The sequence below is a fragment of the Rhea pennata genome, chromosome 9 (assembly GCF_028389875.1).
Source record: "Rhea pennata isolate bPtePen1 chromosome 9, bPtePen1.pri, whole genome shotgun sequence".
NCBI classification, from domain to species: Eukaryota; Metazoa; Chordata; class Aves; order Rheiformes; family Rheidae; genus Rhea; species Rhea pennata.
Genome location: NC_084671.1, coordinates 4,812,166 through 4,884,254, shown reverse-complemented (window position 1 = coordinate 4,884,254; position 72,089 = coordinate 4,812,166). Strand labels below are relative to the sequence as shown.

Genomic DNA, 72,089 nt, shown 5'->3' with positions numbered 1-72,089 from the left:
TACTGTAGAAACAGCAGCAGCTATTTCTGAAAGATGTGGTCATCTTAACTATTATCACAGAATATATTCTACCTTCTGGATTTTGTTTTTACACATTTTAAACTTAAAGCAAAAAGTCTTTTATTTTCTAGGAAAAGCTTATAAGGAAAGAAAACAAATTTTAAATGACAAAACATGAAGCTAAAATGGTAAACAACTGTTTTGACAAAAATTTCAGTAGTTACACATTTAAGTACAATATAAGTACAAAATATTCTGGGTTTGGCATTTATTTTTCAGAATCAAAATCAAAGGAGTAAGAGCCTTTCTACTGAAGCATCATTATAGTTTCAAACCTTTCTCCAGCCATGTTGTAAAAGGTATCTAAGAGCACTACTTAAGCTGTAAGTACAGCCATAAAAAGTTACTACTTAGCTGGTAGGCAGTAAAATTTTCATTCTATAATCTTTCATAAAAGTCTGACTCATGCAATGGCTTGTTTCTTTACACATGCATATGTTAGATTATATGTAATATGTATATTTATATATGTATTTTCCCCTGAAACACTTTTAAATATGGATGAGTTCTATAGCTAAGGAAAATGAAGGTGGCCACACTGTGTGCAAAAACCATGTCTAAATGTAGACACTGGCAGGCATAAGTTGGTTAACTGCTCCTCAGATCAATACTTATAGATTCCTTCTGCAAGACTGTGACCTTGAGGGAGACACTTGCATTTAATTTGTTATGTTTGGGGACTATATAAGTGATATGATTTGTGGGCAGATATAGATTTATTTCAGCTATGTTGTATGCATTCTTGCTTTCACTGTGGACCCAAACTAACTCCCAACTGACTCTTAGCATCGTTGTTTTAAATAGCATCTAAATATTTATTTTCCTTCAGCAATAAATGAAACACAGTATCTGGAGTAGCAATTAACATTTTCAGTTATCTTCAAGAGGCTGGCCCAATTTCCCTGCATTTTCATTGCTAGTTTAACAATAGCTGTGCTCATCTCGTATTTAAGAAGGATCTCACCTCTAACAGGCGACATTTGTTTTTTTTTTAGCTGAAGTAAAAAATGGTTTTATTTCCCTTCCTTAAAAGATAGCAAAGAATTGACTGTTTTTCAGTAATTAAAAATAATCTTGGTTTTATCCTATACATCAGTGTTTGCAAGTCCCAAACCTTTTTGCTTCTACCTATATTGTCTGCCCAGGTGGAGTAATATTAGGAAGAGCAGATGAGAAAAGTTAACTTATCACAGCAGCATAACTCCATTTGCTTTTGCAGTATATGTTTTAAGGTGCATTTTGGTTGCTGAATATTGGAGCCTTCAAGGAGATCGATGAGATGAACAAGCCTGACTTTGTTCAACTCCCTGACAAATACTTTAGGGAGAAGATGGAGGAGAGGTGCTCTGAAAGTCTGTGGCTTCCCACCCTGTTAGAAAATAAGCAGACCTTCATTATATTCTCATTACTCCAGCTCTCACTACAGAAAGGAAAAAAATAAAGGTCACTAGCTTTCACCATCTGTGCTAAAAGGAGATGAAGGTAATAGAGAACTCCAAGATTTATTGCCTAGCTGCTGATCCGAGGCTTCAAGTAAGTAGTAAGACACATACTCCTATTTGAACAACTCTTTACTTTGTAAGGGTGTGTTCCATAACCACTGAATTTGATTGGAAAACTCGGATTTCTTTCATCAGGCACTGGATCAGGCTTTACAGAATGACTGAAGGAATTAGTCTGAAATACTGACTTCTGAATTTGTTTATGATGGAAGAAAGTAAGAATTTTAATTTGTGGGCAAATTTTTAAAGAATACATCCAGCAGTACGAGAGAAAAACGAGTTTTGGAAATCGTACCAGATAATTTCTGCCAAAGTATGATGGTTATTAAGACAGGAGACTTTCCCTCAGTTCATCTAGGAAAATTTATAACCTTAATTTGATTGTCAAACAACTGTGGGATAATGATACCTAGGCAAGAGGCTGTCTCAGTAAACATGAAAAATAATTCTCTTCTCAGTGCAATTATAGTTAAAATCCAGCAACCTCAGACAATTCCCTGTTTCCCTGAGTAAAGTTTAAATGTGTGTCTGGTGATGGCTTAATTGGTCATTAAAAAGAAAATTTCCATGAAACAAAACAAATGTTCTGTAAATGTAAGAAATGTTTTGATAGTAAATGTACTATAAAGGAAGCTGAAAAAAAACCGAAACAAAACAATTACTTCCACACTATATATCTTTACATGGTCCTACTAAACAACCAAAATAGAGTCCCAATAAAATGCTAGCAATATCAGAGTGTACTTAAAATAGGTATTTGCTATCTAGGTTTCTTTCTGATTCAGAGAGACCCATTTATTATTCAAGTAAAACTAGCTCTGGGGAAGATTTCTGTAACTGCTTAGTTTGAAGCTGATTTGTGCAGTCATTTACTGTCTCTGCATCCTTGATGGGACTCTTCCGGATGGTTTGCAAGTTCTTTTACAGTTTCTCCCTATTTTTTGGAAAATCTATCAAAACATTATCACTAACAATCGATTATGACTGTGTATGATATACTGTGGTTATGATTAACCTAATTCCAGCATTTCTTAACTCTCCTGCTAATTGAGCTTTAACTATCCAAAATTCATCCTGGCCAAGAAAATAGTAAGTCTTACACTTCAGCATTTATGTGAGTTGCTCTAAATAGTATCAGATGAAGGAGAAAGCCACAAAAACAGTGTGGGCAGTGCCATTTTAATGGCAATTACACTTCATTCAAGTTTTGTTACATGTAAATATCGCAAGCCTTATCAAACTAAGCAACGCAGCTTAGTAAATCTCCATTTCTTTGTTAAGAGGATTCAGTTTTTTGCTGAACACTCTATAGAGAAAACAGCTAGTATATAGTCTTTGCCATGTCACAAGTTTGTGTCAGTGAATAGTTCTAATCTATCGTGGGCCCAGTCGTCACTGTCAGCACTGAGACCTCTTCCTGCATGTATCTATTCATGTACTGGATTCAGAGCTTTTAAATGCAAGTGAACTTTCAGCTTAAATGATTGTAAAAGTCTTGATCTCTGCAGTTCATCTATGCTCTGATGAGTTAATGCAATGAATGTGTGAAAATCTTAACATGTTAATGAATTCCTCAGGCCTCTTTCCTGAAGAAGAACATATGCTCACCTCCAGTCAGGATTAAAATGAGGTGCAGTCAGGGGTCATAGTAACAGCTCAGTGAGTATTTTAAATTCTTAGTTATGAACTTGTACTGACCGACTTCAGCAACAGAGACATATGCACCTTAAGCAGAACCTTTTTCTTAATCTGGGGCTACAGGAATCTATAGGTTGTGAGTAAGAGATAGGTAAAGGACAGTCCTCATGAATGAATAAGCCTTGTTTCCCTAATTGAGAGAAATAAGGAGAAAACTACTGAAAAGCTAATACTGCATCAGAGCTGGAAGCAGAGAAATCGTTGTTCTCTTTGAATTGCATGCTTGACGTCTGCCTCTTTATTTTTCCCTTTTCCAACAGCCTGTTGCTAAACGTGTAACTGATTTTGATGTGGAATTCACTCCTGTTTTGTAGCCTTGAAAGCTGTATTTGATGAGAACAGCCTGTTCCCAAAAGAAATTCTCAATCATGAACTAAAAGCGAGACAACTCTGCAAGCAAATCTGCAGTGAAGGTAAGATAAAAAGAAAGAAGAAGCAGGCAAAGCTGAAAGAAAAATAAATCTTTTCTTAGGAATATTTGTACAAAGGAAGGTGTGTACAAAGAATGCCATATATAAATTGAAACTGCCTTTTCTACACAATATTACTTTTTACAATGCATTTCCTCTGCCTCCCCACTTTTTGGGGACTGGGGAAACAACCCTTTCAGCACTTACTTGAGATCTTGCCCTTATAGCGCTCTCCAGTCTTAATTAGCAAATAACTACCCAGCTGTCTAGTTTTGTTCCTGAACGTTTCATTTAAGGAACTGAAATTAATGAGGCTATCTTTACACTTCTTTGTCTGTTCTGATTCTTTTTTTTTTGACCAAAGTCCTGCTGAAGTTCCTTAGCATTTGGATGGTTTGGGAGTGATAGTAAAATTGAGAGCACCTAAACCCCAAATCCAGATTTGATTTAGACCAAGTAGTTTGAGTCCAGTCAAGTTATTTGTCAGTGTTCACCCCCTCCCAAATGTAAGACTTTCTGCAAGAATTTCCTGTTCTAACCCTAAAAACAGAAATGTAAGCTGGAGGACAGACAGAGAAAAATCTGAAGTTTGCAGTTATTTTCTTAGTATGTACTGCCTTCAAGGCTTGATATTCATTAATTCAGATAAATATGTACAGACCCCAAATTTCACCTCATACTTCTACCAAACATTCATTTGTATTTGCGAAGCTGTAAATGCAAATGACAAACAGCAGTTGAGACTGATGCTTGACAGTATTTGGTGGTGTCCAAACATTAATCATGGTAATCTTGGCTTTTTTTCCTTTGGATTAGAAAAGGAAATAAGTTTTTCTTGTTTCTTTTGGAAAAGGAAAAACCAGTATTCTGAGACAGTTGTACTCCTACTTCCTTTCAGAATCTGAAGTGCAAGAAATCTCTGCAGACCACCTAATTTCCTAAGTTTTCTAGCTTAATACCTGCTCTGGGTAAAATTTAGGGAACTAATTGATTATTCCAGTGCTTATCTAACTGAAGGAAATGTTTTAAGATTTTTTAAAAAAAAGGTTTTAATTCTTCCTTCTTTGGATGCTTTGCTGTTCATCAAGGAACAAGCTCACACTATGGGAAGAAAGCAACTAGCTGGTTTTCAACCTCAGATGCAGCTTTTGCTCAGTAAATACTGTTCCCTACAGTATATAGTTGAATGTTTGTCCTGTTCACTTAAAAGCAGCTCAAGCCATGGTTTCTAGCAACTTTTTGCTCAAATATTTAAACGTCAGAGCTATTCTACTACAAAGCGGGTATCATTTCTCCTTGAAAATTGTTTTCACTGGAAAATGGACTTTATTCAAAGCAATTTACATATCTTGTTTAATGAATTTTAGTATTTCGGCTCATCCTCAAGTTTAAGTCAACATGCAAGACTGTTTCTGAATAATTTGCTTGTGTAATTTTCCAAGTCTAATCCTGTGAAGTTTTAACATGCGAGTTTCTCTGAATTCAGTAGGACTATTCCTGGTTTATATATGCTTTTAAAAAAATAAATCTCAAGTGCATACTTGTTTACAAAGTCAAATCTTGCTTTTTCCAGTATCATATAAAAACTTCAAAATGAATAAAGTCTTCTAAGAATATAGTCATATCGCAATGGGTAATACCAAAGATGCGTTTCATTAATTCAGAGCTGTTTTATCACCTCAATGGCACGGATATAAAAACCAGTGGACAATTTCATGAAATAAAGCTGAGGAGAGCTAAGTATTAAGTTGAAGACTGGAAGATAAAAATTGCAACACTTTACGTTCTATTTTTTTGCCAGAACTATATCATGTCTTTTTTTTTTTTTTAACAGCTCTCCTGTAATATTGCCTTCATGGTTTTAGGACCTCAATTACACACATACTAGGTGTTCAGTGCTTTCCAAGAAGGGAAAAATGATCCTTGCTTTGAGAAACTCTGGTTTTAGATTAGACAATTAAGTGGAATACAGATGAAACAAGCAATCTGAATACACATATAAGTACGTAGATTTTGCAAACTATATGGCAAAGTTCGGAAGGGTCTTAAATGTAGAATAGAAAGAAGCAGGCTAGATAGGCTTTGGATGAGTACTGCATCATTAAAGGGCATGAAGAGAAAGGCACAGGGATGGTTATATGTAGGGTGACAGAAAGATGCCCACAAGTAGAGTGGGAGCAGAGGGTACTCTCCCTTTTGACTGCCTGATACCTACATGAAATATCTTCTTTTTCTTATCAGATAACTTAATTTCAAACCTGACAATTTTCAAGCAGAGGCCAATTTTTAAGAATCAGTCTGTTGTAGCGATGCTCTTTCTTGTCTCTCAGAAATGGAAAGCAATTGCTGCATGTCTACCCCAGGTCAAAATTATACAGATCAGAGGTGCATATGGGCAACAGTTCTGCCGTACCTACAAAACAGCTTTTAGGTTTGACTATTTCTCAGTCCTCAGAGCTTGAAATGAAATCTTTATAGTCTTGTACAAAGAAGATTCCTACCTTCTCAGCAGGACATACAACACTTGCTTCTAATCCTAAAAGATCACAATATATTGGACTTGAAACTAGTGTCTCCTCTATCTCAGAAAAGCTATTTTGGTCAGTCTCACCGTTTTTTAAAACAAGCCTTACGGCATTCTCTTCTTTTAAAGCTTAAGCAAGCTTGAATTTATACAAATATGAAGAGTGACTACGAACATTTGTAAAATACCCACCAATAATATTTTTGGTACACATAGAGCACACAACTAGCATAGACTGGATGTTACCAAATTGAAATGCATTTGAGATTGATTTGCACAAGTCACAACAGCCTTATATGCAGATTAAGAGCTTTCTAACCCTTTCACTGTGCATTTTCAGTGCTTTTAACGTCAAAGTGTTTCTCTGTTTTAGACTGGATTGCTCTTAGGCTAAAGCTGTGTGTAACTAAAGGTGGATTAGGGGTTTCCCCCCACTTGCCTTGTATGCACTGTATAAAGGGTAGGCATCCTCGTGCCTTTAGCACTATGCCGCTGCAGCCAGCCTCCTGTTGTGTCCAGCTGCTGGGAATACCCTGGGTGTGCTCTGAACGCGGGATCCCGCAGGAGCAGCTCGCCAGCGACCCTGTGCAGAGTCCTGTACAAATGCACAGGGTTCTGAGCTCTGTCTCAAACAAAGATGTTTTCAGGTAAACAAATGTGAGAAGTACCCTTCTATGTTAGATCATAACCGGGATCACCTTCCTGAGGTACCTTGTCATCCCATTATACTCAAACCTTGTTCCCTCTATTAATTCCTTACAGAAAGTGAGGCGACTACATTTTGGAAAGGCAGCCTTTCATAACGAAGTTGGTGGCCACCTGTGGCAGGTTCTGTACCTTAACCACACTGTTTTTCATGATAAGCTTAGCTCTGTCCTTGCCTTAGTCTTTATTTTTTAAGACAAACCTATTTTTAACGTTAATACGGCCCTGAACAGTTAAGACAGCTGGGATACTATTTTCCAGGTAACTGTACATGTTAATCCCTTAAACGGCTTTCGGGAACAGTCGATGTATTAGCGATGGTTATTCACGTGAGACAGCTAATGCATTAGTGATGGCTATTAACAGAAAAAGCTAAATATTTTAAATTGGGGTTAGTATTATCACTGCCTATATCCCAGTTACTTTTACTTAAGTTTCAGCAGTACAGCAAAGCAGGACCTAATCCTTGTATTCCCTGAAGACCAGTAAATTTGCTATTGATCTCAACAAAAGCTGCTTTGGAAAACTTGACTGAATTAAATATATATTTATCTCTGTAACTTAAGATGCTAGGGCACAGATCCAAAGCCCATTAAAGTAAATGGGAGGAATCCTATTGGTTTTATTCCTTTTCAGATTATGCCTTTAGGACAGTACAGGTGATAAACAGAATTAAGGGTTTGGTACAGGATTCTCTGAAGACCTTAAGTGAGATGCTTTTAAAATCCCTGCCTGTAGTTTCCTAATGCAATTGAAGTTAATGCTCTAAGTTAACACATTACAGACATCCTATTTCTTGGTTTGTGCTGGTCCAGTGAAAAACAGGATTCTTATAAAAGAAAATAAAGGAATACACTCTGGCAGTTCTTTGAATGGAGGAAAAGGATGTGTGGGTGTTTCTGATCCTTTTGAGATGTACTTCTAAGTGTCAGTATCTGAAACTAGCATTTCTAAAGCAAAGTTTTGCTTGGACTTCCAAGTTCCAATCAAAAAGATTCTTGTTCTTTAAAAGTTAGTTAAGAACTGTACCAGTATCTTTAGTCATCTTGACTTAAAAATTCTGGATGGACACACCATACAGTTGAAAATCCAGGCTGATATTTGCAGTAAGAGCCAATCTCTACTTGCAACAGAGTATTTCACAGTAATGTACAGGCTTGGTGTTCTTGTGTACATAAAAAATGTGATACAACATTTGCATATAGAGCATTTGTTGCTCAAACCGGGGAAATCGGTTTATCATTGAACTTGATTCACAGAAGGGAAGAAACCCTCTCTTGTAAGCTTTAAAACAATTTTGACTGTGTTAGAGAGGGAGCTTTGAAAGGAATATGATACCTTAAGCCAAAGATACTTTTAAGCGAGTTAAAAATACGTATTTTTGTACATACAGGTGATTGTGAGACTAAATCTATGGCATCCACTGAGAAGCATAAGCTTACTTTAAGGGCTGATGCATACAAAGTCCTGTTACAGATCAGAGATAACACTCCCTAAGGGTGCGGACAAGTTGCTTTTCTCTGGACACACATTTTATGTATGAGGTAAACACATTAAGCAGTAAACTTCAGAAAAGAAGACAGTATTGTTCTATATAATTGTCTCAGACAAGTGTAGTACTTGGAAGATAAGTCACTTCCCTGACTTCAGTAATTTAATTTTAGATTCAATCATTCAGAGGAAAAAAACCTGCAGTAAACTGTGCTATAATGAGAAGTGCTTAATTTCAAAGCTCTGCCTTCACTGTTACTAACATGCATCTGGCTTGCAGGCTCGTTCTGTGATGCTGAGAACTGCGCAGTTGGCAGTAGATCTCTAAAAAGCTCTTCACCCTTCTTCTGCATTCACCTCTTGGTGCTGCTCTTGTTCTTGAAAAGGGGCAATGAAGGGGAGAGGAGCAAGCACTTACTTAAAACAAGCTTTGCAACGCCCAAGAAAAACAGATGGTGGGTATCTCTTGATCTGGTGCTGTCTACACCGTGTAACAAAGGTATGGATTCTCCAACACTGGAGTAAACTGAAGTAAATTATTATTTGTTAGTGTTTGTTTCATGGTAACCTTAAATTAATATTGAAAAATAAGTCCAAAAGAAAGGGATGCATTTAAGAAGTATGTTAATACCTATCGAAACTATAATCTTCAATCTTCAAGGAAAATTTCACTGTGAGGGTCACTGAGTACTGGAAGAAGTTGCCCGGAGAGGGTGTGGAGTCTCCATCCATAGGGATATTGAAAAGCTGTCTGGACACAATCCTGGCCGATGTGCTCTAGGTGACCCTGTGTGAGCAGGGGGATTGGACTAGATGATCTCCAGAGGTTGGTCCCTTCCAACCTCAACCATTCTGTGATTCTATGATTCAGAGACACTGGTTATGTAGATGTTTCTTTTGTTGATATAAGAGTTTATTAGTGTCACTGAAAAGGATCAGCCAACATTGGTAAAAAATCAAAGTAAGTGCCTCGAATGCAATATACTTTGTCTAAAGCTTGATTCTCATTTTGGAAGTCAGAACTTCTGCCACTGGCTTCAATACAGGCAAAATCAAATTCTTATATCAGGATTTTTCTGACCTGCAGTATGAATGTGTGTGCTGTTTTGCAGGTACCTTTCAGCTTCACGCAGCTCAGCCAGAATAGCGAGCTTAATCTTTGCGGATGGTGGGACCTGGCAAATGATGTCTAGAGACCTCAGGCTGTGATCACTGTGCTACATTTAAGTGAGAACACCTCTGGTCACTTCCAGCTTGCACCAAATTCCACCGTTTAGTTTGTATGTCCTTTACTTACCACTTTAAATATACATGTGTTCATTTAGCCCAGAGAGCTGTAGCTACCCAGAACTTCTCAACCTGAGGACTTGGTTACTACGAAGGTACCGTTGTCAGGTGTGCACAGCTACGTTCTGACACCTAGGTTTATTGTGCACACAAACTTTACCCAATAAATTCCTCACTGAAATTACTGGGGGAATGAAAAGTTCACTACTATCGTGAGGGATTTCTGATGTCAAATTCTGGTTCTGTATGAGAAACTGCAATTTTCCAAAATGCAATTCTACATGTAGAAAATACAGATTTTGTTTGCTAATGCTTTTTAAGTATATGCAACATTTATGTTGAACCTGTATGAAAAAGGTACATTCATATTTTTAAAAGCAGGACTATCTGAAGCCTGATTCTCAGAAAAGCAGTAAGTCCACTTTAATTATGTATCATTCTAATACAATCTTTACAAATACAGTCACTGATTTGCACTTAAAATAAAATCTCTGAGGCATATATAATGCTGCTTTGGAACATTCTGTTTCCTATTATGGCTCCTTCCATAGACTCACAACAATATTAACTTACCAAGGGAAAGCTTGGCCTTTATCACGTACTCAAAGACCTATGGTGTAAGTCTACTCATTCAAGCAGGTGATTACTGGTTATTGCAGCTTGTCCCCTTCACTGTTAAAATATTTAAACAGACAAGTTGCATTAAACACCATCTCTCTAACGCAGTCAGTCACTGTCAGAAAGGTCTCTTTTCAGAGTACCTATCAATACCACATGGCACAATAAGAGCAATGACAGTGGGTGGCCACAACACTAGATGAGTTTCACAACCTGTGTGACTGCAGAAATGACAACATCACATGGATAGAATAAGATGAGCATGGAACATAACAGAGGAAATAATCAGAGGCTGCAACAAACTGAACTACCGATATATTTGCATAAAGCAGTTTAGTTGTAATGCTAGTGACATCATTAGAGATGCTCCGGAAATGCATTCAGGATTAAAAAATAAAAATTAGACTCAAATATATAATCAATAAGCTGTAGATTTCAAAATATAACTGCTCTCTACAGAGGGCTCTCTGTGTTTCTCTCATTATCCACCCTGGCAGCACTTTTAATGAAAGTAATGACTGCCAGGACAGGTAAGTAACTTCAAAATTCACCTGTATCTCTTGCATGTTACATACAATTAGACACTTTGTATTTTCAGCTCTTGGCATCACTTTATAAAAACCCAAGGATCTTGCTGGTATATTACTTTGTTTCATGTTTTGCTTTTGAAGTCAGGTTTATTGCATATCATCCTTTGAAGAAACTCATATAGTTAAAAGACAGACTTTGCTACACTTGCACTGAGCAGTACTTTAATTTTTGAATGGTTCCTGAGCCTCTTTGTGGGTAAAGTGCATTCTAGGGCAAGGATGAATCCAATGATTGTAAATCACTTCATATGTGTGAGTACTGAAGGGGTACTTTCACTTTATTTTCCACTCTTTATGAGCAGGGTCTAGAGCGGTTTCAGTAGCTGTCAGATCATATTTATAGGCAGGCTCTGAGTGGATACGTGAAGTATTTCCACATCTGTCTTTCTGTAGTGCTGCTCTCTTTGAAGATCAGCTCTGAGGTACTTTCTAGCTGGAGGAGTATGAGTGAGGGAACATGCAAAACCAAGAATATGTGCTTTCTTACTCTTTTCATGCAATCTTCAGGCCTCATTACTTTGCCCGTATCTGCAGGTAGCTTCCACCTGCTGTGGTTTGCCATAAAATGACAAGACATCCTCTTCTGTGCGACTCTGACAAGGACGTTGCCAGTTTTCAGGGACATCTAACTTCCTTCCCTATCACCTTCACAAAAATTGTATTAAGGGGCTCTGTTTGGCAGGGGAGTTCATTACTGTTGTCTTTCAACTTTGTTTCATTAAAACAGAACTCCTAGCATAAAGGGAACATTTGGAACATTGTTACACATTTACAAAACAGCCCTAGCTGTACCTTACTGATGGCTTCAGGGGATTATGGAGTGCATTTTGTGCATGGATAACTATGCTATTACACAGCTGCTTTATGTTCTTCAAATGAAGGTGCTACTATTAACATGTATATTTTGGGGTGAGAAACTCTCCCCACTCCAGTCAGTGTTCTCTGTCATATATAAAAAAAAAATCAAAAATTACATTTAATTTTGATAATGATGTCCTCTACCTTTGAGAAGAATTCATTATGAAAGAATGGTATTGCCATAGCAACGAGGAATTTTTTCAGACAGCTATAAAACTGGTGAATTTCCAAGACACAAAAGCTTGTTCAGAGGCCAGAAGTACCTGGATAGAAAACAAAACAGATGGTAAATTCTCTACAGCTTTCCCAGAATCATTTTTTGCCAGTTATTCCCCATGTTCCCCTATGACCTACAATTAGTTTGTGATCCATGACAGATTCAAGACTTTGCTCAAAGGAATTGGAAGTTAGTTCTTTTCCCACTATACTGTTGCTCACATTAGCAGCTAGTGTGCAAAGAATAGGAAAATTAATAAGGTGCTCTAAAAACATCAGTAATCTTTTTTAGATTCTCGGCTATCAGAAGGAATTCTTAGTACTCCTAGAAAGAACAACATTTTATAAAGCTGTAAGATTTGTGATATTGGGAACTGTCACTCCTTACCAAACAGAAAATCCTTGTCTTGTAAATGACTTCTGAACACATACCTGAACATTACTGCAACCCTGAAATTTGACTTCCAGCAGTGAAATTTTCTTTGACTTAAGGGTTATTAAGCTGAAGAATGGCTCTGTTTGGTAATACAGAAATAGTAATATACTTCTCTAAAAGGATACATACTGCCATGTTTCACATATTCTTGCCATGAACACAAATTAGTTTTCATGTGTATCAATACTTGTGCTCACTTCAACAGGACAAATATGTAAAAAAAAAAAAAAAAAAAAAATTCTAATAGCAGCGTGACAGATTTCTATAGATAGACTCTATATCGTACCTGCTTCTAGATTTTAACATTGTTTAAAAGATAGCGGTTGATATCATTATGATCTTGTAGGAAGTGAGTGCAATTTTTGCTACAACTCTTGCTTTTTCTCTGAGCAAAATAAAAAAATAATAAATTGTTCAGAGCAAAGAATTTGGTCATTAGGCTTGTCCTGGTGAATTCTACCTACTGCACAGGAGACTGAAACAGAACGTCAGAACAGAAGCTACTCCTAAGACGGCATTATTAACAAAGAATTCTCTATAACAGAGGTATCAATGATACATTTGCAATACAGAATGAGAAACAGTATTTTAATATGAGTAAGGTTCCCCATGTATATGAAATATTAACTATTCCTTAATCATTTACTGGTTTCAAGACAACTTTTTTGCATTTTAGCCATTTTTTCTGACAATTATGAGAGCGAACAGATTTTGGAATTGCCATGAAAGAGAAAGAATTCAGCTTAGTCTTAACACTTCTGTGTAAGATACAGCTACAGAAGCAGCAGAAAAATGAATTATAGATTAGCTAATACAAGACTGACTTGCCGCAACTCAGGAGGAAGAGGTCAAAATAATTCTCCATTTAGGAAATGTGTTCTAAATATTATGTATTTTTTTCCATTAATTTTTGTTGTTTATCACTATGGAAGAACAGAAGGCTTAAAACACAGAAATTCTTAATGGTATCAAGGATACAGTATCAAGCTCTCCTCTTGCTTTTCTTAAGTTAATGGGAGATTTCCCATTGGTTTTGGAAAGCAGAAGATACAGTTCCTCCTGAACTCATTGGTATCCATCTTAGTGAAGACATGAAACTCTGTTCTGCACATACAGAGAACCTGGCTTACTTGACTTCTAAATATTGCTGTCTGGGAGCAGAGATTTGGAATAATTCTTCATTGCACCATAATCTGTAAACCTTAGTCTGCTGGGCCCCGACAGTTGGTACTGCTTTTCTATCATGTTTTGGAAATGTTAATTTTGCCTTTAATTTCAGCTCTAGTTTTTTGGTCCTTGGGCTGCTCCTGAACTTGTTTTAATGCAGAAGAAGTAATTTATTTTGTCTAGTAAGGGCACTAAAAGGAAATTGGAGATAATGTGATTTTATTTTAATGATGGAGTTTGCTGGAATCAAATCTTAATTCTTAACCAGCCCATTTTCAGTTGTAAACCACTCTTCTTCAGCACATACATCATTGCTTAAATGGACCATTTTAAGCTTTCAGTTTGCCAAATGCCTGCAGGGAAGGTAATAACTATAGTTAAAACAGAATATAGTTACAATATGCCCTTTGGATAAGTTTTAAAGTGAAATGCCATTTCTTGAGTTGAAGAAGTTAACATCACCTGCCATCTCAAGTAAGTTACTATCCATGATGTGAAAATGCACACTACAGAGCAGTCATATAAAGATGCAAGTGGATTTTTTCCCTTGTAATTGTTTGGTTGTATTTAACTTGTATTTAAGCATTTTACTGAGGTGTGCCACTATTCTCTGCTACTCAATGTACCAAACAGTAAGAGAGCTGGGACAGTGGCTGTGGTGCCAGATTTTGACTACTAGCTGTATTTTTAACTTACGATGGAGAAATGCAGCCCATTCTTCATGACCCAAATATGTGTCCTGGGTGGTTGAATAAGAAAAGGAAAAACGTAAGTTATTCACTGAATGGGGAAGTGATTTGTTCTTAAAAAAGAATCTTGAAGGCATTAGGATTTAGCAGAAGTTTATTAGATTTTCTTTAATGAATCAAATTTAAATTTAACTGATCTTCAGCATCTCCTCTTTTTGCCATAGTGCTTCTACTAAGATTTTTCACACTCTCTGAATAAAATCAAACATTGAAGCAAAGAAGTACTTTACTGGAATATTTATCAGAAAGAAACCTAATTCCTCATCTCAGCTTTTCTTGCTCTTTATCTAGGGATAGTTCAAGTCCCTTAGTACTACTGTATTGTACTAATAAGAGCGTTTGGCACTGGTAAGCTGGGGTACAGTAATCATGCTTTGTTTCTTTGTTACAGTACTATAAGGCAGCAATTTTTGCGCTTTATTATGGCACCATATGATGGCAGTCAGCAAATCAGATCGCAGAGAGGGAAACAGGAAATTCCCCATATCCTTTCAAGCTACAATTTTTAACAATATGCCTGTAATGAAAATTTCTACTGTTTTACGTTCTGTATTGGAATTAAAATGTCAAAACTAAGATGCTTCTTAGATTATGGGTTTGAGTCAATGACAGACCATTTCTAGGAGATGCAAATGGCTGTCACAAAAAGAAGAGAAATTACTGCTATTTTTAAAGATTACACAGTCAGTATTTCTGTCAGAGTGTCTTCAGAGTCTGTCATAATGATAGGCATTTAGGGAACTATATAGGTCAAATGTGTATCATAATAGATAGATTCAAATAGATGAAGTCCTGTAATACAGTCCTGTATGGTTGTTTTGCAGGCCTGCGGCAAAGCTGGTCTTTTCTTTCCTGCTACACTCTCCTTCCCAGAAATGTTAAATTTAAGTATCCATTCTGAAGGAGTGAAGCATTCCAACAGTTAAAAGTGCAGTGGGGGATGATGACTGGATACTTCATTTGCAAAAAGTGGAAACAAGTGGATATTATAGTTGGTTGATTTGCTATTATATTTGTGGAGAGAGTATTAGCCTTTTGTAATGCTAATCAGCATCAGGTATGTGGAGTCAGAAACCTTTTATACAGGTGCACACTCTAAAAAGTAAACTTACTGAGTGGAGAAAGCAAGGAGCTATAAGAAGAATGCAATCTCTATAATCGTACCTAAAATACTAGCTCTTTACTGAACAAAAGTTGAATGAGCATCAATGTGTAGCACAAAATCACTCCATATTAACTTGAGAGATGTAATCCTAGCTAGATGGACTACAGAAAAAGCCACAGCAATACTAAGCATAAAAAAGAGACACCAACACCTACTGGACCAAGGAGATGAAACTACTGTGTTTAATGGGATTTTGAAAAAAAGACCCTTGTTATAACTCTGAATTGCATGAGGATAGGAATGCTAAATATACAGCATCCTTCTGATATGAGAAAGAAAGAATTCAGCATGTAGTTTCCAGATTCCATACGTCTGCTACTCAAGGCAACTTATCCACACAGAAAATCGTAAGTGAATTTGCATGCAGATGAACTTGAGCTGTCTGAGGTTGCCAACACTTTAAAGTACCATTACTATTGAAAATCCTTTTTAGTTAAAGGAAAGGAGTCTTAAAAGTACGTTATTACTTCTTCTTCAATATTTTTCCTTCAGAACTTAAATATGTGGAAGAAAAATGTTTTGTCCTTTCATGAATAGCACCCCTTACCCAACACTTGTGAAATGGTCTTTGAAAAAGAAAGTATTGGATCCCTGAGGAAGCAATCCACATGCTGGCTGTCCTAAACAGGCCTGAGATGTTTTGAGGCCTGTGCAAACATGGTCATGGAGACAGGCTGATCAACCGGCAAAAACCTGGAGGATTTCCATCTGTCTGTATGGCATTTTGATTTCAGCAGAACTCTGCAGAACTTCTTGATTTGAGAAAATAAGTACATTGTGATATGAATAGTTATCTGAATTTTTTTTCTAAATAGCTGAACTCTTAACTGCTACATAGAGATTGGCTTACATTCAGTCATCGCACAGAATAATGTTTCTACTTGGATAGTTTTAAATTTGTATGTATCTGCTGAGTTTTATGTGGGTCTTTGAGATTCCACAAGGTTGGTTCCTAGATCTCTTTTGCGGTCTCTGACGATCTGATGGGGAGACACGTTCCAGGGAACCTTTCTCCCTGAGACATTTTGTTTAAATATTTTCTCACAGGAGGGGATTTTCTCTCCTATAAACCGGTTAAGGAAAAAAAGTGTATCCTGCAGTTATTACTCTTCATCCATTTTATACAGAAGCGTTCCATTTCAAGAGAAGTCATTCTGGCACTTTTCATAAACACTGCATTTATTTTTAAAGGCAGATTTTCAATAGTAAACAGCTCAGTGCTTTATATTCTGTTTAATACTGGAGGCAAACTGAAATTGCTGTTGGCAACAGCAGGAAGTCATAAAAAGGTCAGGCCAAAAGGAATTGGCTCCTAAGGCAAAATAAAAAGTCCATAATAATGGTAAATTTTTCCAAAATAGATTTGGGCTAAGCTCATTTGTGATTGATAGTTCAAGCTATCCGTGTTGCCAGCAAGCAATAAGTAAAAGAAGATACAAATAAGGAATACACTCTAAAAACATCTAACATAATGACGAAACTGTATACCAAAGACTGTTTCTTTCAAGTAACCTAAAGCAATTACTGTGTCCTGTTCAGTACTCTAGCTCAGGTTCATTTCTGCTTTTAGCAACAGAAAAATACTAATTATAAACAATCAAGACGAACCACCACAATGAGTTTGGGATATTTACTCTTTTTGGCAAAACACCGTGCTCTACGAGACTCCTGACTGCTCACTCTGCTCTATTACGTTGAGCGTTGGGCTTTTGCCTCAACTTACGCATGGCAATAACAGTGACCACCAGAAACAGGCTTTTGCACACTTTATTGTAATATCACAGTGTCTGGGAGATGTTCAGAGTAGATAAATGTTCTGTCAGGTTGCAATTTTTTTGCCTGTTTCTGCTTAATAGTTTTGAAGTTTTTGTACTTTATAAAGAATAGCTCTAGACTTCCAGTGCTATTGTGAGACAGTAACTTTGATTATTTGTGAAAAATGGAAAGGAAGAATAAGAACAAAGTTTCTCTGAGGACACAGGCTGCTTATCCCTTCTGAATGAGAGGTAGTAACATTAGGAACGAATGACTGCTATTTTTGCTTACAGGGCTCTTATTGATAAAGGAATTTGTCTATGAAACATGGCAGAAACATGCTCAAAATGTAAAACAAAAAGCCACAAAACCAAGGAAATGATAATATCTATACATTCAACCAGTAACACATAGTAACTTAACAACAGAAAGTTTGCTTTTTCAGTATCAACCTTACATCTGCTAAATATACCAAATTATACACCAAAGACAATACTATCTTCTCCTTGCCTCCATTCTGTTCCCATCTATCCCAACAACCTCAGACTGGTAACTGTAAATCTTTGTTGTAAGTATTGCTTGTCCAAGAAGGACTACATATAAAATCTGAGGAAAGGTTGACATTCTCAGAGGGATAGAATTAACCCAATTATTTTTGTAGCATTTTGTGCTTAATTTCTGTGTTTCTTTTCTATTTACCTGAAGGAAGAGTGTAGAAATGTACCTCCTCATAGACAATATTCCAGCTATCAACATCTGAATAGTTTTTGAGTCAATGCTGTGCATTCATCCTTTTCTGTATGATAAAGAAGGGCTGAAATTAAGCTTTGATAAGGAAACATGTTGACATACTTCTGGTTCTAATACCCTATCACCTAGGTTCAGTGGTCACTTTTGGGTTCATAGGGGCCACACTTCCAGTTAAAAGTCAAAAATATTAGCTTAATTTCAAGTGTTGTCTTATGGAGAAATTACCTGCTGCAAGCTTAGTCTATGTAACACTTTTTTGAAAGGGATTGATCAACACTGAACATAAAAACTGCTGTGGACAAACTTCTATTAGATCTCCAGACCAAAGGTAATTCTACTAAAAAGAAAGAAAAAAAACCAGAAATGAAAACAAAATTTCAGCAAAAAATGAAATGATTAAAAAAGCTAAAAACACTAGTACACAGGAAAAAAATCATCAGGATAAATTTACAGATACTATACTGCAAGGGTGTTGAAAATCTTTATACAAAGTATACATCTTACTGCTGAAAGCTACATAGTTTGACTATAATACACATTATATGTTTAGAACTTCTTGCTCAAATTAATAAGGGCAGGTAAGGTCAGTTTAACTGGCAAAGAAAACAGAATTTTTAATGTTCTGTGATGTTACCTTTTACTGTGGTGCTTTCTAATGCCAATGAAATATATTAACTGATGAAAAATCAAAGTTCATAGTAATGGTTACCATTAAGTCAGCTTTCCTTTCCTTTCAACATTTAGGTTTCCTATCTTTTTGGGAAGGCTGAAAATATCCAATAGATCACAAAGTGGAAGAATTATGGAATAACTGCATAAAGATAAAAAGATGTAATTTTGTGAAACTACAAACTAATCATTATTAGACAAATACTATTTTTATGTATTGAGTGTTAAAATGATGAGAAATTTTGAATTTCAGAATAAGAATTCTATTTCTTTAGCAGTTTGTTTTTTGTCCATGCAATAACAGTATGCTTGTTCATCTTAAAATAGCCAACAATAAGATGTCTTTGAAATCTGTACTGAATTCATGACTGAACAGTGAGTCAACATCTAATTCTTTCTTTTCTCAGCTGTCTGGAATTGGAAGAAAAGGTCTGATCTTATTCCTCTACTGCTATATTAATTTTCCAACAATGAGATCCTCACTTGTATTTACTTGGAAGACTAATGTTTTAGTTTGTCTGTAACTCTGGCATGTCAAGAAAGATGATTAATTTCTATTGCTTTTGGGACAAAAAAAGGACTCCATTGGAGCTCTTCTGCAGTGAAGCAGTGAAGTTTTCTCTTCCTTTTTTTTTTCTTAATACAACAGCTGTTTTGTGCTTGTTTACTTCATGAGTTTTTGAGAGACAACTTGAATAATTTTCTTCTTAATTCATAATATTGTCAGCAATTTCCTAATAGAGATTGTCTTTTTTCAGTAATGATCCAATAATTAGACAACAAAATTTATACTATAAAGACATCTATGTTTGTAGCCAAATATCTAATATGTGATAATTGCTTAGTATAAAATTCTAGTGGAGTCTAGACCAAGGATGTAATTTTTATATAGATATCACTAGAAGTCAGCCCCATGTATTGACCTTATATAGCTATGAGACAGTAAGAACCTGTCTGTTGGCTCTATTAAGATTTTAATCTGAGAAATAACACATTTGTAGGGCACCAGCCTTTACGGTGATTATGTTCTATTATCAGTGTATTCTTTAAAAGTTTTCTGTGAAAAGCAACAAAACTGAGAAACCACTCTAGTCTAGGTATAACCGAGACACAAAAGTTCAAAATAATAACTTAAGAAACTCTGAAAAGAAATTGTTGAACTTGATACTAAAGTCCCCCAAACATCATAGTTTAACTTCTGCTCAGAGGTGACTCAGTTTGATTAGCTTGCTGTTTATACTCAGGCTAACATTACTGGGATCCCCAAACTATTTATTTCTCATTGAAGTTCATGGAAAAATTTTATCTATTTATTATTCATTATCAAAGCAAGCACAGTTAGAAAAACTTAAAAGGTAAATAAAAAGGTATACAATTACAGTTCAATGCAAAATACAGAAACAGAGCCTGAAAGAGACAGGGATACCACACTCTCTAGAAGAGAGTGCAGGCTTTTCCTAACCAAAATGGTGCTTGGGAGATGGGAAATGTTGTCCTGGGAGATGAGAAATGTAGAGACCTCTTTGGCTGAGATAATCAAGGGACAGAGGTTTCCCCATTTTTGTAGGGCATTTTAGAGGTGGATACATTTATACTTGAAATTCTTAAAATACAATGAGAATAAAAAATTCTTTATAGGATGAAAGAACTCTGACAACATTTTTTTTTAAAATCAGTTTTCTGAGATGCCTTCCTCTCCATGTACTGCACAATGCATTTGGATAGCCTATCAAAAGATCTAGATTCCAGTCTGGAGCTATGCACCTAAAAGAGAGCTCAGTTAACAAATTGTGACTGGAAAGGAAGAAAACCTTCCAAAGTTGCGAACTTGTACAGAACTAATAAAGGCATTTCTCCAGTCTTTCTGAATTTTGAAATCCTGCTGCAAACAGTGTATTGCAGAACTGGAAGAACTGCAAGGCTCTTTTATAACGGAATGTTTCCCAGTAACTTACACGACTCAGGCCAACCCTCCCTTTAACATAACAGACACTTTGAGAATGCACAAATCAGTTACCCAATGCAAGGGTTTTGCTCCATCACCTTGCCTGACTCAGCTAGCATCAGCAGCAAGGTCAGTGACTCTGACCCTCTCCCACACTTGTTAACATTTGTCTGTTGATCACAGTGCTTTCTGTACAGCTTGTTAGAAGTTACTCAGCAAGTTGGAAATGAGAACAATACGACCTAAGATACACGTGTTTCTAAGAGCTCATGTTTCCTGCATGCCCACAAGATCTGAATTTTCCATCTTTCCATTTCAGTATGCCATTGTAGTGGTTTAGCAATGAAAATTTTTAATATAGGCAGACCAAACCATCCTTATCAGCATTTTGCACAGTCTACTAAACACATAGGAGCTGTAATAAGTGAATAGTAAAGAGCCTTAGCAAAAGTTTGCAAGACTGCATTTTCCTAATGATTACATTGAAAACCTTCTTTCCTAGAGAAGTATCTCTCACTTTCTCCTACAGACCTGCTAAATAAGCAGTATCTTCTCATAGTTGTAAGCACTTCCAGTGAAAGCTCTTTAAAAGATAGGTTAGAGTTTTGGCCGTAAAAGCCTACTGTGATTTTTTTTGTGTCTTATTCTTTTGCTTCTTTTATACGTATGAAATAGTTGAACAATTTCTACAAGGACTAAGCAAAATGATATGGTACTGCTATTAGGGCTAATCATTATTTACATATTAACTGCCCATTTATTGTTTCTCTCTCCGATTTTTGAAGAAAATATTGATGAAGACATAGAAATACCTGTGAAGGCTTTGAAGAAGCACTACAAAGCTACTTTAGAAATAACTTGCAAAACATAGTGGTACATTCACAGTGCCAAGTAAATGTCGGAACAGCTGAAGTTCAGTTGAAGATGTCTTAGTTTAAATCCTTCTTAGAAGTTAGTGCATGTTACTGTAAAGAAATTTGGTCTAAAGAAATCATCTGAGACAAGCTGTCTCCTGATACCTGGTTTTTCTCATTCCACAGCTGGGAGAAACTGAGATACAGCAGTCATGAAATTTGAAGGAAAAGGTTATTAACCACTTCAGAGATCAGTATAGCTCAATTCTGTTTAAGTAAACACTCTTCTAAAAAATCCACTGCCTTTAATGAAACACAAAAAGTTCTCTGAAGCCCTCTGCTAAAATTGCATTGGTATCAGGCTACGGAAATTTGGTTTGGAGAGTGGGCTATGACACTGCCTCTCAACTTGTTATATGGACCTACATTAAAGACAAGTCATGGAGAAGCAACGGTTCTCTTACAAACGGCTATAAAGAAAACCAGTGGTCAGAGTCTGAGGATATTAGGTAAGATTAGGTGAGTCTGAGGAAAAGGGGAATGGATGCAAGGGGAGTTTGGGCTCACATCTGGGTAACCCTGAGCACTTAAAAATGTGTATCCATAAATCAATGAATGGGATAAAAAGAAAGGGGGAAGGACAGAACCAACTTCACCCTGTCCTTACTTCAAAACTAACTGCCAGTTTCCTCCTGGTGCTCCCCACCTGTTTGACAGACTTCTGAAATGGTAATCGTCAGGCTTGATGACTATATCTCATGATACACACACCTGCAAAACGCTATTATTGATACTAAACATGATAGCAAAACCTGCTTACCAACTTTTATCACTGAGCTTATACTGCCATCCTGCTTTTAACATGGTCCTCCACTGAAAAGCCTGAAGGAAAGGCCTTTCACAGCCAAGCTCTTCTGAAGTTTGGGCCAAAGAGATCATTTTCCTTTGTGACTGTGAAGTTTTCGATAAAAGAGGAGGGTTCTGATCACAAAGGGAGAAATTTCAGAGACCTACAATACGGAATGCCTTCAAGGTAGCAAATGCCAACCGGCATCACTATGTGGTCAGCAAGTAACTCCATCCTCCCACTGTAATATCTGCATGCACATAAAAAGTTGTTTCCTCTCCCCTACAGTTCAGAAGAAAATTGCTATTTCTATTTTTAATACTTGAATACTCCTGAATACTTTAATACTATTATGTTAAACACGAACATTATCTAAACACCCAGATAAGCAAGTGATTAGACAGACAGAGGAAAATGGTTGTTGTTTCCTTTGGCTACAAAACAGCAACTAAATGGTTAAATCCTTATAATTTTTTAAGCCATTTTAGTACATCTATAACTTAATTTGCCCTGTAAAGAAACGAGCAAGGCTACTGTCTCATTCTGATCCTTTTCTTTATTTTTCTTTTTTTTTAAAATAATTTTCTTAGAGATTTGCCATGAAAGCTACTCTGTAGATAAATCTTTGTAGATAAATCTTGAGGTCTGTGGATTTTTTTCTCTCTTAACATTTCAGCTGTCTTGAGTCTTTCCATTTCATCACGTTTAAATATTTCAGGCAATTCAAAGCAGTAATTATAAATGGATATGGTTAAGATTAGGCCCTAATAAGTGCTAATCTTCCCTTCCAACCAAGGAGATAAAGCCTTTCTTAAATATGAATGGCTTTTAAAGTGTTCATTTCTTTTTTTAATCCTTAAAAAGTGAACAAATAGAACATTGTCCAGTAGCTGTATTGACAGGATGCACTAAAGATAATCACTTCCATTTGTTACCGCAAAGTGCCTTCCGTTGTAGGTATCAGCCTGCTTTACTTTCAGGTGTGTAAGCCACAGATTATAGAGCTGCCTGAAACTTGGTAATGACACCTGAAACTCACCTGGTCTCACAACAAGCCCAAAACTTGTCTCCATTTCTTGATACTTTTGATTGAATTTTAGGTGAACCACAACCACTTTTAAGCACAAACTAATTAGCCAGTCCCTGTAACACTCCTGAAGATGAATGATATCTTTCTCTTTGTCAAGTAAACCGTGATACTTTGATGTTCATACCTCTGTGCAATTCTTTATTTCTGCATGTACTTAGCTGAGCCGAAGGCTGAGCCTAAGGTTTTTAATCAAACAATAGCTCTGGTTGAGCAAAGAAATCCTAATTTATGAAGAATGCTAAAAAACTACTGAACATGATAATGTAGCCCTAGAGTCATGGAAGTCTGAGGAACAGTTTTGATAGAAAACCAAACCTGTAATAGAGACTTTAATCTCAGGGTTTTTATTTTATGAGTGACGAGCTGAAATTTTGGAATGATTATTTTATGGCATGGAGTATGAGCTTCAACACACTGATCACAAGAGGCACGCAAGCTCCCTCAATAACTAGCAAGCTTTCCCTAATTTCTCTTCTGAATGCATACCCTGCTATCAGGGTTTGTCTTCCCAACAGTCTTAACCAGCCCTCTTCTATCAAGGAAAAGGGATTATGCTGTTTTGGGGCTGGCCCACATTTAAATACCATTAATACTTCAGACTATCTTAAATGGGATCTGATGTGACTAGAGGTGTAACATGCTTTATAGCTGATTGATTGGTAGCTGTCATTGTATATGCACATGCTGCAGTTAAAAATGTTGGAGGAGGGGGGGAAATAAGGTTCTTGTGCAGCCAAGTGAAGCAAGTAATTCACAACTAACAACTTAGTCTCTTCTTGATGACTGCAACTAATACTCTGCTTTGTTATTGAAGCTGTATTAGCAGTGTGTGGTCAGGTAAGTAGAATGGTATTAGTTCCATTTCTTGGCTGATCATAAGCACAAGCTTTTCCAGAGCAAATTTAAAGTTCATTTCCTGCAAATACCAGTATATGAGATTTTAAAACTGACTTTTGATGAATGTTCATAAAGGTGGAATTTTAACTACCTGGATGTTTGCAGAAAGTGAACAAAAGGAGCTTTAGAAAAAACAAAACAGTATTTTCTGTTCCATCTCCTTCATTTTCTGTATTAACCTAACTCATAGCTCTTAATCTTCATAAACTACGAAATCTTGGGTCTAGGACCTCTCCTTCACAGGCAGGAGTGTCTCCCTATCCTTGTAGCAATTTCTGTTGCAGGCACAATTGCGCTACAGCCCACCACAGAAACAGGAAGGATGGGAGAGTGAGTTTTCCTAAGAGTGCCACATCTCAGGAGTACCACATCTCTTAGCAGCCTTCCCCACAGTCCAGCTCTCTGTAGTGGTGTGCAGCCATACTAGGTGACCCATCTTCTCTGGGAAGGCAGGAGCTCAAAGGAAGTAAAACTGGCCAAATCAAGCCTAAGAGAATGGATGATGCTTTTCTGTCTCAAGGACTGAGCCCTTATTCACAGTTTGGATATGTGATCAGAGAAGGCAAAGCAGGGAGTTGACTATGGCCCCCAAAAACTGATCTTCACAAATTTGTGAAGTGCCCAGTTCTGAATTGGACAGTTTCTTGCTTTCATATGCATCTTGCAGTTCTTCCTGTCTCTCCTACGAGGGAGTGAAGACTTATGTACCTCACCTAAAGCTATAGAGGGAATCAATTTAAAAATGCCTCAGAGATCAGGAGTTCCTCAATCCTGATCCAGAGAAAGCTGCTTCCACTTATTCCACAATAGAAATAAACACCCTTGTATTTTGTCTGAAATTGAAGCCTGAAGCAAATTTAAGGAACTGCAAATCAAAATAGAAATGTAAGCTGGAACAAAATCTTACAAGACAGTCTTGCTAAGTTGTAGATAATACTAGGTGTAAAACTACAGTTCTAAGAATAGTCTTAAAATGGAATTTCCAAAACATCATTTCAAAATATTTGAATATCAGCTGAAAAGACAAAATTAGAAAGTTAAAACATCTGATTTCACTTGTCAGAAACAGTATAGGAACAAAGGTAGATAATGGCAATAGGAAGAGCCTTAAGAAGCACAGAAGGTTTATAACTTATAGCACAACTCCACCAGATGGATCTTAGTTGAATTTCAGTTGTTTATTTCCTTCTAAACTTTACATTTACCTTCAAGAGAAGTGACTTCAGGGGAAATTAGGCATTTTCTTATTTATTTCATGTCCTCTATATTTGTGAAAGTTAACTACAAAAATATGAAATGATGTTTGTTTACGAAAACTAGATTTAAATAAATGAAAAAATAGAACTGAACTCCAGAGAAGATGCACAAAATGACTGAAACTTAAATAATCTAAGAATAGACATGGTGAAATGTAGAACACCAGTGTCAAATTCCACATTACTACATCTCCCATCTATGTCAATCTAATTGTCCCAAACTTGTACTACACAGGCTTTTGGTACTCTTCCAGCTAGAGAACTTCAGATAAAGCCCCAAAAGTCAGTATGAATCATTTAAGTTCTGGCAGATGAATGTCATTTTTTGTGCAGAAAACTGTCTTAAATATAAACTGAAAGTTTTACATTTTTCCTAGTGGACACTTTGTAATAAAAAGTAGTCTTGAGCATAGTACCAATGACTATGACATAATTCATCATCAATAACACATTCCTTTTATATTCATTAACGATAATAGGTAAGTTTCTCAAATACGCTGCTGAAAGGCATTGCCATAGAATAGATGTTACGAACAATTTTATTTATGTGGTTTTCCTATTTCGTATGGGAAAGAACATGCATATATGCTATAAAATGATGCTGTTGGCCTGCATGTGTATTGGCTGTATTGCCAATGGCACAGTTCACACAGAATATTCTACTCTGTCATAACAAAAACAAGACAAAACCATGTTCAGATATTAGTTTTTTAAAGGTCAGTTTTGGTTAAGTATCTCCTCAAAACAACATTCTTTCTGATGCCCAGGTTGCTTATTAGCCTGACATATTCATTTATTCCTAACTAACTGAGCCTCAGCTGGTTACTTTTTGCACTGTCATTGGAATTATTTTGTTGGAGTAGATAATCTGTTTATGCTTTTTCACCAAACATCTTGTTGAACAGAAAACAACTCCAAATTTGTTTAAAAAGAGAGTATTAGGATGTATTTTTAGATTCATACACATTGTGAAAGCTATGGTTTCTTCTAAAGATCAAAAAAATCCATATGTGTTTCCAGCAGCTCTCAACACAAATTGCCTGTCAGGGTAAAATTTTGAAAACTGTACTGTAGCCACGATGATGAAAGAAAATTACTACCAGACAGATTATATAGTCAGGAAAAACTGTGTTACTTATTTTGTGCCTCCTAGCTTGAATACATATGGGACAAATGCAAATTTTCCAAATGAAGTACATCTCATAGTGCATAAATTTAAAACAGATAGTAATTTGCACATATTAAAGCTTGACTTGGATCATAAACAGAGGGCTTTTTCCTGAAATGCCAGCTTTTCTGTAAAGGCTTTTTTTCCCCTGCAGGAACATCAATTATAAATAATGGTCTAGCCAGTAAAATTGGAAGGGCTAAGCTTGAAGCAAATAAACTGAAAAATATGACTGATTAAAAAATGATTACCCTGCCATGTATTGTAGGTATCATTTGAAGGAATGGTTTGGGGCTTATTGGCCATTATATAAATTCCAATCTGAAATCTTCAAGATGTTGACACAACCGGATTTCCATGTGCACCCACAGGGTGTGCACAGATACAGCTTTTCAGAAAATTTAAATGTCACAAGCTTTAGCTCTCTGAGTCCTGAAACCCTTAAAAGATTAATGTTAGCAGTGGGTAATGGGATAACTTGTATGAAAAGCTATCAGAAGCCTCCTTGCAGTCTGCTAAGTAGATTTAGATGCTTACAGCCTGGAACTAAATCAGGAGTATATTGGTTCTTCCAGAGTTTCTAAGTTCCAAATAAATACTAATTTAAAATGAAAACATTGAAGAGCCCAAATACAGACAGGCATGTTTTGCTGCGGTTCAGAGAATAAGGGTTGAAATGAGATGGGAAGGCTTGCAGCAGAAACAGCATGCACTTGGGGAGAGAACAGCCGCCCTTCAGGGCGCAGCAATGTCCCAACCAGGTGCATCTCCTGAGACCCCGGGTACAAGCCAACAGCAAGGCAGCCGTTACTCACCCGGCGTGCCTGTCCCTGACGAAGGGGGAAACTCCATCACTTTGAGACAACCCCACCGCTGCCAGGATTTCCAGAGTATCCTCTGCGCCCTCCGCCTGGAGCGGCGCACTCTACACAAGGGCAGCTTTGCCGATCCTCTTTGGGGATTTGGGCAAAATTTGCCATCCTAGTGGATAGCTCCGATTCTTGTCTGTATGTAGATAGATAGATACGCCCCACATGATACTGTAGCAACACCACCCGCAAACTTTCGTTTTCACTGAACAAAAGCCTTTGCGCTTCCTGTGGGGAAACCTGCGAAGGAGGATCCCGGAGGCCTCGGAGCATGAGCTAAAATGGCGGCTTTACCGCCTCCAAGCCTCCCGCACGCAGCGCCTGCGGAGCAGCGGAGGGACGGCGGCCGCCAGGGCCCGTAAAGGCTCAGCAGGCGGCAACGACGGCGGCTCTCAGCCGCAGGGAGCGCGCAGGCCGGCCGGAACACATCTCCCCCGCGGGGCGGAATGGGCTCTCTCCACGCCCCCCCTTCTCCGCGGCGTCAAATGGACTCGCCTGCTCTCCACGCGCTCCTTCCCGCCGCCCCGCGCCCGTGATGCAGCGCGGCGCCGCCGTTGCCATGGGAACCGGGCGCGGCGGCAGCGCCACGGGGTGAGCGCGGCGGCGGCGGCCGCTGTGAGGGATCTGGGCCGGCCCGGCAGGGCTGCCGCAGCGGGAGCGGGAGCGGGGCCGGCCCCGGGCTGGGGAGAGGCGCCGCCGCCGCGCTCCGCTCCTCCCGCCGGGGCGAAGGCTCGCGGTTCGGCCCGCCGCCGCCTCAGGGAGAGGCGGGAGGCGAAGGGGATGCGTGGGGGCCGGCGCGAGCGCCTGAGGGCCCGGTGCGACGCCCCCGCGCGGCTTGTGCGTGCCTGTTCCTCTAGGCTCGCTCGCTTCTTCTCTTTCCTTTCCCCCCTTCCTTTTTCCCCTGCTTTCTTTCTGATTTTAGCCTGTTTCCTTCTTTGGCCTTCCTACCTTTCGTTAGTCTCTTTGAAAAGCAGAACCACCTGTAACTTAGAAAAAAAAAAAAAAAAAAAGGAAGGTATTTGCTACATAAATAGTAGTTTTTCTTTTTTTAATACGTCCTTTGTCTTCCCTTACACTCTCGTGCCTTTCTAGAGCATTCTTTCAGACTGATTGGAGTCTGTAAACCTGGCTTAGCTGAGGCTGGAGTTCAATACAAGCACTGATGGCAAGTACTGACTTTGCTCCTTTTATTGAGCACCTTCCCCAATGCCCTTCCTCATTTCCAGAGCTTAGTTCTCTGGGAGTCTGCAGGTGGAATGCTGCAGCTGTGTTTTGCTGGTGCTAAGGCACCTACCTTTTGCAACCTAATAGGTAACTTGTGATTTTTTTTTTTTTTTCAGTAGCCTGCCCAGAGACCGTTCTGTTAACATCTTTATTGTTTGAAGTTATTTCTTAAAATGCGGCTGAAATCATAGGGTTAGGTTAAACAATGAATGCACACAACTGACAGAAATACTTCTCAGAATCTGTGACAACATGCCCTTCTAGTGGGTGACAAAATTGCTGAGTATGGGAAAATAATTTAGAGAAAGTATCATTTAGATGTTTTATTACATGTTTCCATTATCTTATTTTGTATGTGTTTTACAATGTCAAATGGTTAAGGTGAAAATTTGTATTCCCCCCCCCCCCCAAAAAAAAAAAAAGTGAAATTTGAAGCAAGTGGTGTCACTGATATTACGACATGGGGAATATGAGCTCGTCCTGAGATACTAAGATTTCGTTGATATACCTGACTGTTGATTGTTCCATAATCCAAAAGTAATTTAGTGAAATTGAAAAAAGCATTATGGGAGAACCAAAAGTCTCAGCTGATATCATTACAATAATTAACAGCAAAAGGCTGGTTTGAGAAGCAATGCTAGGTGCATTCTTTCTTAATTACACTAGGAATTTTTCAAAGTAAATGAAGAGTAGTTTGGTTTGAAGTAATGCAAAGTGGCTAGGGACTTAGTCTAGCATAAAATCTGTGTTCATGGTTATGAAAATTGAATGCAAGTTATTACAAATACTATTGTTTCCCTTTGGATTTTATGGGTTTATTGATGTGAGAAAGCTGTAGGAATTTAGTCTGCTTTGGTTAAATTACTGTAGTTTGAAATAAACTAGAGCTATCTCTAGCCGTTGTTACGTTACCAGACTGTCTTTAAATTGACTAGGAGCAACTGTGAGCTAGCCTGAGATAGATGATAGATGAAATTTGTGGTCATTCAGCTATGCTGACTTAAAACATTTTTAAATTACTTTTCTAGATGTTTGCTTACAATGGAACATGTTAAAGTTTTAACTCATTTTGATTTAAAAAAATGATCATTTATATAAATATTTTTTTTCTTCCTTGAGCTTGGCAAATTGGCCTCAGTCATTTATGTCAGTTTTTACTTTTCTACAGTCTTCTGGTTGAATCAAAACTAGAATGTTATCTTTCTCTGCCTAGATGTTCTAGTCCTGATAGCACGAACACATTCCCAAACAGAAGAATCTATATCTGTTGTGAGATAATAGAATCTTGCGTCATCTTAGAATATGGTAAAGGAATAATTGTTTTGAAATAATAAAGTATGCTATGCAGTGTTTATTTTTTCCAGCCAGAGTAGGAAACACGTTTGTGCATGTGTGAGAAATTTCTGTGAGCACTGAAATATCATTGCTTTTAAATTTAGATACAGTAGAAGTTATAAATTGGTTTGTAATATGTTATTGACACAGATTTGTTTCATGAATGAAGGTATTATTTAGATATGTTTTAATGTGCTAATTATAATTTTCAAGTGTATGTGTGACTAGACAGTTCAGCTTTTACTCTTGAGCTTAGTTATATGTGTTGAAGATACTAAGCTTGTCTATATCATTTCAGTTAGGTACTGCTCTGAGCTGGAATCTGGTAACTAAGAGTTGAAGAGCAGTTTCCAAACGGCCTGTCAGCTGTAAGTCTCTGGAATGTAATGTTTTTTTCTTTTTCCAAAATGCTTCTGTGCAGTAAAAAATGAAAGCTCAGCTTTGGCACTGTGCTTGAAACTGGCATGTTTCTTCTAGCAGTCTGCTGACTCTGTACTAGTACTGCAAATATTCTGATGCAGCATGTGGATAATGAGCTTTAGTTTGAACTCTGTGTTAACTTGATTGTTAGAAAGTATTTTTAAAACTGGAATGTGAAAAGGTGTCTCTAAAATATTTAAATATCTCTAAAATTCTTTGAAATTTTGAAACAATGGGGTAAGCCTGTCTGCTGTATGAGTTTGTATTGTATGAATTTCTATGCAATGCATGATATTTATCTTTCCAAACCATTCAGAATAGCTTTGCTTTGACTTTATAGCCTTTGTTATTGAGTATTATTTTATTCTCTGTGCTTTCCATTGGTCTGGCTCATGAAAGATGCATTTTATTAATATTAAGCAATTTTCCATGAACTTGAGGGAACTGCCTAAATGAAACAGATAGCTAAATCTTTCTCTTGGCATCATAAATATAATAAAGTTTTTTTTTTTCTTTTCCAGTTGTATTTAAATTAAATTTGCTTTAGCATTCTATTGCTACTTCATATAAAAAATTTCTGTTTTCTGTTTCTCTTCCCACACATTAATATTCTCTGGCTTTGTAATAAGTTTTTACTGTTTTAATTTCAAGTCTCCATTTGAACAGATTGCTAACTGTAGAGTATTCTAATTTTTCTTTTTTAGAAGAGATTACTCATGAACATCAATGACTTTGTAGTACTCCCAGGTTCAAAAACAGGAACCTCAGTGAGATTAAAAGCAAAGTAAGTGCATTTTCTTTGACTATGATAGAGATGTTGTTTCAACATTTTTAATAAGTTTTAATGCAACATTAAGTGGAAGAACTTACTTGCATAATAGCAAGAAAAATCATAATGCATTTCTTTCCTAGTATTTTCCCTGAGCTTTTATCCTTAAGCCTTTCTTCTTTCTTAGGCTTTACTCTACTTTCTGAGGTAAGTTATAGGTTTTATGAATCTTTATTTCTAATTATACTTTGTAAAACAAAGTACTAAGGCATTCAATAGTTTATTTTAATGTAGTTAACCAAAAAATCCTTGAGTATTGACGCAGTTGTATCGGTTTTCCTTTGGCTGCTTTAAAGCTTATATTGGAATAGCTATATCATTGCCCCCCAAATGAACAATTAATTCAACATGTACCAGTTTGTGTTTTGCCATATAATCTTTTTGTCCTTGTTACAACATCATGAGGGTATGCAAGTTGGCAGACAGCCTGTTAATAGCCTGTCCATGTGCTGCTGTGCTGTAGAGGTCCTGTTCAGAACAGGAGCATGTCCTTTTTTTCCACTAGAACCTGCCTTGTTGAAGGGCTCTTCTCAAGCAGATTTCTGGAGCAGATGTCTTTCTCCATCAGATGGTTTTCCTCAGGTCTTGTATGTGTTTTATGCTTAATGGAAAGACTAGAGCAGAGTCTCCAAATCCTCTGAGTACTTAACTGGTTCAGCAAACCACTCTGTGAGGTATTCTTGGGTGCATGGAGACACCTGACCTGCCCTCCATTTTTCAGAGCTGTGTTTTCAGTCCTGCTGAGAGATAGAAAGGTGGCCTGCTTTTAATGAGGAATTTCTCAACATTATTTTTGTCTTGTTTTTTAAGCCTTTACAGGTATCTTGTTTTCTTTCATGTAATTTCTAATACATATTTTACTCCAGAAATGTGAGAGAACTACAGTTGGAGAAAGTACAGTTAGAACTAGAAAACAAGGAGATGGAGAAGAAATTACGGCAACTACAATCAAACATGAATAGAGAAAAAGAAGAGAGAAAGTATGTGAAATTTCTATTTAAAAAAGGTGTTCCTCTTTCCCACCCCTTTGGCCTCCCAAAGTTTAGAATTCTAAAGTTTAGTCTTCTCTCTCCATCTTTTTTCCATCAGCCTGCCAAATTATAAATTTGCTATTCTGTGGCTTACTTTCTCTTTTTTTTCTCCTCCCAACTCACATGGGAAATTTTAATGTTAGAGCTGAAATGACAAATATTCCTTTAGAGGCAGAGATCCTTTTTTTTTTTTTTTCCCCCTCTCATTTATTCCCTCTTCTCTTCTCCCCCTTTTGCCCTCCTATCCTATTGGATTTGTAATCTTAGATTTAAATCGTTCAGTGCCATTTCTCTTGTGTCTTTAGTCTACTTTCTGTTTTTGAAGAGGATGCTGATCTCGATAGTGCTTTAGTCCTGTTTTGCATGCATCTGTGCAGCTTTTCAGAAAGATTGTTTGCTGCATGATGGGAAAAATGGCTCAGAAAAAAAGAAAGCATAATGTAATGAAGCAAGTGCTAGGCTGGAAGTGTAGATCTCAGCTCTGCTGCTGGATTGGTCTGTATGTTGGCAAATATCTGCAGTCTCTGCATCCATTTCTTTGTATTTCTGCCTGACATATTTTGTCATTGAAGATAAGCGCTGTTGCATGGTGCCTTGTGCACATTAGTGCCTTAGCTTTAGCAATGGTAAAGGCCTATAATTTGCAGCTCTGTAATCTTTCACTTGAGCCTCTTCTGCTCCCTGCTTCTCTCCCCTCTTCCCACCTCCACTTTTTTTTATTGTGTGTGTGTGTGTGTGTGTGTGTGTGTGTATGTATTTTTTTTAATTTTTTTTTTAATCCAAAGTAACCTTTATTGTTAGAGTCTATGGATGGCATGAGCTACAGAGCCTGGCAATCTCTGTGCAGGTGCTTAGTCTGAAATTCTTCCATGCTATCTTCCATGTTAATCATAGTCACTATCAAATCTGTTGTTCACTGAGATCTACACTGTAGATTTATATGCACCTAGCATGGTAAAAGATGGTGCATATTAGCTCTGCTGGATGAATGTCCTAGGGTGAATCAAGCATTTTTAAATCTACTTGTTATGTTTTTATTCTTCCAAAACCAAATCTGAGAAATGATGAGATTTTCATATATATAAAAACTTAGACTATTTTCAATGGATGAAAAATGAATACTTTGTCTGATGTTTTGATTCCTGTTCAGGTAGATGCAAAGCAATTGAAATTTAAGGCAAGGGAGGGGTTTGTGTTTTGGGGAGTTGGTGATCTTAGAAGTTTTCTATTTTTGTGGTGATTTGTTCGTAATTAAACTGAAGGAAAGGCTCTGTGCTTCTCTCACTCATGCTTACAGAAGACATATGATTAGTAATCTATTTCTTGGTGTTGGTTCACAGGAAATCAAGGGCTTATCACTGGAGATACGGACAGGCAGGGCCAATGACCATCCAAGCCCGAGTTTTGTCACAAAGCCATAAAAACACTAAGGTAAGAAACTATTAGTATATTTGCAGATAATGCTATTTAAGAGCAAGATTTAGAAGACTTATACTACTGAATATGCCAAATTTAACTATTGTAAAAATAAAAGCACAAGCAAGTTCTGAATAGAATTTAAAAGATTGCTTGTTTTTTTTCATGCCAAGCTTATGTTTCCCTTTGAGCTGGAGGAACGTCAAGTTCTGACTGGTAATCTGTTGTTCCCTACTTGCAATAGGTAAAAGCAAACTTCACTGCTTCTGTAAAGTTAGCATCATAAGTCTAAATTTGGTACTGGCTGAAATCATCGGGAGTCTGTCTTTCAAATTAAGTTGACCTTGTCTAATGCCTACTATGGATCTGAAATACCAAGCTTCTTGTGTAGTTTTAAGTACAGGTTTATCATCTTCGTAGCTCTAACCAGTGTGAAACACACCACGTAGAAAAGAAATGTGAAGTCTAGTATTTTTCAAACTCATTGATGCTTTAACTCCATCATTGCATGATGGCATCTGTCTTCACAGTAAAACTCCCATCTCACGCTGTGATTTATTCTCTGGCATATGCAGGTTTCTCTTCAGCATTGCGTTTTCCTGCTTCTGCACATTCAATAATCTTACCTCTTGCTGCTTTTGCACTTCTTTACTTTCATTAAGAACAGAAGGAGGCTGAGAGCACAAGTAGAGTCTCTTGCCACGTGGCCTGCAGTACCTGGAAATACCTTACTTTCATCCTGTGAAGGCTGATGCTAATAGCTCAAGTGCAGGTTAACCAGACCTTTGAAGCATTCTGTTAGACAAATTCCAACAGAGACTGCGTGCTTCTGAGTATTTTAAAATGTGAATAGTGCAGGGCTTTAAAATGTGAATAGAATAAGGCTCACAGATTTGGCAATGGACTCTTGTTTTGTAAGGCTTCTTTCTGTAAAATAGGGAAGCATTTAGAACTTTACTGATAAATCATTGAAAGGTTTATTTTCTTATGTGTAAAAGTGCAAAACATGGTATTTTCAGACATCTTTTGGAAATGACTAGGGCATTTTGGCTGAAACTTTTTAAAAATCTTAAGCATAGGGCTGACATGTCTTGAGAAGCTTGAGCTGAGATGGGTAAAAGCTGATTAAATCTTAATAAGCTAAAGGGTGGGCCTTGTAGTGGGCATTATCACTTCCAGCTGTAGTAACCTTCTCTTAGTATTTCATGCGCTAGTAAATCATTATTTTGATAATCTGAGCTTTTGTACTGGAGGCTTTAAACATTATGGAAACAGACACTGGGTGTATGTTTATGGATAGGTAATATTCAAAATCGTGGTTACAATAACAGAGCTGACATTTATACTAATTCAGAGAATGAGTAAATAAATCCTACAGGGGATCCCCAAATCAGAACTAATTCAGTTTAGATATATGCTAATGTCTACAAAAGAAAAGAAGAAATATCTGGAGATGCATGTAGACTAGGCTGGATTGGACATAAGGAGTTTTCTCCTTTTTTCTCTTTTTTTTCCCACTTTTTCTTTTTCTGGAAGCTATGTTATATATTATGTTGACATGAGGTGTTAATTAAGGAAGACTGAAACTGGCTAAGATAAAGCTTATGCAAGTCTAAGGGAGGAACCAGACTGGTAATTCCAGACAAAGCTGTGGCAGTTGCTGTTTGAAGTCTTTTGAAGACATAGCAGTTTGCACAGTCCCCTCAGCCAACACAACTTCAATAAAATTGCCTGCTTGACTATGAGTAGAAGAGAGTCTTTTTCCCCTACTCTAAGACAAACTACTTAGAGCTGTTACTACTTCAGAGACTTTGGATCACAGCTGCGATGGCTAAGGAGATGTGTAGGGCAGAATTTTCAAAGGGGCAAAATTAAAATGCCTGCAAGAGAGGAAGAGTAAAGTTGCAATGTAGACTTCAATCTGTTTCAAGGGAAAAAAATCAGGAGCAAAATGTTGAAAATAGTCAGTCATTGGGGGTGCTTTGCCACTCCTGTAAGGGTTATAGTAAAAGGAGGCAGAAGCCCAAACAACCACAAACCCTAGGTAACTGTCTGTGCAGATGACTTTGTTTTGGGCAGTAGACCTCACTGGCTGAATTTAGGTCACTGTGATTATGAAATAGCCGTACATGTCTGTGCTTGAGAAGATCCTTGCTACCTACCTGGCTAGGCAAATAAAGATGGTATTATTCCATTTGAGTAGAGAAGGGAGGGGGTCACGGTGGAAGGTTTTTGGTGAGAATGGATGGGTCATATACTTAATTGCTATTGATATATAGTTTTCTCTTTACATATTGATCTAGATTTTTTTTTTTTTTTAGTATAAACTCTAGCATTTCATTATTTAAAAAGCTATATACATTTTCATTGCCGCCTTAGACTACTTTTTAATATTCATGTTCCGGTAGCTTAGTATTTGTAAAAATATTTTTCTGTATAGGTTTCTTCAGGAACAGTGAAACTGAAAATACTCAAAGAACAGATTGAAGGTAAAGACATCTTTTTTAACTAAATGAAAACTTGCTAACTTCTATTAGAGCATCTGTTTTGGAAGTTGCTACAGTTAAGCAACAAGGAAGCCAGTGAGAGACTGGAGTGCTTTGCTCTTTTCCAGAGCCGGTGAAACAGTCAAATGTTGTAGCTTATGAAGCTTCTGAAATGAAAAGAATACCATGTGGACAATGTGAAACTAGCAGTGCATTGCAGGTAAGTTGTTAAAAATTACTATATAGCAATGTAATACAGTAGCATTATAATATGTAGTCAAACTACTACTATTTTTTTTTTTTTTTTTTTTGAAACTCTAAACTATGCCTAGAAGGGCAAGTCATCTGGCCTGGAATTCAGTTCATCAACCTTCACCATCAACTTACAGTATAGATAATTTGTTTGTTTAGTTGTTCAAGAGTATTTGAAACTATCTTTTTGTTTAGTGTCTAGATTTTTCCATATGCATGTGTAAATATGTACACATACAAACATATATGTATATATGCATGTGCATATATACATACACAGAACTATATGCATGCCTAAAACAGGTGCAACTTGTTAGCACTCTAAGTTAGCTTTTCTAAGTTAACTTTTCTAAGTTAGTTTTTCTATCCAATGCAGCTACGTTATAGTTAGTAGTGTTGAGAATTGTTATTAGTTGCCCCTCCTCCTCAATAAGGAATAATTTTAGTGTCAGTATTGTCACTTTGAAATCATAATATCAAGGAGCTGATTTGAACTTCTAACTTTAGCTTTTCTGATGAATGCTAAGATTTTTGTACCTTGTCTTTGCACTTTGTTCTGCTGCTGGAAAATATTAATCATTTAAAGGACTGTCTCATTCTCTGAAACAGTCAGTTTGAGAAACCAGATTGAACTGTTCAATGTGCAGCAGCTTAAAAACGGGATTTTAAAAATATATTTGCAATGAATTTGATCCTCCTTTATTTAAATATCTTATTTTTTGTAATTTCTTTTCCTTCTCTCCCCAGGCTCTCAAAATATGTTTTTCTCAAAATATATTACCTGTATTAATAAAGGCAGCTCACAAGACTGCAGTAGGTAGAGAGACATGAGCGGTGATCTTTTGCATTTAGAATAGAAAACAGTAGCTATGATTTTTTTTTTTTTTTTCCAAAGGAGGAAAGGATATTGCAGTCCTTGTGAGATTATTGAAGTAGGTAAAAATTAGCATCTGAGTTCAGTTGCAGGGTTTATGAGGCTTAAAATAAAGTTTTGCAAGTATGCTTGAAGATCAGCTTTGGGGTTATTGCTTAGATTTTTTTTTTTTTTTAAACAATTGAGCACAATGTTAATGAAGATGTTAATGTTGTTTAGATAAATAACACCACAGGGCCAGTCTTTCCAATATTGGTCAGCTATTTATACACTGCATGCCAAAGTATCAAAGACATGTATGTAGTGCAACTCTTTGCTCGAAGAGAACAGTAAAGTTATCTCACTAGCAGGAAAGCAACTTCTATTGGATTTCTTTTTCTTTTTTCCCCTCGTGGTTAGAAAGACAATCAACACAATCTTTAGCTGTATACTTCTGGCTTGGAACGTAGGAAATGAAATGAGCCAAGGAGTAAGGCAATTATAGGGAAATTTTCCTGTTTCTTTTTAAGCATATGCTTCTGTTATCTCCATGTGTATTGACAATATGTTGGTGATGCTGGGGCAACAAAAGAATTGCTATCAGTTATGGGTGACTCTGAACTACTGTGGTTGAGGAATGTGACAAAGCATGCATTTTTACACAGAAAGATTTGAACCTTATTCATTTTACTTTTTTTCATTTGCAATCTTACTGATTCTTACACCACAATGTAACTGCTGCTTGAAGCAAGTAGTCTCCCTGTATACTTTTATGTCACAAATACCATCTGTTGTGTGATGAGCAACTGCAAAGGCTCTGGGCCTATTGTAATAAAGGACTTCCAAGGGAAAAGTGAGTGAATTCTTTATTTCGGCAATGGTTGCCTGACGTCTTTGACTTCTCCTGATTACACTTTTTGCCCATTTCTTTGCTGTTCCTATGTTTTAGTGGTAGGAATATGCATCTTACTCAATGATTTTATTTATTTTAGACAGAGTCTTTCCTTTTGGTTGATCTTCATGTATATGGAGGGGATGAACACAAAGTTTTTGATTCTTGCTTGATACTCAAGGGTTGGCAATCAAAACCTTATTATGTTTATGCGGTGATTTTTTTTTAATTGTAAAGTAAATTGCAAGTCAGTGAAATCCCAGTGTAAAACTATTACTTTCATTCTGCAGCTATTTTCAGCCAAACTCAGACTCATGTAGCTCTTCACAATTTGAGCTTTCTTAGACTAATTTTTAAGTGTGAACTGATGTTCCAGTTAATCCTCTTGCTATGAGTTAGAGTGGCTCTCTCTACTGAAAAACTTCATTATGCGGAATTGTCAATCTGAACTCCATTGATTAATTGCATAGCTTATAAATTAGTTTAAATGGTATGTCAAATTCTGCATAAAACATCTTCATTAAATTGTCCTGTGACACACCCAATGGAATATTCAAATTACTGAATTTTCACTTAAACACATGCATGCATACATGCATGCACACACACACAAAATATATAGTGTGGAATAAATTGCTCTATTGAAATATTGAAGTTAGATGTTTGTCACTATTGCTCTGTTCTCTTGCTTCTGCCACTTTTTAAAATAAGTTTAGTGGAACATTTGTGTATGTGTATAACAAGTTAATGGTTTCATACCGTTTTTGTTAACAGACAGAATCCTGTATACCTGTTGGAGAATTAGAAGCTGTTCATCGTTTCTGCAAAGAAATAAATTTGGATGAATCAAAAATTCATCTTGAGCAGAAGAAAACAAATACCAGGCATCAGCTCACATCAGACAAGTCTTCATCTCTAACGTCAGTTGGTAGTGCTGAGGTAGTACGCAACTCGGAAGCAAATTTCTTTTAACATTTGTGACATATTAGGCAGCACAACCTTCAGATTTTCTTGCATTATGCCAAATGAGGGATCAGGTAATCAATCTTGCACAGTCAATTCACCCCTATTTATGTCTATGTGACATAATGAGGGATGTAGACTGTGGCTAGTGTTTTCTGTCTACTAAAAACTTTAATTACATGCTTTTAATTCAGACTGCTTATTTGGACTTATTTTTATTAGTATGCTCTTGACAGGACATTGCAAGTTTAGTCTTTAGCAAGATTGCACAAAAAAATTGGGTGATTTGATTTCCAGGGTAGCTACACTAAGCCCAGAAAACAGGGTGCTGCGTTGTCATAGTTGATACCAAAAGTGTTGTTACTGTTTTATATAACCCAGAAGACGAATAAAATCAGAAGTACTGTGTTAATTATGTTGTGGAACTATTTTTAGCCCTCAGAATCAATCTGGACTGGCCTTGAAAGGCAGGAGAGTGGGTTGTTATTACGTGGTATGTTTAATGAGGAAGAATCTACACAGTCTTTTCAGGAAGCCTTGACTCAGTGGAGAAATAGATATTGTGATCACAGAGCTGCACTGAATTCCAGTGAGGTCCTATCAGGTACAAATTTGTTTGTTTTAGTTTTTAAACACATTTTAAATACATTAGTAGCCAGTTTGGGGGATAATACACATTCTTAAATAACTTAATTTGTAGAATATTAGCAACTTACTATTTTCACTGAAACAAGAATTACTGACTTTCTAGCTGCGCCCTACGCAACTAGAAAGTAAAACTGTGGTATTAGCTGTATGCTGGCACAGTAGGCTCGATGACTCACCATTCATTATACTACTTTAAAATGGTGAAAAGTCCAAAGAAACTTTTATTACAACAGAATGTGGTTCTACAAGTGATTTTTCAGGTATTATAGTCTAGTCTCATACCAGTGGTGGGTGGGTGGGTGTGGTCTTTTTTGTTTTTTAAGAATGGGCAGGTTGTTGCTTTATCAGAATTCTTGTACTGAACTCTGATCTTGGCTGAATTGTTCCATGTGTCCCTATAGTTTCATGCGAGAAACAATGACACAGAAAACTTTTTAATATGAATAGTAATGTGAAGGTATAAAGTATTAGCTTTCAGTTGAAATGAGGCATGTACATGCCTCAAGATTTTGCATATGGCGTCAAAGTACGTTGTGTTTGCCTTTCACAAACTCTTCATCTTTATCTGTCTCAGTGAAAAAAATGCGATCAGTTGAAGTTTGCATTAAAAAAAAGAAAAAAAAACCTCTTGTCTGATTGCATTTGTGCGATATAGTCTGTCCTATAACCTATATGTGGTGTTCACCCTTTTATGTTTTTCACACACAAAACCTGCTGATACTTTTTTCCTGTGGTATGATGGGGGTTTGTCTGTGGAGTCATGAAATCTATTTTTTCCAACATGTAGTCTTCCTTTATGTGAAAAATGAATGAGATTTTACTGGCTAATCCTGCTGCTGACTATATTGTTTAAATACTTGTCTCAAAATCTCCAGAAAATAAGTTTACTAGTATTAATAGAAATCTTCCATGGCATATGTCTGATGAATAACGTCATACATCACTAGATGCAAGAAATGCTTATATAAGTTACTGCTTTTCTGTGGAATCTTTACGTGAATTTCAATCTACTGTTTATTTACTGATGTTTCAGTCCTACAGGGAGAAGCTGGCTAACCATTAGATATGCAGTCCTATCTAAATCTAATTAAAGCCTCTTCTCCCCCTGTCACCCTCAAACGTTTTATGATAGTTTCTCATTTTTTTTTCCAAGCTGAATCGAGTAAAGCTATAGTAGTTCTTAATTTATTTTTTGTATGGTTCAAAGCTTCTAGATATATATTACTGCTGGTCTTTTAAATTTTGAAATTATGCAAGGGCTTAGCTAGGCATAGGCTAATGTAGCATTCATTCAAAAATAATGTGTTTAATAGCAAGTTTACAAATCTGAATAGCTGTATAAGAGTTTGATTTATTGTTTTAATAGAATCTGTGGGCATTTGTGAGGTACAGACCCACCTTACTGTCAGGAAAGAACCTATCCAAATTGAATTCAAGGAGGACAGCCTAAGCTACATGGAAAAGCTCTTGCTTAAGAAGTACAGAAGGTATTGTTAAAATTGCTAGTATTAATGAAGAAGTCAGAAATAGTTAATATCAAGAGTTATTGTTAATGTTGCAGTGACGTTTTGTTAATTGATTGAATATAGGGTATTTTATTTTCATTAAAGTAATCATTGTAACCAGATTTGGTGACTTAATATTTCAGAATTGCTCCAGAGAGAGTAATTGGAAGAATTCTTTGCTCTGTTTGTTGTAGCAGTTGAAATAATAATGATATTTTACAACTTGATTTAGGGGCATTTGCTACAGAAGAAGTTTCATAGAGAAGGGGGGGAAAAGTATGATCTTCAGGATACTTATTTATAAACATAGTGAGAATATGTTTAATCCTTGAAGTATGAGGTAACATTGAAGTTAGATGTTGCTATTTGTCAGTGGCAGTAAATACTGAAGCTGAGATATTGCCTATAAAATCCTAATGACTTTTTTAAGATTGGTTGCTTTTTCTTTTTTAGAACTCCTGTTAATCAATTTTCTAGTAATCAAGTTAATGATTTAAGACCTGTACAAACACTGAATGAACATCATGCTGCTGTGATCGGAGGAGAAGGAGATGAAAAAGGAGATGATGATGATGATGACTACTTAACAGGTGTATTGGATTTCTGTTTACTGAATCTAACTATTAAGGATCTTTTCTCAGGATTCTTCTCCTTTCTATGATTGCTGAACAGTTACATACTTAACTAGTTTTTACCTGAAAAAAGAATGTAACAGGGTGGGGGTTGAGGGAGAAATTTGCGATGCTTCATAATAAGCAAAATGTTTGAATTTTTGTAGGTGTATCAGGTATATAAAACCAGGAAAAAAAGTGTATTAAATAATTTTATTATATTTCATAGTTGAAGATATGAAGAGATATTGGGCAACTGTTTTTAGAGAGGAAGTACTCAACACTGTTTCTGAGAGTACAGAGTCCTCTCTGAAGATTGAGATCCTTGATGATGTAAGTATATAGTGAATGACTTAGATATCTTTGCAGTGATCCTAAATGAATGATTTGGTTTATAAGTCCTGTTCTCTTTAATTAGGTTGGTGTGTTAAAAATCTAAATTAGCACCAACTAAATCTCTAAGAAAATTATTCAGTGTGTTGCTGATCTTTTCAATACATATGTGGAAGAAATAGCTCACAAAAGGTTCCCTGTATTTTTTTTCTGTTGTGTCCAGTGACCCTAATTATGTAGAAATTGTGCAAAAAAAAAAAAACAATGCAGACGTTTACTCACTTAGGTTAATGTTTTTGGAATATTAATTTGTTGCTGAATATGTATTTATTTTTTTAATTAGTCTTATGGCAAGGACTTGGACGAATCATCTAACTTTTTGGTGATGGAAGCTGGGGCTATGGGAATGAATAAGCAAAGAAAAACTGAACCACTCAAGCAGTCTGGAAGGTATCAGAAATGCAGAGAATTATTTGGAAGAGAAAAGGGAGTAATCCTATCTTGCTTCTGAAATAGTTACATTCCTAAATAACAAGCCTTTCTATTTGCAGAAAGTCATTTCCCGTGAATCTTGGAGAATCCTTGACTATAAATTGTTTTAAGGCATGGTTAGGAAATTCATCTTATCCTTTTCACAAGACGTAGTTAGCCTGTGTTAATGTTATAATGCTGTCAATTGAGTTCTTTCTCTTCCCTTGCATTTCTTCCAAGATTCTGTCTGCGTTTGTTCTTTGTCAGCTTTGAAAGTCTTCAGTTAGTAAATGACCTGATAATTTAATGAATGTTTTATAAGAAGTGTCTGTTAACTGCTGCTGTTTTTAGAACATGAAACACTTACAAACTTACTACTCGCTAACTTTAATGGTGTCCTCAACTATGTTGGAAAGCCACCAAGGAATGCTAATTGTCTGTAGCTGAGAGATGTCACTTTGAAATTTCTTTGTTTACTTTATCACTTCAAATGTTATATCATGTAAGATGTATTTCTTCATATGTGTAAGTCTTGAATTACAGGAGAAATTTCTCTTTTGCATATCCTTATCCCAGTAGGAGCAGGGACTTGCATACAGACAACTGCATAGTTAGCCAGTGTTGTGCTGTGTATTTTAAGGATACTCTCACATGATTAGCCTTGTAACTGCAGGCAAACTGAGTCCTAACAAATGGACCTACGTTGCTAATGGTACATGGACAATTCCGTTGTCCTATGTGACAGGACAAGAGGCAGTGTGCAAAAACTGAACCACAGGAAGCTCTGCCTGACCGTGAGGGGAAATTTGTTTCCTGTGAGAGTGACGGAGCACTGGCACAGGTTGCCCAGAGAGGTTGTGGAGTCTCCTTCTCTGGAGATATTCAAGGCCCGCCTGGACGCAACCCTGTCTAACATGCTCTAGGTGACCCTGCTTGAGCAGGGGGGTTGGACTAGATGATCTCCAGAGGTCCCTTCCAACCTTACCCATTCTGTGAACCTCCTCTGATCTAAAATTTATCAATGGTTAGAGCTGCTCTGCCTTGTTATATTTTATTTCTCTGGTCTTTCCTGTTCCATCTTTCTCAAAGTGGTACACCAACCGCAGATCAGAGGAGCGCAGTACCAGATCTTTTGCCAGCAGAAACTGTAGGCGCAATGAGAAAGTTGTCTTGTCATTTGACTTCTACAGCTGACACTCAGTATCTTTTACCTGTTCTTGATAGAAATCCTGTTTCTTCTGAAGAAATTTCTCCAGGTAAGTTCTGAAGGTCACTTCTCTACTCTACAGAATTGTTTTAATCACATAGGATGTGGTAATCAATTGTGATTGAATCCTGAACTGCACTTCAGGACCTAGTACTTGTTCTTTCTGGGCTTAGTTCAAGAAACTTTTTTTTTTTTTTTTTTTTTGGTTGTTTTTTTTAAGTCTTCAAATGTGAAAGAGCAAATAAGAGCTGACTGAGATGAGATTCCTGTGTTTTAGGCACAGGATAAAAATGAAATGGCTGTCTTTTAAATAAATAAATAAAAGCTTGCAGAATCAATGACAACCTGACAGTATACATTTCAAACAGTTGTTACTATTAAAGAAATGTTAAGCAAATGCTACTATTGCAATTCTTAAGATGGCTCTAGTTGCATTGTATGACACTTTAAAGGTAAAAATTATCATGAAGTAGTTGCAAGCACGTTAAAACTGTTATTAAGATCTAATACATTTATAGACAACAATGTACAGAAATGGACACACTGCATGTAGAACAGGTACTACACCCCAGTAAGTCTGCTCTGGCATCTCTGGAAGATGCTGGAGGTTAGTTGTTTTTCTTCTTTGTCTTATGCCTTAGGGCTAACTTTAATGGAGAGTTAATATTTTGAATTCATGAACAACACTGTAGGCTTGCAGGTTATAGTTAATATAAATTTCCGTTAAATGTTCAGATGTTCATTATTTTATTTGTATCCTTACAGAAAAAACGGTTTTCTGCAGTCATCTCAAAAGAAATGCAGTGAAAAAGGAGAGTATTAAATTAAAGACTACGGGAAGAATGCTTCGCTCTTGTAAACCACGTATAAACAACAGTAAACAACCAGTAAATGACAAATTTGAGACACAATTACGGGAAGACAAAGATTCACAGGAATTACACAGTGCCTGCAATAGCCAGAGTTTGGTTTTGCCTGTAATTACAAAGTCCTCAGTGGTAAAATATTATGTCTTTAGTTGTTGAATATATAAACTGTGTTGCCTATCTACTTTACAACTTCTGCATGTGCCAGCATAACGAACTTCTGAATCAACTGAGATGCTAACAACTGTATGAAAACTTCTATGAAACACTGTTCTCCTTTGTACATCAATTGTCAGGCAATTAGAATCATTCCAGGTCTTATGAAATGATCACTTTATTAACATAAAATTGTGAGGGAAATGTATGTAGCTTTTTCTTTTTCTAATACTTTTGTTTTTTATTCAAGTTGTTACAGGAAGTAGCTCACAGAGAGAAACCTGTTTCTACATGGTATTGGGGACTTGAAGGTTTCTTTGTTTTAGGTGTAAACCCTAAACAAGTAATGCTCAAAGCATATTCTTCACTGTGTGCTGGTTCCAATGCTGCAAAAAGTAGTATTTCAGTTTCAGGTAAATGGTGTATGATTAAAACCCTTTAACATAGTACATGAGTACTGCCTCTGTAACACGCCCCTCTTTTCATGTAACTCCCCTACCTGAATCTAGCTTATTTTTAAAAGTCACTTTCAGGTAACTGTTATACCAACAGATACAACCAGTAGTGTGGAGGAATAAAACAAATTCAGTACTTTGAGGTAAATTACATCAATATATCATCCAAGTTTTACAACCTTTTCTGTATTGCCTGAAAATTTGGTTCCAGTATAAATTTCTGCTTTTCTCTCTAATACACATCACCAAACAAAAAGGTATCATTATCCTATTGCTTTTAATGGTGGATGTGAAACAATATGCAAAGTGTTTGAACCTGGATATTTATTTGATCAAGTATATCATTTGAATTTAAGCTAGTTAGTGTGCTATAAATTTTTTCATGTAACATGTGGAAAGCTTGTTGCATTACTTCTAATTGTACATATATTCAATGTTGCTATTATAGTAAATGCATTAACACAAAACTATGCAAATATTTTTCCTCTAATGCTTTTTAATTTCAGGAGGTGGCAAGTGGGTTATTGACAGAAGCTTAAGTGAATATGGTGTTGACTCTGTAGTTCAGGGTGTCTTAGAAAATCAATTGAACAGACCTTCTATTGGTTTGAAAAGACAAAACTTTCCAAATAGAATGTCTCCCTTGATGATAATGTACCCAGGTAAGGATAGCAACAGTTTTGAGGTATTTTACTTGTTATTTTTACTTTATGATTATTTTTACGCATGTTTGTAATCTTGGTACCTTTAACTAAAACACATAGTTCAGTAACTTACTCCGTTGGAGTCCCTGTGTTTGTAAGATGCAAGCTGTAGTGCTGGTTTCTTCTCTGTTGTTTTCTAAGAAGTGTTTTTAAAATCTGTCCGTTTTTAACTTGCTTTTTAAATGGTGTACTTGAGTTACAGCTGGTGCATCTCTCTGTAATAAGGAAGCATATAGCCTAACTTCTCCAGCTTAAACAAATTCTTTCAGAGGAAATGACATTACCAATCTGTAAACTGGACTATGACTATAAAGGTGGATTCCACCAAGTGCAAAAACAGTTAGCAGATTTGGCTGTGGCCAAGCATGGTAAATAATTTTGTAGACATGAACTGAGATAGTCAAAGACTTGCTTTCTCCAGTTGCGTTATTTGATAACTGTGTTGTTATCAGATCTGTGACTTGTACTGAAAAGAGCTTGTCTTCCTTTTCATTACATATCATGAAGTCTGTGATACCTGTGGTGGTTGTACCTTCTTCCTCTATCCTCCCTTCTTCTGCCCCACCTTCCCAAGTGTTATACTAAGTGTTATAAAATTTCAATTTCAGCTGTTTATCAGAAGGAAAGTAGCTTACAATTTTCTCTCTGTAAGCCAAACAATTGACATTTTCATTTAAAAAATGCTATATGTGATATTGTGACTGTCAATTTTGAATTTCAGAAAAAAATTGAAAATACCAATATTTTATTCGTGTTCCCCTAAATTAAAAATGACAGAACAAAAATTTTAAGCTTTCTTCAAACGTCCTTAGCTTCTATCCTCCAAAAGTTGTACCACCGTATGTAGTCTAACTTGAATATTTTTTTCAGAAAGATGCCCCTGAAGTATGAGATACTACTTCCCATGATGATTTTAATGTTTTTTCACAGTTATAAATTCAGTTTTACCTAAAACTAATAAACAACTTGAATCAATTGATAATTTTAACTAAAATTAATGTCATCAGTAAGCTGAGATGAAATTCTCTGTATACATAAGTCTTGAATTTGTTACGTGTTATGACCTTTTGTGTTATATCAGGGAATGATTCTAGAGGACCGTGGCCAACAAACATGCTGTGCTATAAATTGGCTAGAAATTGTTCAACAAACACTCAGTCAAGACCAAGGAGCTCACCTATGCATCCATTAAGAGTTGTTACTGAGATATCAAAAGACAAATGCCTTGATGCAACTGAACAGGATGAGGATTTTTTGGGATGTAGTGCTGACCAAGAAGCCCTACTTACTCTGGAAAAAGAATTACAAAGTTGTACAAGTAAGCGGCAATGCTACTTTTTCTTTCATATTTACAAGATGTGTACTGCATAACAATTAATTGCATTTGTCTTCTGAGATCTAGTTGGTTTTGGCACAAAAATGTACTAATCTTTTTGAGATACAAAAGACTTTTTGTGGATGAACAGTTATTTATCTCCATTGGATTGTACTTTAACCCTCTGTTAGTTAAGCAAGCTACAGAATGCAACTGAGTCTTTTTAACTCCTGCATTTTTGTTCCAGAAATGTGTTGAATGTGCTAAGTACTCCTTCAGATCATGAGTTTTCTTTGAATAGGTAACCTTTCTTTGGATATGCAATAATGAAAACATCAGATGTTGATGGAGAGCTGGATTTGTTTTGATGTAAGAGTAGTTGGGAAGGTGGAGTGGAAATCCTATAGACCTGTCCTGAGGAGAACTGCCACTAATAAGACACAAAAAAATACAACATTTATTTTAGTTTTTTTTTTATATATAAGTTCTGCTTCTCCCTCTTAATTCCGATTTTCTTGGAATACTTTTTTAGAGGCTTCTATTGGAAACCTACAACTACATGAAACTATGAAAATAATAGTGTACTTATATGCGCATTCTAAAGAAGCATAGACTGCAACTCCAGTTGATCCCCTTTTTGGATTGATGGGGCTGTAACAGTTAGTATGTATCCTGTTAGTCTGTTTTGGAGTACATATTGCCATTAGTCAGCCATCTGACTTCCATCTTTGCTATAGTATTTTGAGGTTGCATAGGAGTTAGTGGATCTTACCTACAAAATTTGATACTGCACTGGCATAAAAGTCTTAAAAGCAAGCCCTCTCCATCCCTTCAAGTGATACAGGAACCATATTACAAAGTCATAACTTATTTTATAACTAAACCAGCTAGAGTGATTTTTTTTTTCTTTTTTATATGCAAAAGGCACAAACCTTTTGTTCATATGTGGTACTAAAATGGCCTAAAATATTTCAGATCCTCAGGAAAAACTTCACAGCTCAACTTCTGAAGACTTCCATAGTACAGATTTCCACAAAGATTTGGAACTAAAAGACCACAGTGGAGTTGATACTTTAAGGTAAGTTAAACCTGCGGATTATAGTTTAATAGTATTGTAGAATGCCCTAAGCATCTTGCCAATACCAAAGTGAAAACTATCTTGAATTTGGTGATTACAAATGTCAGCACGATATTTTATATTTTAGTGTTCTAAGACAGTACTTCTAATGTGTTTTAGATTAAATGATATATTTTATTATTGAGACCTCAGATTATAAATGCTGGAATTACAGGTTTTAACACATTAGTTTGGTTAATGTACAGCACTGAGACTTATAAATGTGTCTGTTAATCATCTGAGTTTTTCGGTTGAAAGGTTTTTTTGACAACAGTAGCTGTGAGCAGGTGAGCCATTTACTTACATATAGGCTGTGACTGTTATTGCCTCAAGAGACTAAGGAGTTGACTGAAAAGGAGATCTAAAAAATTGTCTATCATTGGGCTTTGTACTATAATCTTAAAACTAGTAAATATAAGTGAGAGACACTGAAGTTTACTGTATATGGAGTAGAAACAGATTCTGCAGTGAATGGTGCTTTTGTTGGGTGTTGTGGTTTCCTTTTTTTTTTTTTTTTTTGTTTGTTTGTTTGTTTGTTTTAGTTTCCACATTCTAGGATGTGGTATTTCTTGAAGGCATAATAGTAACAATGTTATTTACCTCTCACTTGGTTAAGAGCTGAAAATGAATTAGGTAAAAGCTGAGGGCTAAAATGTATATAGTTGCCTATAACTTACATATATATGCAATACGTAAAGTCAAAGTTATGTTTGTGACTGTTGTGCATATGTGAACATACATCACTAAGGCTGCACGTAGTGTAACTTGAGGAATTTGAGCTGCTGCTGATCACAGTGGTATTTTTCTTTTAAGGGACTGGGATGAAAGCCAAATGGATGATGCGGAAGAAATTCTGAAGGATAAGCAACAGGTTCTTGCATTACAGTGAATGTACAAAGAACTTAATGCGGTTGTTATTCTTTATATAAGATACAAAAACAGGAAGCAGATGAAGTATCGAGTGCTGCTGATGTTATTTATAAGGATTATTTTGTTTGTCTGAATAAAAATGCTTAATCACCTGTTTTTGACTTTTTATTCTTAGTGTGAATGTAGTAAGTTTTCTGTTATTTCTTAAGTTTTACTGTACTATTTTTTAGGGTTTTTTTATTCTTTAATGCTTAGTCAATATAAGGTTACTTGCCTGAAGGCTGAATTTTGTAGCCAAATGCATTTTTACAGTGACAAGGTCACAGGTAATGTGCAAGAAGGCTTTAATGTAGTGTTGGAAGTTTCTCAACATGGCCAGACTTATATGGTGGGATATATAGCAGAAAATAATAGGGTAAGTATACTTCATTATTCTAATTGTATATGGTACTATTAGGGGACTTTCACCTTGCAGAATGAAAATATACTAACAGTTTTACATAGGAGATTAGCAGGGCAAGAAAAATACAATTTCTGCTTTATTTCAGCAGGTGACATATAGTAGCAGTAAACTTGTCTCGCTCTGCTGAGCGTGGAAGGGAAGTTAATTCTCTTTCCACAACTCTGCTACCTCTGTTTCATTTGTCAGTTTGAAGTGATCCATACTCAGCATCCCAGATTCTCCTGATGTAGGTTGCTATAGCCTTTTCAGATGAAGAGAACAAAGAGGAAATAGTGATTTTAATTTCACCAAACCATTTTAATTTCTCTGTCTCATTATTCTCTGTCTCATTATGGCAAAGCCTCAGAAGAGATTGCCATAGAACTTGATGAATCTGTGGTTTTTTTTTTTTTTTTTTTTAAGCTATAGAGTATTTAGGTAAGTATCAAATCAAGTGAAATGCATACCCTTTTCTATGCTGAAACAAATTGTTTTTGAGGTGGAAAACCAAAAAAAAAATGGTATTTGAAAGATACTCTTAAAGTAGATTTTCAGCCTTTTGAGTCTGCTAAAAATTCTACTATTTCTGTGTGTTTAAGAGGCCGGTAAAAGAGCTAATTTGACTTTTCCCACCTCTTCAGTCCTTCCTCTTTTCTTTACTGTGTTTTCTTTTGGAGAGATTCAACTGCTATCTTTAAGATTCTCGGACAGTAGCGTGTTTCAGTTTTCTTAAGTTTTCTTCACTTATTTGAATGTAGTGAACATTGTTTTCAGTGTAATATTCCTTTTGTGCACTGTGATTTTTAAGATGCTTTTGAAAGCATGGATATTTTTTATCCACTTTTGATTAAATAGTTGCACTTTTTGATCATCATGGTTGAAAAATTTAAGTTTTTGTATTATATAAGATCATGTAAGTCTTCAGTCTGATTGTGTTGAGGGGTTTTGAAAGTGACATTAACTAAAAGTTTTTGTTCTTATCGGTTTACAGGTAAATCACCTGAAATGACTCTAAAATGAACCATGATTGTTCAGAGAATTTTATATAGGAAATAAACTTTACATCCTGCTTTGTATCTTGCATCCGTTTTCGGTCGTTCTCACGTAACTGCTTTAAACAGGGAAGTTGTATAAGATGTAATTTAGAGAGCAATGCCATACTTGCTTGTTTTTGTCTGTTTAATGTTTAATAAAAGGATTGTCTCTACTCCTTAGTTGTTATTCACCACAGCAATGTTAATTTAAGTGATTAATGAGTTATGAAACTTCATGTCAGAAGCCTTTTAATAGTTCATAGTCTCAAATGTTTAAAAATGGATAATATTGAGTGCTCATATGGACAATTTTATATTTTTATGGTTACAGGTGATGAGTGACCTCAGTGCAGAAATTGCAATGTATTATTTAGGTTCTGATGATTAAAAATATGCTTGTTTCTGTTCTCCTTAAGTCTTAAAATAATGAATAGAACACTAGTATTAGGCTAGGCTTTCAACTGCTATGCTTCTGCTTTATTGAACAACTTACTCCCACAGTTTTTCTACTATAGGAAAAACTACTCCTAAGTCTTCTATGATGCAAATTCAGATTATATTAAATAACTCTAATTCAGAGGGATTTTTGGTATTATTTGTTGTTTCTTTTTTTTCTCTCCATCAATTTTTAACTAATAAAAAAACAAACAGTAAACACACTTCAACAATTTCTTTTACAGGGGAAAAAGTCCTTCAGTAACCCTAATTCATAAAACTAGAGGTATCAGACTGAACAGACCGTTGACTTTGATTTCCTGCCTCATTTGTTATATTTAAGGTGAGGACATAATTTTCATTTAATTTTCTTAGAGTGAGCGTACCACATACTGATATTTTATTATAGTAATTCTTTGCCTTTTCCCTTACACAGGTAGGCTGATTGCTTCTGTGCTGTTCCCAGGCTTTGTTTTTTTTTTTTTTTTTTTTTTAACTAGAAAAGCAATGAAGCTGGCGCTTTCATAGCATGTGCCTAGATACCTCAGTAATCAGATTAGCTCTTTGTATTGGTGCTTGTGAGAGGTAGAAAAAGAGACTGGCTGTTTTCAGCACCTATTCTTTACAGTTATTTTCCTGTCTGATCCCTTCTTCCTGAAACGAAAAAATCTTTCTGATAATACCCCTAACAGGCTTCAGACTAAAAATCAGCTTATTCCAATGTAGTAACAATCTCTTTGGTTAGTCAATGATGGTCTACTTATCTCAGCTTTACCTTCCTAGAATACTTGTTTTCAGAGGTTTAAGAAGCTTAATGATGTTTTCATTGTGTGGTTTTTGGGGGATGGGGGACCTTTTCTTCTAAGAAAAGGTGGTGGAATTAGTATCTTGACCAGAAGATCCTAGTCTATAGCACTTATACAGTTCTGTGAGAACTATTCCTTGTTTTTCTGTTGCAAATAGAACAAATCTAGTATTTAAAAGCTTGTCACTTGTGATTGTGTATATAGTTTAATCTACCTCTACATTTTTTTTCCTTGATACAAATACAATGTCTGTATGGTGTTATATATATATAGATATATATATAGATATATATATATATATATATGTTTTCCCTACTACCCGTATCGTAGGGATGCCTAGAGCATCCCAACTGTTGAGGGATGTGCAGAGAAAATTGATCTTTTCTGTCCAATTAGAGAAAAAGATGGGGAAAGAAAAGATGAGTTTGGGCCTTTTGAGCTTCTAGGGTGAGTTTCTATGTGCCATTTGGTGTACACTCCTTTTCTACATTTAAAAGGACCTGTTTTTACACAATGTAAATCTTGCAAATTAACTTGACAATTTGTTTTTTGAGTGCAATCCTCTTTCAAAGTAGGCTACGTTATACATTAAATTGTTCATGTGGACACATCTAACTCTTAGTAACCTGGCAGTTCTCCAGCTACTGTATTTTTCTTTTTTTGCAGCCTATCAGAATGTCCTTTGTATTTGCCTGTATGTCCTCCATTTTTTCTGTAATTCAACCAAAACCTTGAAGATACTTGCATGGAAATACAAACTCCTAATACTCTGGGAGGCATCTCAGTAGTGATTGTTGTGTTGTTTACATTAATCTAAATGTTAATCTCACTTATTTTTCTGAATTATAACTGTAATTTGAATATTTGAGGTTCAGTGAGCTGTACAAGTATAATTTTGGAGTCTTCCTGAGTCATCGGTTAGCAAAAGAAAAGTCTGGTACCAGCCTGACTGAAGTGGTGGCTAGGAGCTGCATACTATGTACTTGCAGTTTTGATTTGGAAGGTGTTTATTAAATTCTGTACTGTGCTTAATTGAAAAGGTTCACAGAGCTTTTGTCCTTAGGCTTTCTGAATGAGTTGCTGGAAAGTAGATAATGGACACAGTGTGATAGACACCATTGTAGAAGACTGCTGAAAGAGCAGGTGGGAGGAATACTATCCCTGGTGGCTATGCTGGGGAAAAAGAGTGACTCTCGTAAGGAAGAATATCATTGAATTGCTGAGGAAATTTTGAAGGCTCTTGGAAGCAATTGTTTCCTTTCTCTCTTCTTAACAAAAAGATGTAGTTCTGTTGGTTTTTTTGGTTGTTATTCTGGCACTCAGCTTCTCATCTGTGTTTTTGCACTATAAACTTGATATGGTGGTCAGTAAGATGCAGGAAAAGTTTGCCTCTAACAGTTATTCTTCTACTTCAGGAACTTTTTTTAAAAAACATATTTGGTGCCAGAGAATGGAATAATTTGGGAAACATGAAAATCCAGGAACAAATCTGCTTAAATTGTGAAGAAACGTTGTGACCTGTACCAAGAACAACGTACATATGCAGTTTGTGGCGGAATGCTACTGAGTTGAACCGTGAAGGTTAGCATATGGCAATAATCAGATGTTTCCAGATGCTCAGTGGAAGTCTTGTGCTTCACAGATCTACTGTCCATCTCTAGTGGGGAGCTCTACCCATATGTTAAGACTTTGAGCATTATTAGCCTCAGTTAGTTGCAGAGTTCTTCTCTACTAGCCAGTATTTCTTTTTTTTCTTGCATCATTAATTGAGAGTGCATCCAGAAGAGCTACTATAAGAAAAGAGTCCATCAAGACTCATACCTGTTTCTCTTCTGAAACCTTTCCTAGTGCCAGGCACCAATGGATGACTTTTGCAGGCAAATCTAGCTAGTAGTAAGACACTAAGCATTTTTCAGCCAGTTTGTTTTATTTTGGCATTTTAAGTAGCAATGCTTCCCCTAGCCTGCCAGAAGAGAAATACTGGGTATAGTAATAAAGGAATTGTGTGAAGTTTTTGACTTTTATTCCCAAGTCCTATAGTTCCAAGACTTCTCTTCCCTCCTTGCCTTCCACTGCATATCTTAGTTCATTTCAGGAAAGTCATGGAGTTGTTGTTAAAGTAGCATCAGACTGGCACTATCCATCCAGAGTGTTGTGCTGTTACACTGAATTCTGGTGTGTGTATATGTAACTGTTTAAGATGAAACAACGTTTCCGTGACCATTAATGAACAAACTTGCAGTGTGAAATGTATGTGTCTGGCTCTCAAATAGAGATAAACTTAACAGTTATTAACTTAAGTTGAATGCTTATTTCCATAGCACTTACCTGGGAGTACTTAGCCTCTGAAGTATTGTAATTGGCTGCCATTTGGCACACAAAATATTATATAAATAAAATATTACATGTATATATACAAAAAGTGTGTGTGCGCACATGTGCCTAGAAGGGGTGGTACTCAAGTATCTGATTTACAGAAATAACATGAAGTGCTGCCTACTTCTGCCGATGCATCCATGTCCAATAATGTGTTGGTAAAACTGGCAACTGGGAATTGAGACTTTTGTGTTCATGTTTGTTTCTAACCAGCTCTGGCAATGAATGAATGACATTGAAAACATTGTTCATTAATCTCCTTGTGCTGTAACGGTGTCTTGTACATAAACCAAGATTTCTCCTATAATTCTGTTAAGCTCTGTTTTAATATTTTTGTTTCCAATCTCCAATTTACTTGAAGATGCTACAATTTCTTGCAGCTTGCTTATAAAAGCCAAGAGTTGTTATTTCCTCCATCATAATATGGCTTACGTGCATTTCATTTAATTATCAGGAACACAAAAGCAATTAGTTTTAATTTGTCCAGCCCCCTTCGATCAAGAAAAAAATATCTGTCTCTTTTCATCTGTTAAATGAATTCTGTTAATTGCAAGCTATCGACACAAGGGCATTTCTGAATTATTTTGGTTGAGACAAGTGTTCCATGACTTTCTATTTAACTAGGATTAATGAGGTTGTTGAAAACGCTTATATTCCTTGTAAGGGAGGGAAACGTGATAATAAGCTGTTTTATATTACTGATAAGTTGACATGCACAAGAACTACAAACATCAAAAAGACAAAACTTGTTGCATATATTGAGGAGCATAAGGACTTCTTAAAAAAAAAAAAAAAAGAAATCTTGTATTTCAATAAATCAGACGGCTTTCACAAACCAAGTCTTTCCAGAAGAAATAAAATGGAGGTGTTACAGTATAAATATTCAATGGAATATCTTTTCCAATGCCTTTCTTTTACTTTACTTCAAAAAATGACAATGGTTTAAAAAAAAAAAAACAGACTTTGAGAAGTGGAAGGTAGGTTTTTTTGTAGTATTAATGAGCAGGTCACTTTGGATTTTCTTCTGAGTAGTAGGTAATAGGGAATGAAAACTTTGCAGAGTTGCCAATGTAAAATGGTGGTAGATGTGAATTACGTTCTATATACAGTTCTTACTAAGAACGCTGAAAAAACAGCAAATCCTTCATAAATATCTACGCAAAATAGTGCTACAGGACTTGGTCCTATGTGTACATAAAGCATTGTTCTGAAGCTAATGCAACAATATTTTTAAGTGAATAACAATATTATCTGTATGTAATGTTATACTAAAGAAAATAAAATTACTTAGTAATAGCTGATTAAAGATATTTAAGATCAGTTTTTCAGTTTTTTAGCCAAGCATTCAAGCTGTGCTACTTCTACCAATTTTTTTAAAGGATTTTGGAATAGAAGTAGGAAAAAAATCCATAAATTCTTTTCCTCTGTCTGAGTCTGTATGAGTCTTCCATACATTAAATTTACTATAGCTTTGTCAACATATAAAATCCTGGCTAAAAGAATTGCTTGAGAGAAACCTTCCACAGTTTTGTGCTCAGTACTTTTTTTTGATACCATGAAACAATGACAACGGGTGCAAGAACTCTTTTCAATAAGCAGTTTCAAAAAGATGTAAAGATGATCCTTGTGATAACTTAGGAATTGTGTTTGTATCTCCTTAAGATTCTGTTTATAAGGGCAAATGGCTGTAAATTGGGTGGACTGTCCTGTAGGAGGAGCGTGATGTGATAAAGCAGCAACAGAGACATTGGGATCAAGAACTATACTGAATTTTCCTGTGCTCAACAGCAGGGTTCATGCCAACACAGCTTTTTGCTTTGCACAGTTTCTCCTCCAAGGAAACAATCTAGAGAGAAAAAAGAGCACATAGCATTTCCTTAGCTGCAGTGCTGGGACACCTTGGGGTTTCTCAGCTGACCACGAGCCTAATGGACTATATTTTAAAGGAAGCTGCTGTCCAGTTTAGAAGCCTGTCTGAATGGAGGGAGAGGGGGGAAGCTGGCAAAAGTGTAGGATGAGGTTAATTAAAGGAGTAGAGCTCAGCCAAGGATGTATTTGGGGAGAGGTATTTATATTCCTTAAGTGGTTCTCTGTGTCTAAAACTCTTTGTTCCATTAAAGTGAAGTTTGTCTACTGAGGAATTTCTCTGCAGGTTCTGTATGTCTTTGCTTTCCACCTGTGCTCCCTGTAGCCTTGTGATCACATTTCCTAAGCAAGGTGAAATTGTAAGGGAACTTGCAGTGTCTAAGCAAACATGGCATCAGGAGCATGAAACATTGTCGTGTTTCCCCGTCGTGCAGGAGGCTGGACCTTGCTGCCTGGAAGGAAATCAGTTGCTAAGTCTGGGTCTATGTGTGTCACTGAACTGGAGGTGATACAGGTGTATCACTCAGACTCTGAGAGTGCATCTGTTGTGGCCTGGGACTGCATCAGACAGTATCTACTGGGACAGATACTGAACCAGTCTGTGACTATTCAGAGTTCTGGAAATCTGAGGCTGCTGTTTTGAAGGATTAGGCTAGCAGCAGAGATGGCTTTTCATAACTTGCATTCAATTAGTTATCCTTTGTTTTTTTCCCCCCATTCCCTTCATTTTTGTCTTATTTTCAAAATTAATTCCTTCTGAATATCTCATATCAAAATGTAATTTTTAATTAAAGATTATTCACACGCGTCTTTAAAATACTTAGTCAACCCCTGTTGACAAAAGTTTCTGTAACTATTGGTGATAATTTTTTTTTTTTTCTTTTCCCTTCTGAGACAAGTGCACCTATATGATTCTCAAAACTGTAATTTAGTCTTAAAGTTGGTTCAGGTAACTATTACAGAGCAATTTAAACAAAAGGATGCAGTCTGATAGTGCATTTTGGTGTCCCTCAGCATTGTCACTAAAAAAAATACAATGGCCTGGTTCATGAGATAGATAAAGTTTTCTGTTCACTCCAATTTGTACTGCAGGCAATACTTATTTGAAGAAGTTGCTAATGTTTCTTTTAATTAGTCTTTGCTGTGTGTTTTCTTTTTCTTTGTAAGGGAAGGCCTTTTTGGATTTGACAGAGCTAAGATGTGGCTTTCATTTATTCTCAGTTGGGAATTTGTGTAGTGGTTTGTCAGTAGTGGTCATTTAAAAATGTCTTGATTTGCGACTAGCAGCTGTATTCGTGACTGAAGAAGATTACATAGTTCCTCTATTCTCATTTTATCAAAGAAAATGAGGCAAGAAAGTGTATGATATATCAGGGGTTATTTAGCAGCAGAACCCAGAATGCAACTCAAGTGTCCAGATCTGTAGGATTTAATAAATGAGCATGTACCAAAATGCTGAGTGGTTCTTCCCCTGTGGAAAGATAGGGAAGGACATGGAGGATGTAGAAATTTAGATCGCTTGGGCCAGTTTCCTTTCTTGGGAAGAAAGCTCAGGGAGCCCTTCAATTAGTCGGGCTGCTTCTCTGTAATTAAGAGCTGAAGTATTTGACTCAGCTGACTTTTAACTGTCATTCGTGATAACAGTGATTTCTCAGTCTCATAGTTTAGATAGCACACCAGTATATCCAAGTAACTTGAACATTTTAACATGGAAAATTCTGCATTTTCTAGATGGTGTTTCGAATATACTGGTCCATGGTGTGGTGCACCCCAGCTATTTCTACCAGTGGCGTTTCTGTATCATAGCGCTAGCAAAGCATTGTATTTTTTTTTAAGATCAAATAGCTTCTACTGGGAAACATGAAGGAAAGTTAATTGAAAGTGTATTTTTAGGAAAACTATGAATGTTTATCTTGACATACTATGAACATGTAGCCCTGAAAAAATTAATGCTCAGCTGCTTCATTTCTTGTCTGGCTATTGCAGTTTGCTAAATACATATTTTCTGTAATATAGTTCATTCTTCTATTACTGCATTACATTAGAATTACTGTTAAATTATCAATTAGAGCTGTTATTGCCCCCTTATGTTTTTAATATTTCTATGAGAGCAACGCTAAAGTGTCCTAATCAAGGTGAGGGCCTCGTTCTGCTAGAGGACATTCTTCGTAGGTGAGATGGTCCATGCTCCAGAAGAAGGTCGATCTAATGAAAGGCAAGCTGTAAGTAAAAACATTTTGCTCCTCTCAGAGGGTGGCGCAGCCAGAGCCTGCCTGGACCTGCTTTAGGGCCCGTCAAGTTGGCCTTGAGAACAGAATGTTGAAATGTTGCTTTTTTGTACCGTAGAGTCGGTCAGAATCGGCTCTCAGTTGCTCAGTACGCTGTTAAACACTCTGAAGGCAAAAATGCCGTCTGAAGTCAGCAGTGGGTGGCTGGAACTCTGAAGCAGGCCAGAAAGGAGTAGGGAAAGAGGATAATGACAACAGTTTTTAGAACGATAATGTCTGCAGTTCTGGTTACAACCCTTCCTCCCCTGCCCTGCACAGTTCTTTCTTACCTTCTAATTTCTCTGCTTTTAAAGGTGATTGAATGTTTGTGCTCACTTAAAAGATGTCAAGTTGGTTTTGTTTTGTGTGTGTATCTTTTGCTTGCTTGTTTTCAGAAAGTGGAAATAGGCAATGCTTTCTTCTTTTTACCTATGGCAGTAAAAAGTTATTCTGGCCTCCCTTTCAGCATATACTTTGCAAATTGCTTAATTTTGAAAGATTAGATCTTAACATCTAGGGACAGCCTGAGTGTCTTGCCAGTGAAAAAGCACTTAATGAGCTTAGTAACATTTTTGTTTTTACTGTTTAAATGAGTTTGGAATCCATTTTATAAAGTGTAGAGTATAACGCAATGTTTTCTCTATCGTTGTAGTGGACTCCATTGCCTGCATTACTACTGCATACTGGAGTTCATTTGCTTTCAAACCTAATGTACATGATTGCTCAGAAACAGGGATCTGGGGAGCTATGTAGTGCTTGTTAGGAAGAAAACACCTGGAAATAATTTCCAGAGTCTTCGAATCCCTATGAATTCTCGGAAATAGAAGATAGGGTTCTAGCTTATAAACTGTCTGGCAAATATGTAGGTAAGGACATAAAAATTACCAGAGGATGTGTTCTGTGCCAGGCACAATCTGATGACTGACTTGATTTCTGCTACAAGCCAGCCATTAAAACTTCTTTAGATTATCTTTAGGTTATCTGCAGTAAGTTTTACAACCCCCTGTTCATCCTTTTGATTTAAAGTTGTTATTACATGACTTCTGAAATCATTCCCTAAACACAGGAAATTTCATCACTCGTGTGTATTGTTATAGTAAATGCTAAGAGCAACAGAAAAGTTCTCGCAACTTGCTGTCTAAATTGCTTGTGCTTATTTGCAATGCTTGGAAGATTAACGTGGAATAAAATAAAATCCTTGTCTTGGTTGCAGGTAGACTGGCATTCCCTATGCAGGAAGTTATAGTATTTAACAAGAACTTAGTTTAAAAATTAGTCTTTCCTCTTTGCGATATAGTCAAGAGTAGGAAAGGTAGTGCTGGGCATGAGCAATTCTAAATGATATCCACATGGCTCTGGTTTGATGTTTTTCAGAATACTTTCTGTTGAGCATTTAGAAATTTCAGGCCTTGAATGGATTTATGAGAATGGAATGGGAAAAACCCACTTCCATTTTGATGGGGCATAACAGCAAACTTTAATTTTGATGAAGAGATTCAGTAAGGTAATTAAATTTTTCCCTTGTTTTGTTCTAGCTCAAAAGCTCCATGGTAGATGTGGAAGGACACTGTTCAATTAAATATGTTAGAACTTGGCCTATTTGTAGGAAATGTAGTTCAGCTGGAAGTGATAACCTGTTAAATATAGAATATTTCTTCTGGTTTGTATTCTTTTTGAGAGATACTTTAAGCAACTGTAGGCCTTTTCTGCTATTTGTTTAAGAACTGATTAATCATGGGGTTATTAGCTGGCCAGAGTTAAGATAGTGTAGCCAGCAAGTGCTGTAAATAACATTCATAATTATGACTATTACTGTTGTTGGGTTGCCTTATGGGCAAGAACATGTGTCCACTGAGGAATTTTGAAATTAACAATATAACTTATATTTAAAGAGTACTTATATTTAAAGGGTACTGGAAATAGTTCTGGTGTTTTACAAACCTCTTAGAAGAAAGAGATTACTGTCCTGAGGAGTTTACAGTTTAAAATGCTGTTTACTTCATCAAAAACTGATATACAAATGTCATGATTAGCCTTTATTTCTTCTATATTGCAATGGGTGTATGCAGTACCTTTTGATAATTTAAGATGTTCATAAGTTAGAAGACTTCAAAAGACAGCATTTTATATATAAATTCAATTCTGTCTTGCAAATTAAAATTTACTTAACTGTCATAGATAAGCATCACCAAGTTACATTTCGTACTCTGCATGAGATGGCTCCTTTTTGAAAGTCAAAATACCTTTCCTAGAGCATATTTTGCATTTTAATTTTTCTACCTGAATATATTTGCCAATGTAATTCTAGAAAGATCTAAGTTTACTTATGTGACTCTAAGCATGTATCAGTTGAATATACTAGTAATCTTACAGTAAACCGTTTTTCTTCCTGTTTCCTGGCAGCGTTTTTTTTACTGAAACTGTAAACATACTGAATATCTGGGGTTTTTTATTGACTGTGGATGTGAAATAAATACCTGTGTAATTATTCACCCTTATAACCCAAACTTAACTTCAGTTGGTAAAAATCGGTGTTGAAATAGTCAGTAGAAACATGAATGTACAATGTGTGAGAAGGACCTGGCTCAAAGGGACCTGGCAGTCCCATTCAGTGATGTAAGCTGGGATGTTCAGCTGCTGCATGAATGTCTCTTGTACTGGGTTGTTCTGCAGGGTAAAGCTGCAGAAATGGGAGTTGTGCAGCACTAGTAGGCGTATGACACAGCGTGCAGAGGATGTAAAAAAAGATCACGCTGCATAAGCTGTTTCACAATAGTGGGGTTTGTCTTGGGCTTACAGGACTTGGTCTGTCCACAGGGTGTTTATTGTTACTACTTTGTACAGCATTCGCATTTAAGAAGGCAGCTGAAAAATCATTAATTTTTTTTCCTACTAAAAACTTTTAAACAAAACAGAACATTTACAACTAAACAAAAGTTTTTTTTGTTTAGTTGAATATCAGAAAAAAGTAACTTTAGAATTTTATTAGTTGCAGATAACTCTTGCTTAGACAGCTGTACTCTCAGCACGTAGTCAAAATAAAACCATGCTTCAGAAATCAATGCAGCCTAGGAAGCTAATCAGTTTAAAACACATGATAAAAGTTATGGGCCACTCCAAGTTAATAACAGTGTTGTGTAGCCTGCCAAGGCACAATATCACTGTCAGAGTAAGACAGTCTCTCTCCTGCTTGTTTTAAGACTGTCACTTCTTTCTGCAGTGAATTCTGTAAAGCAAGAGTAAAGATGTAGAAAGGCATTTAGTAAGAGATGATGACTAGAGCCTGATGTTTTCCTATCTAGGAGAAATCTATCAGGAGAAGCTCCACTGGAAAACCTCGAAAGCTCTTCCGATGGAAATTCGTTTGCATTCTTCCTTCCAAAGATGTATCCTCGTGATCCTGAAAGAGAGCTGGAAGAGACAAGCAGGTCTGTTACTGTGCTGTAGAGAGTCCCCAGTTACATTATTACTGGCGTTGCCAATGCCAGTTTTGAGGTGCAACTTTGTTGATGATGCCTTTTTAAAAAACTATATGATCATCTAAAAATATTTAACATTTGTCAATTATGAATGACTTTCAAAAGCACAGGAAGTTTTTCCTCACTATTAGACAAGAATTTGAGTCAAAATGAAGAGTTAAATATATCAATGAGACTATGAAATGAAATCAGATGAAATAAACGGAAACAATTTATGAAAACTGTCTGAAAGAAATAGTGCAGCAAGGCAGTGTGCATGTTGCTGGCTGTGTTTGTGTTCTGTAACTGTGGGGGTAAACTGCGCGTCATTGAGTCCTCTATTGACAGCTCTTATGTCCTCAAGTTTTCTACAGGCTGTCACTACAACATTTTCTCTTGCGTTGCGGCGTCCTATGGATTGTGAGATTCATGCTCGCTTCTCTTAGGCACAAAGTATGAAGAGTTCTATGTATGTTGGTGACTATGTCCAGGAACTGAATAGTTGCCTGAAGAGAAGCATGCTAAACAGTGCAAAATATCAGGATATACCTATACTATTGGTGTGTCATCTTAATTACAAAAATTTTCTGAACAGCACTCCCTGTTTCTGTTGGTGATACCTGTATCTAACGTCTCATTTTCCTTTGAACTCTGTTGTCTTATAGTGTGAAAATCTTCCTGTGCTTTTCAAAGTCACTCATAGTTGACAAATCCATTAAATATTTTTGCATGAATGACAATGAAGGATTTTGCCCACAAGTATCACTTCACGAAATGGGCTGTTGAAAGCAAATTTATTTGCTTCAGAGAGAAAAATGCTTTGAATTTGAATGGTGTGTCAAAGCGTCAACCAAATTGTCAACCAAACGTGGCAACTGCTCTATTCTTAGGTTCACTTTATACAAAGGTAATTGAACAATATTGTAGCTGTGTCTATTTTTTTAATGGAAATATTTCTTTCTTTGTTAGAATTGACTTTTTTCAGAGATTCTCTTTTATTTACTAATAAATTAAAATTCTGACAGTAAACAACAAAAGCTTTATTCAGGGTTCTGAATAAGTTGCCCATTTCCAAAATGTTAAGAAACCAGTATCTTCTATGTAAAGAATTGAGTGTTGAACATTGTTAAAGACCTAGCTCTGTTTCCCTGCACTGCTTTGCTGTGCTTTTTTCATGTTCTCTATCCGCTGCCCTTTCATTCCTGATCAGAATGCAGCATGTTGCAAGGTAAAGCAAGTAACCAGCTCTTGGGTAAATGTTCTCAGTTCCTTCCCTGTTCCCTTTATATTTTGCATCTATCACTTGCACCTGAAGCTTGGCGGCTTGTCCGTATTTTTTTTCTTTTCATTCCTTTTATAGCTGGCAATAAACAAATGGAGGGGGGAGAGAACAAGAGATAGGAAAAAGATGTAGTTGATTGGACAGCAGAGGTAGTCTCTAGTGGTAAGTTTTCTGATTGCACTTGCTTAAGCAAGAAGCATCTCAACAAACTTCTCATCTGTAAAGGCTGCAAGAGTCTCATGTCCAGGCCTCTTCCTCCCCTCAGCACTGCTGAAGTCAAGGGAATCTTCACCCGTCTTTCTTGATTCCCTACTGTTAGCCAATGCCTCAACCTCTGTTCCTCAGCAGGCGCTCTGGCCCCAGCCTTTGTTTTGTTTGTAAATGTGCCTCTTTGCTAGGCAGCCCTCAGCAGGGATGTTGCTGGTGCTATTTAAATGCTTCACATAGATCTCAGTTCAGGAAAATAAAAATAACTGATTGCCATTCTTTCATGTGTATGACAGTCAGGAACTAAAATGTCCCACCACAGAGGCACACGTGATTCTTCCATAACAAATTTTACCTTTGAAAGATGTGTGCGTTTTCCTAAAATGAGAACATTTTACTTATTTTGGGTTATTAGAAATGTAGCATCCAGTAAACAAAACTCTATTAAAATCAGCATGAGTCTTTGGTTTATCTTTTAGGAGATGAGGGGAGTAGACAATATGCAGGGAAGAATGGAAAAAAAAGATTAGATTTAATTGTATAGGTGCATATGGTATGTATATGTTACTGTGGAATGGAGGAATTGTTTCATATTTTGACATGTAGGAACTAGATCTATAATGGGGAGATTGCATGTTGCAAGAGCAACAATATTAATCTATTTCATTAATGTAAACGCCTATAAATACACTTTGTGTGTGTGCGTGTACAAAAAGTACTGTGAATGGTATAATAAAGGCAAATCTCTTGCCAGCAAGAATATGTAGCAGCTTTAGTGTTATGACCTTGGTCAGATGCCTTTATGATACTTGCCTCGCTTAACCCATCTGGAAAAATAGCTAAATAGCTACATCTTTATAGATCTTGTAGAAAAACAGGTGCCACATCTGTAGTTGAGTTCTTCTGGGTAAATTGTGTTGCAAAATGAGTTTTCTGTAGGATCTGTTGAGCTGGATTGACCTTTGTAATAGCACAGCTCTACTCTCTTCAGCAGTACTCTTCCTCTAAAACAAATCAATAAATGGAGCAATAACAAATCACTAAGACCAGATGGTGTTCACCCAGGACTTCTGAGAGAATTCAAATGTGAAATTATCAGACTACTGCTGTGGTATATCACTTAAATCTGCCTCAGTGCAGAAAGAATAGCAGGAAGTAACTATGACACTGGTCTTTAAAAAGCTTCTCAGTGGGAGACTGAGTTCAAAGACTACAGCAAGCAAGTCTGACTTATTAGTGCAGATTAAGAAAAAAAAAACAGGGCAACCTGGAGAAACAGATAAATATATTTTGGGGAATCACCACTATAGCTTTTGTAAAGCTTCATGCTGGCAGATCTGTTCCTTGGAGAAGTTAATACGCATGTTAATATGAGTGACGTGGCTTATGTATTGTGCTTAGATTTTCCAGTAAGTCACTTTAAAATTATAAAAATCTTTCAAAGAAACTGAGCAATTATTGGATTAAATACTTTTTATGCATTCATAACTTATTCTTTAAAAAAGAAAGGGATCTGAAGGACAGGAATGTATGTTTGTATGTGGTAGAAGATTGGAAGACCTTGACCATGCAACAGGTGTGGTCTGGAAAAGGTGGTAAATAATAAGCTGACAATTTTTTGCTGACAGAAAATAGTTCAGAATAATTAATTAATATAATATGAATTAAATCTGGCTGTGGATTTTTTTCAGAAACAATTGAATGACGGAATTGAATATCCATAAATGAAGTATTGTCTATAGATGAGAAGGAAGCTCAGTCAAGGTCAGATGGGTTCTAAACTGGCTAGTTGGGACATAATCCTTGAGTACAGTTCTCTGAAAATGGTAGCTGAATGGCAATCAGGCTGCCATGTATGTAACTTGCTATCTGAATGCTGGTTATGCTACGTTGTTCAGTGCACAGTGGTGTTGCTGAGGTACTGATAGAAGGAGGATTGAAATTCTGACTGTTCTAGCTAAAAAGTCTGATCGGTAGAGACCCTGGAAGAGGAGGTCCCACATCAGCAAGTCTAGTGCTTTGTTTTTCAGGCAGCAAACACATGATCCCTTAAAGTCAGGAGTATTTTTTATTTATTTGTTTTGCTGTTGATACCATCCAGAACCTTGCTGCTCTAAGAGTCAAAAATGTTTAGCTCATTCCTAAACTACCTTTAATTTTATTTGTGTACTTATTTGGCCTGAAAGGTATTTATTTTTTGTATTAGCATTTTTAGAATATCTTTTCTGTCCAGTAGTGCTTTTTCTTCTTTCTCTCCTCCTGATGAAAGACAGCAGTTAAACCCCAAATGCACTTCACTAAACTGACCAAAGGAAACTTTTCTTTGAGATACCACATGGTTTTCTTAACAGCACATAACTGATTGACATTTTATAAATGCAGCTATGTTTAGTTTGAAAGATATGCTAGACACATTAGTTACATAGTTAATGGGATAGAAAAGGTTTTTTAGTCATCCATGTGTTTTCCTTCCGGTAGAGAAAATGGCTCTTGAGACTGTCTATGAAGACTGAGTGTATAATGCTCATTATAATTTTATTTGCATAATAAGTCTGGCTTTTGGCAGAGTTAGAAGAAAAACATTTGGATACTTTTGATCAAAAAGCTGAGCTATGGTTAGTGTGGTGTTTATATATGGTAGAGTGCAGAGTTTAAAAGCTGTACCTGGACTTTTCTGGAATGGAATTACTGTTGAGGAGCATTGAGTGGAATTTAGAGAGGGGATTTGTATGTGTATTTCCTTTTGATCAGTGGCTGTAGTTTTTAAGTGTATGTTGAATATTGAGATAGTACTTGGGGCTTTGATTTGTGAAAGAAAATGAAGTAAAGGAAGCTGAAATACATGAGCTGAATTAAATAAAACCATTTGTGTCTTGAATGATAAAGAGAGTAGGAATTGGTTGAAATACTGTTCTGACATGAAAACCCACTACAGGCAAAGTGAAACCTGAAAGTCCTGTTATCAGCCTGAATGCTGTGTAACCTCTGTGAAATCACCAGAAAATCCACCAAGATTTGCTCCGGGGAAGATGGAATGAAACTGATGTCCTGAGGAGCCAACAAAAACTTTATGAGAGCTGAGCCTCAAAGTAGGGTCATGGAGCTACCTCTAGGCAGCGTTGCCATTTGATGCAAAATCAGTTGCAGGATACTGAAGTAAATAAAAAATTCACTGTCAGAGGCAATACTGATTGAAATGTGATGGACACCTAGTGTCATCAGTGGTTTTAAATCTTGTATAGAAGCGTGGGCGAAGATGTGTTCAAGCATCCATTTACACCACTGACTGCGTTAACAGCAGTGATACAGCTCTTTGGAAATGCTGCAGTACAGCTCCACTGAGGTGTCTGGCCAGATTGGTGATACAGCGCTTTGAAATAGCCAGTGAGAAGTGGAGGAGCACTTGGCGGGTGGCTCTAGAAGGAGGAACCATTTCATTCCTTGTGTTTAGAGAGTAAGTGCCTGCCCTGCTGTGTCACCAGCTCCAAAAGCTGCCCTTGCTGCCCTGGGGAATGCAGAGATAATCACAACACGCGCACGAAATGAGAGCTGTCACTTTAGGTGATATGACCTATGGGGATTCCACAAAAGGAACACGAGTTGGCATGACTTGATTATTTTCAATATCTTATAGAATTGTTAAAATGAACTATATCAAACAACAAACTTCAGGATGCCTAAGGCAACACTTGGCTGCTTAGTATTTTTGCTACAGTGTGTTTGTAATATGTAAAAAGAATCCTTCCTTTCTAAACTGAGTGTTTTGTATGCTTGCTGATATCAGAAATATCTCTGCTTCTGTAATTCTGCCTCCACTGGTACTGATGTTATTTGGTTTTCAGTTGCCTAGCTCCAGTAAGTGATTATTGCTTAAGGGTTTGAAAGAGATGATTACTTAACTCTGGGGCCAGCCTAGCACAGGTAGTGTGTGACGAGCTTTCTAAAGAAGCAAATACTGAAATTGGTTTTAACTCTTGCTACATACAGCAAAAATCTCTTGCCTGCCTCTCACAGACTGTCAAAAATGTCTTTATACATTGTCTTGCTCACTTATTCCACTTCTTCTGTTGCAGTTTGGATAGGGAGCAAGGTAGAACTGACCCCCCCATATCTTTTTATAGGGGCTGCTGCCTTCTTCCTTACTCTTCTTTTGATTTATCATTTCGTTTAGAACCGTCTATGAGTTTGAATAAACATTTAAGAGCATGGAGTAGTAAAACAATGTTTTATAGATGGTAACATTTTTGGACTTAAATTCAGAGGCCCACACAGAACTCTCCAGAGGCGTCGTGCTGTCAGCCTGGAACAAGTTTTCGTCGTGAGGACTGGAACCAAGCACTGCTTGGAATTCTCTGGGCTGCTCACATTAATGGGCATAGCTGCTCTGTGACAGTGTGTCCGTACGATTTAACAAATCCATATGTGTAAGACAGGCACAGCTCAAGGTCAAGTTAATTCAGATAAATCCAGTAAAAATGTTTTATTCTAAGGGAATAGAGAGGAGAGCATTAAATGAGTAAGGATGAATTAAAGCAACTGCAAGAGCTGTTTGTTTTGTTACATTTAGATCTAGATCCAAGTATCCAGGACTTTGCTTCTGTTACAGTCAGATGCTGAATATAGGGGAGAAGTAATTTTGGGTAGTTTTTCCCTCTGGTTTTGGAACTGTTGCTGGCTAAAAAGAATCCTTGTGAAGCCCAGGATGTCTCTACTAGTTAAGGATGCTGGAAAAAAATCGATGAAATGATGGATTTCTTCATCTGTCACACCTCTAGAGTATAGAGACTCACTGTAATCCCTTGTCATGAGAGAGCCTGAGCATATGCAAACATTCTTTATTGCAGAGGTTAGATATCACTAACATCTATTTCTGAATAGCAGAGTCTGTTTATTTGATGCATATGCAGAAATTGTTTAACTGCTTTTCTGTTTCTCATGATTTCATCTACTTGGGGAAGTGGGTATTGTAGTGCCCAAAAGTGCAGGAGCATTCTGAATGATGTCTTTTGTACCCTAGAAAGCTTAGTAATACCTTCAGTAGTGAAGTTCCTTCTCATGAAAAATATTTACTTGTAATTTTATATGGAAAAATGAAACAAAGGCTTTCTAAAATTCATTCAAGATTTTCCGCCAAATTCTTTGAAGGAGTGCTGTTCACAGATGCCTTTGTCATGCTGCTATTTAACTCTTTATGAACTGTAAATACCTAAAAATGTTAAGGCCCACTAGGAAAAGGAAACAAAGTAAAGGAGTAAAGGAGGTCGTGCTGGCCAGAGCTCAAAGCCAGAGGTGTTGTGGGGAGGAGCCCTATTCTCCACATGCCTCAGGATTTTTAGCTGAAAATAGTGCTTTATGTAGCAACATATGTTTAAAATGCCAGGCTTCGAGTGTCCAAGAATGTGATATTAAGTACTGCTGCAAGTGGTTTCTGATGTTGAAAAAAAATCTCAGCAATCTCAATAGGTGTGGTATAGCTTTGTAGACTGGTCATTTTGAGTTATTAAAGAGAAAGAGGCCTAGGAGAAAAAGACTATTTCTACCTTCTGGAAAAGCAAAACCTTGAGTACATTTTTTTAAGAGGAAACATATTGTACCACATTGATGCAATAATACAGAGTTAATAAAATTTTCTGAAGATGCTCCTTTTGGTAAATTCAGCAGTCTGCAGGAGGAAGGTTCTGATCCTTCAAAAGCTGTAATATTTAGTGCCTCTGAAGAAGTGTCAGCAAAGTATATTCAGCAATTAGCATAAGCAGCTTTGCTTGGAGACTTGCTATTAGCATGCTTTTTCTGACATGACTACAATGAAAGCATTTATAAATTAGGTCTCAAGAGATGAGCATGCAGTATTCAAAAGTTTCCTTGTTTGATTTAAAACAATACCTATTGCATACATAAACAAGTGTGATTAGGCAGTTCTTAGAAATTATTTTTTAATCTGGCTCTTTCTAGAGTCCCCCATTTTTAACTAATTTTTTTCTGTAGGTGTCAGTATAGCATAGCAAATAGAAAACACTTCCCTTAATAAAAACGTAGAATACAGAGGCAGAGCAGAAGCGAGCTGTAATCTGGTTTACTGTGCCATGGTTGTCATATCAACAATAAGGTTTCCCAGCAACTAACAGAATAAATTATTTTATAGATTTATTTATTTATCCTTTCTAATAGTGAACTGATGCTAGAGATCTCTTTCCCTTTGTAATTATCTGGCAATTGAGAAGCTTCCCAAATCATGTACACTTTGTCTTCATGTTAATACTGATAGTTAAAATGAATCTTGTTAATATAATTGAAGCTGATAGAATTAATTAAGATTTTTTCACTGGCACAAAATGTAGCCACTTGATGTTGCAGTACTTTCCATACTTCTACTCAATTTATTCCTCTCACAGCAATTAGTTAATAGTGTACATTAAGTTAGTGTTGGTTTTCACAGCTATGTAAGATACAAAGTTTGATTGGCTCCCCTGTGCTTGTATTACTTTCTCTCCCCACATCCTTCTCAGTGTGCACTTATGTTATTTCTTTAAGAAGTGTTGAACAAGGCTTACTGGTTTTAAAACATGGTTGAAGGAGAAGCCTTGAACCTGTCTCTAATAGCTTGTTGTTTTAGAGCATTCCTTAATACGTAAGAAACTCAGGTTTAATACATACTTTAGCCTCCAAAGGAATTAACTGCTGTTATTGGGCATTATTCTCTTTACCTCTGTGGAGCTCTGCTACTGCAAGTGTGAGCTGGTATTTGGTGGTCAAGGCACAGCTGTGGAGAGAGGGTTGTCCTGACTTTTGGAAAGAATCATTCTCCATGTGAGCTCTTTCCTTCTTGGTCCAATCCTTGTTCAGCATCAAAGATGCAAACAGCCCTGAGAGCGGACCCAGGGCTGCCGTTCTTCCTGCCACAGTGCCATAATTGCAAGGCTGCAGTGTCACTGTTACTGTTACTCTTCCTCATAGCACATTGGTTTTGTGTGATGATGCATTGGTCTAGCTTTAGCAGACACATTCACCTTCCCCTTATTCTTCCATGGTCTCCAGGCTGCTCACGGGGGTACCATCAGCAGCAGTGAACATTGTGGGCTTGAATCCTCTCAGGCAGAAGATTGTGTTGACCTGCTTTTCTTTCCCCTGAAAGACTGTTCTAATTATTAAGCTATTAGGTAATAAAGTTGCAGTGATACACTGGCAATCATTTAAAACCAATGAAATTGCTCTTGTGTGTTGTGCTTTGCATGTACTCAATAAATCAGGGTCTCAAGGGTATTAAGAGCCTCTCTGCTTAATTAGAGACTTGGGATTTACAGATGTGGCTCTGAAGGTCTGCATCCTTCTGGCTGCAACTTGAAGAGCTCTCAGGCAAAAAGGAAGGTGTTTGAGTTTCTCACCTAGGAAACCAGTAAGAAGGTGTTTTGTGTATGGCAGTTTCTGTCTTAAGCTCTAAAAATGGGTACAAAGCATTTGAAACTAGCTTTTTTTTGTGTATCTCTAATGGATCAAATTACTAAAGAGACTGTGGTATCACGGTGCTGTATAGTCTTAAGTTTAAGAGCTGGACTAGTTCTGACCTTTAGTTTCTTAAGCAGTATGTATGTTAAAGATTTGTTACACACAAACTGTTTTGGATTTCCACTCTATTCAAATTACTATGTAATTTATACTGCACCTTTAATAAACTCTGTCTGCTTCCATGGAGAATAAAGCACTTGAAGTTAATTAAATAGAGAAGCTATGTGAAGCTCAGAAGAAACTAGAACAGCACTGATTGTCTGACTGTAGGAGATCATCTCAAGTAGGCAACTGGGCACTTACTAGCAAACTGGGAAATTATACGTGAAGTACCAGGGATTGTAAATGTTGTGCAAAATCTAAGGAAAGTTCTTTTTCTACTTTTATGAGAAAAAAGTGTTCAGTGAGCAACTCAAAAGAAATGTAATCTATTTAGTAGAAATAAATTTGCTAGCCTAATTTGGATATAATAGCTTAGTTTTTATTTATATAGGACAGTATTTTCTAAATGCATTGGCACTGGGCCTACTGGTTTATAATCTTTAGAAAAAATTCCATTCCAAAACAATATGTGACAGTGATTTTTTGGGAATAGAGGTCTCTGTGTGTTGGTGCTGTCTTCTAGTCGTTCTGCAGATATTCTGTTCTACTATGTTTGAAGGAAGTGGATTTAGAAGTATCCTTGTGTAATCATTAGACTAGAATGTACAGATACCCTGATAAGAACAGGTCTGTAAAACTGTGGACAACTTTTCTACAGTGTCGTATGTGGTCACCTGAAAAGACAGCATGAGTTTTAGCTACTTCAAACTGTTCCAGGCAGTAATACTTTGATAACTTTGAGTTTTATTTGGTGTAAGGAAATTTACTCTTTACTA

At 36.6% G+C, this 72,089-nt stretch overlaps 1 protein-coding gene across 1 annotated transcript; it reads left to right on the top strand.

Annotated features, from left to right (window-relative positions):
• Nucleotides 1–31,271: 31,271 nt before the first annotated feature.
• ZBBX (zinc finger B-box domain containing) lies at nucleotides 31,272–49,579 on the top strand. Its single transcript, XM_062583020.1, has 18 exons — nucleotides 31,272–31,339; nucleotides 32,251–32,364; nucleotides 33,756–33,846; nucleotides 36,272–36,320; nucleotides 36,446–36,537; nucleotides 39,089–39,253; nucleotides 39,713–39,881; nucleotides 41,292–41,412; nucleotides 41,884–42,020; nucleotides 42,271–42,374; nucleotides 42,718–42,824; nucleotides 44,070–44,101; nucleotides 44,818–45,047; nucleotides 45,325–45,487; nucleotides 46,036–46,191; nucleotides 47,315–47,551; nucleotides 48,524–48,626; nucleotides 49,479–49,579. The coding sequence occupies exons 1-18, from the start codon at nucleotides 31,272–31,274 to the stop codon at nucleotides 49,552–49,554; spliced, it is 2,214 nt and encodes a 737-aa protein (XP_062439004.1). The 3' UTR covers nucleotides 49,555–49,579.
• Nucleotides 49,580–72,089: the final 22,510 nt, after the last annotated feature.

Excerpts from the sequence above, each read along its gene's own strand:
- ZBBX (XM_062583020.1), top strand. The coding sequence starts at position 31,272 with ATGAACATCAATGACTTTGTAGTACTCCCAGGTTCAAAAACAGGAACC. Across the intron at positions 31,340-32,250 it reads TCAGTGAGATTAAAAGCAAA|AAATGTGAGAGAACTACAGT; the intron begins GTAAGTGCATTT and ends ATTTTACTCCAG. Across the intron at positions 48,627-49,478 it reads AGTGGAGTTGATACTTTAAG|GGACTGGGATGAAAGCCAAA; the intron begins GTAAGTTAAACC and ends TTTTCTTTTAAG.